This window comes from Bos mutus, chromosome 14 (assembly GCF_027580195.1).
Source record: "Bos mutus isolate GX-2022 chromosome 14, NWIPB_WYAK_1.1, whole genome shotgun sequence".
Lineage (NCBI taxonomy): Eukaryota > Metazoa > Chordata > Mammalia > Artiodactyla > Bovidae > Bos > Bos mutus.
The window spans coordinates 63,993,318-64,065,406 of record NC_091630.1 but is presented as its reverse complement, the minus strand read 5'-3'; the positions used below and the strand labels follow the sequence as shown (position 1 = coordinate 64,065,406).

The following is a 72,089-nucleotide window of genomic DNA, read 5'->3' as shown; positions in this document are numbered from 1 at the left end:
GACTCATTGGAAAAGACTCTGATGCTGGGAGGGATTGGGGGCAAGAGGAGAAGGGGATGACAGAGGATGAGATGGCTGGATGGCATCACTGACTCGATGGACATGAGTCTGAGTGAACTCCAGGAGTTGGTGATGGACAAGGAGGCCTGGCGTGCTGCAGTTCATGGGGCCGCAAAGAGTCAGACACGACTGAGCGACTGAACTGAATTGAACTGAATGCACGTTCGATGATAGTCTAATGGGAAGAGTGAGGGTTTAATCCTTGGTCTATTCATCTTCAGTAAACTGGACAAGTTACCTAAACTCTCTGAGCCACAGCTTTTTCATTTATAAAACAGAAATAATTCTCACTTTGCAGGTTTGACAAAAGGATTCCAGATAATGTATGGAAAGGACCCAACATGGTGTCTGGCACCATTTGTCTTCCGTACATAGTTCCTATTATTATCATTGTCATTATTAAATATCAGGAAGACAAATAGCCAACTTGAAGTTGAGAGGGTAGCTCATTGAATCGTATCTCTACAGTAGTCAAACTATTCATTGCCAACTTTTCAGAAAAACTTTTCTGTTTATAAGAAATCCTGGCTTTTCCATCTGGGGGATCATATTCAAGTTTCCACTTTAACTCTTGAATCCTCCAAGGAAGTGCCCCTTAAGCCTTCTTGTCCTGAATGATGCCATTTTCCTAGACACACTTCCACCCCACATATGTTTGTTGTGTTCTGAGTGTTTCTGGGGGTTGCCATGGTTTCTAATACTCATTTGTAATCTGCATGAGAAGGTCTGAACTGAGAGGTTGCCAGTTAAGGGGAGGGATGGAGTATGGTCATGTCAGACTTCAAGGTTTCATGTTAATGTGGTCTTAAACTACAGGTCAAACCTTGTAATTTCTTCACATACAAAATGGGATCATTATACCTACTTCACAAGTTTGTTGTGAGAATTATATGAGCTAATGCATGTTAAAACATGTAGCTTGCAGTATATTATGTATTTAACATGTGTGCTTCTCCACAGTCATCAAGACAGTATGGTACTGGCACCAAGACAGAAATATAGATCAATGGAACAAAATAGAAAGTCCAGAGATAAATCCACGCACCTATGGACACCTTATCTTTGACAAAGGAGGCAAAAATATACAATGGAGAAAAGACAATCTCTTTAACAAGTGGTGCTGGGAAAACTGGTCAACCACTTGTAAAAGAATGAAACTAGAACACTTTCTAACACTATACACAAAAATTAACTCAAAATGGATTAAAGATCTAAACGTAAGACCAGAAACTATAAAACTCCTAGAGAAGAACATAGGCAAAACATTCTCTGACATACATCACAGCAGGATCTTCTATGACCCACCTCCCAGAATATTGGAAATTGAAGCAAAAATAAACAAATGGGACCTAATTAAACTTAAAAACTTCTGCACAACAAAGGAAACTATAAGCAAGGTGAAAAGACAGCCTTCAGAATTGGCAAAAATAATAGCAAATGAAGCAACTGACAAATAATCTCAAAAATATGCAAGCAGCACATGCAGCTCAATTCTAGAAAAATAAACGACCCAATCAAAAAATGGGCCAAAGAACTAAACAGACATTTCTCCAAAGAAGACATACGGATGGCTAACAAACACATGAAAAGATGCTCAACATCACTCATTATCGGAGAAATGCAAATCAAAACCACTATGAGGTACCATTTCACACCAGTCAGAATGGCTGCGATCCAAAAGTCTACAAACAATAAATGCTGGAGAGGGTGTGGAGAAAAGGGAACCCTCTTACACTGTTGGTGGGAAGGCAAACTAGTACAGCCACTATGGAGAACAGTGTGGAGATTCCTTAAAAAACTGGAAATAGAACTGCCATATGACCCAGCAGTTCCACTGCTGGGCATACACACTGAGGAAACCAGAATTGAAAGAGACATGTGTACCCCAATGTTCATCACAGCACTGTTTACAATAGCCAGGACATGGAAGCAACCTAGATGTCCATCAGCAGATGAATGGATAAGAAAGCTGTGGTACATATATACAATGGAGTATTACTCAGCCATTAAAAAGAATACATTTGAATCAGTTCTAATGAGGTGGATGAAAGTGGAGCCTATTATACAGAGTGAAGTAAGCCAGAAAGAAAAACACCAATACAGTATACTAACACATATGTATGGAATTTAGAAAGATGGTAACGATAACCTTGTATGCGAGACACAGACATATAAAACAGCCTTTTGAACTCTGTGGGAGAGGGTGAGGGTGGGATGATTTGGGAGAATGGCAGTGAAACATGTATCATATGTGAAATGAATTGCCAGTCCAGGTTCGATGCAGGATACAGGATGCTCAGGGCTGGTGCACTGGGATGACCCAGAGGGATGGTATCGGGAGGGAGGTGGGAGGGGGGTTCAGGATGGGGAACACGTGTACACCCGTGGCAGATTCATGTTGATGTATGGAAAAACCAATACAATATTGTAAAGTAATTAGCCTCCAATTAAAATAAATAAATGTATATTAAAAAAAAATAATAATACATGTGCTTCTTTATCCTCCAAGAGGTCACATCATAAATACTACAATCCTACCAGTCTCGTTTGCTCACCCTACCCTTGGGGTGAGCAAGGCTATAAATATCTTTGCCTTTTTCCTCTGCTCCCTTCTTTTTCTTCCTTCCTCTCGTTTTTAACTACTTAATTACAGGTAGCTGCATCGAAGAGTAAAGGGGACCTATTATAACTGGTTTTTTATTAGTGGCTTTATTGTTCTATCTAAACTAAACTGCTAAAATTTTTTGAGGAATAAGAAGACGTCCCAGAGAAGATGGACTGCGTCACTCTTGCCCTTGTATAATTCCGTGCTGGCCAAACATCTTGGCATGTCGTGGGCGTTCAGTGTGTATCAGGAGTCAAGCTTGTGGATCTAGGATCCGGATGTGTGATCCAAACTTTTTGCTGCCTTGGACTTGAGGCAAGTTACTTGACCTTTTTCAGCTCTGTTCCCTCCTCTGGAAAATGGAGATAACATTAATGCTTTCCTCAGTGCTCTGTTGGGGATAAAATGAAGAATGTATATATTAAGTGTGCAATACATTCTGCATGGTTATTGATAGCTATACATAAATCCTACCAGTAGCACCATTCCTGGGTGGCGCTAGTTGTAAAGAACCGGCCTTCAGTGCTGGAGACATAATGAGACATGCGTTTGATCCCTGGTTCAGGAAGATTCCCTGGAGAAGGGTCTGGCAACCCACTCAGTATTCTTGCCTGGAGAATCCTATGGACAGAGGAGCCTGGAAGGCTACAGTCCATAGGATCACAAAGAGTAGGACATGATTGAAGAGACTTAGCACACCTGCATTTGTAAATAGCTATTAAAATATCACATGGAAATAAAATAACTGGCAGAAAAAAATGTGTGAGTAATTTGATATTTTTAACCTGTAGACTAATTGCTGAATGAGCAAGGGTCCTGGGATCCTGACTCTGATTTAAGGGCACCCTAGTCAAACCACTCTCTGCATCCTTCGCACTGTGATTACAGTATCTTTTTCACATACTTCATTCCCTTTTGAATGCCTCTTCCTTTCCAGCCTTCAGAAATTGTACCTTCCTTTTAAGGCACAAACTGAATCCAGAGATCTCTATGACATCTTCTTGGATCCCCCTGTTAGAATAGAAAAGGGAGTCCAAAATGTCTGCTGCTAAAACACAGGCAAAGAAAGGGAGGAAAAGCCAGAGAAAAGGGAACAAAGCAAAAATCTGCAGGCTGGAGTGAGAACCTCAGAAGAAACAAACCTGTCCCCCTTCCTGATCCATGATAGGTACTAGCCCTAATCTGCATAGGGCAGGCTGCAGGGGGGTTGGGGCGAGGAGGCATAAAGTTTAAAAAGAGGGAGCCAAGCCACTTTGAGGCCTTTTCTTCGGGATCTGGGGTGTACTATCCTTTGTTTACCAAATAAAACTCTGAGCTCTAACGGAGCTGTAGCTTTAACACTGGTCTGCTATTTCAAATCTTTGTTGCAGCAAGACTGAACCGAGAAAATTACCCACTTTCCCGACACCCCTATCTGCCTTCCACAGTTCCCCTTTTCTCTTCCTTCCAAATACAGTAGAGTACATGCCTCTCTGGCCTCTGTTAATCCATGGAAACCTGTCTGCAGCACTGCATAGAATGACCTGATTGGTTTTTATGGTTTATCTCTAGGTGGTTCAGGTGGTAAAGCGTCTGTCTACAATGCGGGAGACCTGGGTTCGATCCCTGGGTCGAGAAGATTCCCCTGGAGAAGGAAACGGCAATCCACTCCAGTACTCTTGCCTGGAAAATCCCATGGACAGAGGAGCCTGGTAGGCTGCAGTCCATGGGGTCGCAAAGAGTCGGACACGACTGAGCGACTTCACTTTCACTTTCACTTTCTATTAGATTATAAACATCCTTCCAGCAGAGTCACCTTCATTTTTTATCTCCCAGTATAGGAAACTTTAGAGTCAATATGAATTATCCACTGAACAACAACAGCATAGGGAACATGGCGGGCCTCTGTCCTGTGTGGTAAGATCCCACTGGATTGATTTAATTGGAATCAATCTGATTTGACTGATTTGGAATCAAACTGATGGCAGTTTGTGAGGTCATTTGCCTCTGCTGCTTCTCAAGTCCTGGTTAACGTCACAGTTTCCGCAAGGACTTCCCTGGTGGCCCAGTGGTTAAAATGCTATGCTTCCAATACAGGGAGCATGTGTTTGAACCCCAGTTGGAGAACTAAGATACCACATGCCACATGGCCAAAAAGAAAATAAACAAATACACAATTTACTCTAATTACCTCTTTCGGGAATTGTATTGTTAATTTAGTTTCTCGGGATTCTCAATTAAAACAGCAAACAGAATTGAGTGGGGTGGGGCTGCCTTAAGAGTGATTATAAGAGATTTAGAGGCAGTACTGTAGAGACATGCAAATCAGCACCTAGAATCTATCCCCAGCTAATTATTTTGTAGAGTTTCTATCCTTTTCTTTTAGAAAGAGTCAGCCTGATGAATTGAGCCCTAGGGCTGGTTTAATCAACAGGCTGACTGGAATATGTATGAACTCCCCAACTCTCTGGATGCTTTTAATTCTGAAAGTGTCTTCTGGGAGAGCCTAGTCTTCTCCATAGGTTTGGGTTTGAAAGCAAGCAGAATGAAAGAAGGCTGCAATTGTTCACATGTGTTTGAGTTTACACACACTTAACAGTTTTTTAAAGGGCTTTTTAAAAAGTGCTTTTCATATGATAATCATTTTCTGTATAAGCTATATTTAAAAAGAAAATGCTTAATGATTTCTAAAAGAAAGTAGAAGAATGCTCTTCTATTACACTTCTAAAAAGTATTTGTACATTAAAAATATCTCAGTGAACACTGAGGTCAGATTTTAATTTTTTCTTGAAAAGCATAGCAACCTCTTCTTGATTTTTGTCTTTAAAACAAACAAACACTTTTATTCATTCTATGCAAAGTACTATTTTTAAAGTTGCGTATCAGTTCTCATGAGGTACATTTTGCATTGGGGAAATTATGAAACACATTAAATCATGCAAATTATTGTAAATGAATTCATTACACTTTGAAAATGCTGCAGGTTTTGAAGGCAGGGGGATTGCACAAAGTCTGTGCCCCTGTGTCACTGGGGGGTCCTTAGTCTCGCTAAGCTTCCAGTTCTCTGATCCAATCTCAATTATTCTCTCATAGTTCAGATGTGGGGATTGAAACAGAAAATGTACATGTAATTCTGAGTATAGTGCCTGACATCTATAAATCCACAACAAAAATTTCTTTTTATTGTTAAATAAACTTTACTCAGTTTCAGCTACTGTATCAGGCCATGATGACATGAAGATAAGAAAAAAGATCCTGTCTTTAGTCCCACTTTGTTTAGAAGAAACCAAAGAAAGAATTAAAATTAGCTTCTAACAACTGAGAGCTGGGAAACCTGGGCACTAGAGCCTTTATATTAGTGTTTCTGAACATAAATCTTTATGTTTCTGAAACTCCAGCTGACCAAAACATTCTCTTGATTTTGATACTTAAAGGGCCATTTCTTCTACCAGGGGAATTTACTGACCCACAGATTAAACCTGTGCCTCCTGTGTCTCCTGTATTGCAAGCAGATTACTTCTGAGCTACTGGGTGTTGCTGCTGCTGCTGCTAAGTCGCTTCAGTCGTGTCCGACTCTGTGCGACCCCATAGACGGCAGCCCACCAGGCTCTACCATCCCTGGGATTCTCCAGGTAAGAACACTGGAGTGGGTTGCCGTTTCCTTCTCCAATGCATGAAAGTGGAAAGTGAAAGTGAAAGTGAAGTCGCTCAGTCGTGTCCGACTCGTAGCAACCCCATGGACTGCAGCCTACCAGGCTCCTCCATCCATGGGATTTTCTAGGCAAGAGTACTGGAGTGGCTTGCCATTGCCTTCTCTGCGATTTACCTGGTAAACCCACTTAAAAGGCTAGAGATTCTAATTGGCCAAAGACATTTGTGGTCTTACACTAGTCACATAACTTCCAGTTGGAGCTCAGATGGCCTGAAGTTTACCAACAAGGAAATCTCCTTTCTTTGAGTGTGCTTTTTTAATTGGTAACCTGAACAAACATGTTCCTCAGCCTCAATGAACCTTCTTCTTTGTCTTCAAAGCAACTCCTCCTTATCCTTCAAGAATCAGTTCAAAAGTTGTCTCCTCTTTTTCTTTTTTTTTCAGTTTTATTTTCCCACACAATCCTAAAAATGTTACCTATACTGTCCTCAGTTTTGTGTGGTACTCTCTCATATACCTCTATTATAGTTGTTGTGCAGTCGCTCAGTCAAGTCCAGCTCTTTGCACCCCAAGGACTGCAGCACGCCAGGCTTCCCTGTCCTTCACTATCTCCTTAAGTCTGCAAAAACTCATGTCCATTGAGTTGATGATCTATCATAGTACCTAATATCAAAGTGATAAATTAATGTGTTTACTATTAGTTTTCAAAGTATGAAATGTGGGCTGTCATGTTCGATCCTATTAGGATGTGTATCCTCATTAGATGTGTTCGACATTCAATAAGGATTGGCTCAAAGGACCGAGTTCCAGATCTGTCACTAATGGTGTGACCCTAAATTGCTTAATTTCTAGACTTAATTTCTTTAGTTACAGCGTGCTAATTTGGCCTATGTAACCATTAAAGTCCTTGTTGAATGCCAAATTTGATGAAGTTGCAACATCAAGTAAATTAAAATGTGCATTTTTATTCTCCTTTCAAAAATTAGAAAGCCAGATCTTAGAGAGTTGATGGGATGTTAATAGAGTTGTGGAGACAGAGCTGGGTGTTTCAGAGAAATGGCCTTTAGGGGCAGAATGCCTAGTTGAATCTTGCCTCCACTGCTTTCTTACTTGCTCTGTGACTTTAGGCAAGTTGTTTAAACTTTCTGTGCCTTTTTAAGTACCTGTAAAATGACAATGAAGGATTTCCCTGGTAGTCCAGCTGCAGTCCATGGGGTCGCTAAGAGTCGGGCACGACTGAGCGACTTCACTTTCACGTTTCACTTTCATGCATTGGAGAAAGAAATGGCAACCCACTCCAGCATTCTTGCCTGGAGAATCCCAGGGACCAGGGAGCCTGGTGGGCTGCCGTCTATGGGGTCGTACAGAGTCGGACACGACTGAAGCGACTTAGCAGCCAGTGGTTAAGACTCTGCCTTTCATTGCAAGGGGCAGGGGTTTAATCTCTGTTGGAGGAACTAAGATCCCACATGACATGTGACACTGCCAAAAAAAAAAAAAAAAGGTACAATAATAATTTCTATGTGTAGGGTTGATAAAGAGATGCAATAACTTAACATATTTAAAATGCTGAGGGCTTCTCAGGTGGCTCAGCGGTAAAAGATGTGATTGCCGAGCAGAAGATGCAGGATCAATCCCTAGGCTGAGAAGATCCCTAGAGAAGGAAATGGCAGCCCACTCCAGTGTTTTTGCCTGGGAAATCCCATGGACAGAGGAGCCTGGTGGGCTACAGTCCACGGAGTCACAAAGAGTCAGATACACTTAGTGACTAAATGACAACAACCACAAAATGCTAAGGTCACTACCTGATTCATAAGAAATAAACTGTCAGAATCCATCATTATCTGTTATCTTATACCAGTTAACAACACAGAAGGTCCTAGAACCAAGTCTCCTGGCCACACAGCAGTGCATTACCTGAGCTAAACAGCAAAGAACAAAAATGAAAATATTTATCACCAATTGGGTTCTCTCTCTCTTTTTAAATCAAAGTGAAAAAAAAGTGAAAGTGATAGTTACTCAGTGTGATCCCATGGACTATAGCCCACCAGGCTCCTCTGTCCATGGAATTCTCCAGGCAAGGATACTGAAGTGAGTTGCCATGTCTTCCAGGGGATCTTCCCAACCCAGGAATCAAACCTGGATCTCCTGCATTGCAGGCAGACTCTTTACCATCTGAGCCACCAGGGAAGTCCAGTGAAGGACAAAAATGAAAATACTTACCACCAATTGTGCTCTCTCTCTCTCTTAAAAATCAAGTTCTTTAACAATTATTTCCCAAAGCCCATCTCCTCCTGGTAGGACTGGGTGGTTTACCATGATGTGAGGTTACAGGCCTAGGTGGTGCTAGTGGTAAAGAACCTGCCTGCTAATGCAGGAGACCTGAGACATGGATTGGATCTCTGGATTGGGAAGATCTGCTGGAAGAGGATATGGCAACTCACGTCAGAATTCTTGCTTGGAGAATCCCATGGACAGAGGAGCCTGGCACGCTACAGTCTATGGGGTTGGACACCCCCGAAGCAACTTCTGCACGCAGGAGGCCACAGGATGAACTGTCAGATTTGAAAAGCAATAAATACAGTGCATTTCAGTTTCCTGGGAAAGATCAAATGTTTTGAGTTTGACTTCCTTTCTACCCCTAAAAAATATTTCAGAAGGAAAAGGCTGATGAATTCTTCAGTGATCTTTCTCCTTTGTATATTTTGTTAGTTTTTTTTTAAACCCGGGCTGTGAAAAGTTGTTGTTCATTAACGAAACTCAGAAAGTAGTCAAATCCCTTTGAAGTTTAGGATAGCATCTGTTCCACTATCCAAAGAGAATAGAGAAATTAACATCTCCATCACAGGAGTTTCAATGTAATTCAAGGTATTACCACCCAGAAGTTGCAGGTGCAAGGATATAGCTAGCTTTGTTTTATGAAGCATATTCATGTTTGAATGTGTGTGTATGTACATGCATAGTAAAGATGGAATTTTATAAAATACGTACTTTAAAAAATAAGTTATAAAAGCTTGAGATTAAATTAGAACTGCTCTTCAGGTAGATTTTTCTGTTACTGTCAAAGCCGTTTAGAGTTCAGTCAGTAATAATCTAGGTCTTGTACAAAAAAAAATCAAAGAACAAAATTAAGCCTTCTAAGAAACAACTTAAAATTTCTAATCCAGCTAATTGGAAAGAGTATATTTAAAAGCAGGAAATCAAATTCAAGCAGTATGCTTATCTCTCTTATCCTTCCCAATAAAGATTTCAAAAGTTAGAGTATTAAAAATAATCATAAATATTATATTTTAGGTTTGCATATAAATGCACATTAATTTGTCAGTCTTTTGATGTACAGTTATGGCATTTAAGAGGGAGTGAAGTACATATCAACTAATTTGTGCCATCTAACCTTTATAAGCCATGCCAGTAATGGAATTGCTATGATTTCTGATTCTGGTTTTCTTAGAATGGAGTGAGAACTCTGGAAACATTTGAAACTCAAATCTCAATTCAGAAACCTTCAATATTTCTTCTCATCCGTACCTAGTTTGATAACAATTATTTCAATCAATTTTAGTTTTACAGATCAATTAATCCCCCAAACACATTGCTTTCTTGTATAATTTACTAAACTAAGTAATCATAATAATAACTATCAAAAATGCAGTAAGCTTCTACTTCTGAAAAGATGGAATAAGCTTCTATTTTTAAAAAGATGGAATAGATATGTTTTTCCCTATTCCTTCTACTAAGTATATACCAAGATAAAATTTTGGAAATTATATGCAAGGCAAGAAAAAAAAAAAGACCTTGAAAGGTCTGTTTTTGAAAAACAGAAAGAATATACATAGTGGATAAAAAAAGATTAACAGAGCCCTATGAATCAGTGGGACTGTCACAAATCTAATATTTGTGAAGAGGAAATGTTTAGAACAATTATAAAAATAGAATTTAAGGAAACACAAAGGGAAATAAAGTTCTAAAATTTCATTCAAGCTAATAAACATCTCAACACCAGTTTTCTGTGTTAAATTATATATATATTGTAGTACCAGTGTTGTGCTGTTCTTAGTCGCTTAGTCATGTCCAATTCTTTGTGACCTCATGGATTGCAGCCTGCCAGGCTCCTCTGTCCATGGAATTTCTCCAGGGACGAACGCTGGAGTGGGTTGCCATGCCCTTCTCCAGGGGATCTTCCCAACTCAGGGATCGAACCCAGGTCTCCTGCATTGCAAGCAGATTCTTTACTGATTGAGCCACCAGGGAAACCCAATGTAGTACCTAGAGCAACCCTTTAAAAAATTATATAAAAGGATACAGTGAAAAAAACTGTAGAAGAAACAAAATGGATTTTTTTTTTGATGTTTTAGCAAGCCATAAGAAAGAGTAGGAAAAAGAAATACACAGAAGAGGCAGAAAACAAATATTTAAATGGCAGGCTTAAGTGCTAACATACCAATAATAACTTTTTTTAAATTTAAATTTATTTATTTTAATTGGAGGCTAATTACTTTACAATATTGTATTGGTTTTGCCATACATCAACATGAATCCACCACGGGTGTACATGTGTTCCCAATCCTGAACCCCCCTCCCAATAATAACTTTAAATGTAAATATTCTAAATATACCAATCACAAGATGCAGATAAGCAGAGTAGATAAAAAAACATGATGCAAGTATATGTAGTCTATGAGATACTCACTTCAAATATAATGATATAAGCAGGTTGCTTTTGCTGCTGCTGCTAAGTAGCTTCAGTCGTGCCTGACTCTGTGCAACCCCATAGACGGCAGCCCACCAGGCTCCCCCGTCCCCAGGATTCTCCAGGCAAGAACGCTGGAGTGGGTTGCCATTTCCTTCTCCAATGCAGGAAAGTGAAAAGCGAAAGTGAAGTCGCTTAGTCGTGTCCAACTCTTCACAACCCCCTAGACTGCAGCCTACCAGGCTCCTCTATCCATGGGATTTTCCAAGCAAGAGTACTGGAATGGGGTGCCATCACCTTCTCTGATAAGCAGGTTAGAAGTAAATGAATAAAAAAAGATATATCATGTAAATGGAAAGCAAAGTGAGAGTGGTTGTATTAATATCAGTTATGGTAGCTTTCAAAGCAACAGAAATATCACATACTAAAAGATAGATAAGAAAACAGGGTACTCCTAAATGTACATGTATTAAACAATAGAGCTTTAAATTCTGTGAGGGGAAAATTAATAGAATTGAAAGGAGAATAGAATTATTCACAATTTTAGTTAGGAACTTCAACATCTTTCAAGAATTGTTGAAATACGTACCAACTAGAAAATCATGGGAGAAGGCAATAGCACCCTACTCCAGTACTTTTGCCTGGAAAATCCCATGGACAGAGGAGCCTGGTAGGCTGCTGCAGTCCATGGGGTCGCTAAGAGTTGGACACAACTGAGCAACTTCACTTTCACTTTTCACTTTCATGCATTGGAGAAGGAAATGGCAACCCACTCCAGTGTTCTTGCCTGGAGAATCCCAGGGATGGGGGAGCCTGGTGGGCTGCCGTCTTTGGGGTCACACAGAGTCGGACACGACTGAAGCGACTTAGCAGCAGCAGCAGCAGCAGCAGAAAATCATGAAATTAATAGCACTGATGACATCAACCAACAGAATCCAATCAACATTTATGGAACATTCCACCCACCAAAAGCAGAATATATTCTTTTCAAGTACCCACAGAACACATTCCTAAATGGCCCACATTATGTCCATAAAACAAATCTCAAAACAAAAAATGTAAAAGAAATAAGGTCATACAGAGGATGTTTTCTGACCACAGTGAACTTAAAACTAGAAATTGTTAACACAAAGGGAAGAAAATCACCAAATGTGTAAAAACTAAGCAACACACTTTGAAATAATCCATGGGTCAAAGAGGAACTTTCAAGGTAAATCAAAAGTACACTTAACAGAATGAAAATAAAAATTTAGTATAACAAAACTATAGGATATAGTTAAAACATTGATGAGAGGGAAGTGTATAGTTCTACACTTTTACATTAGAAAAAAAGACATATCTAAATAATCATGAAAGAAATTTTTAGAAGTATAGCTATTAATTTAGATTAATCCATATTTTCTTTTCTAAAGAAAAAAAATGTATTTATTTATTTGGCTGTACCTGGTCTTTAGTTGTGGCATGCAAACTCTGGGTTGTGGTATGTGGGATCTAAGTCCTTGTTTGGGAATCAAACCCAGCGTCCTTGCATTGGGAATGCAGAGTCTTATTCACTGAACTACCAAGGAAATCCCAATCCGCATATTCTTACAATCCTACCAGTTGTTATTTTATTCTACTACTACTACTATTTTATAAATTTAGACATCTAAGAGACGAAAAAGCATATTTCTAATTGCCAAAATGAATAACAAATAAAAAATGTAAGAAATGTGCCTACAATTTAGGAGTAGTAGAATAAAGTAGCAACTTAAATTATCTTTCATTTTCTGTGTCTCATTCATCACTTCCAAATTTCTGCTAGTTCCCTCTAAATTTCTTTTTTTGGCTTGGCTTTCTTTTTGGTGAAAATTTGTCTATTTAGGGGGAAAATAGTAAAATCTTTTGTGTGTGTGTATATGTGTGTGATAGAATGGAAATCTGTCTTTTCCAGGTAAGCTTGATATGTGTATTTATATTTATTACATTCTTTAGTGGTTCAGATGGTAAAGAATCTGCCTGCAATGCAGGAGACCTAGGTTCAATCTCTGGATCAGGAAGATCCCCTGAAGAAGGGAATGGCAATCCATTCCAGTGCTCTTGCCTGGAGAATCCCGTGAGGAGAGGAACCTGGTGAGCTACAGTCCATGGGGTCGCAAAGAGTTGGACGCAACTGAGTGGCTAACACTTTCACTTTTCTTTTGTTATAATTGGACTTATTTTTATCTCTAGTTTTATGTGTTCTAGCTATCATACAATATGCCAATAACTTTCACTATTATTCTATAGAACATACTATTTATGTTAGCTATAGGGATCAACACTACTTTTTTCTCCCAAACTCAAATTTGCATGAATTCTATGATATATATTAAGTGAATAATTGTTTATAATATTTAAAATTGAAACCTGATGCGACAAGCCAGGTCATTGGAAAGGACCCTCATGATGGGAAAGATTGAAGGCAAGAGGAGAAGGAAGAGGCAGAGAATGAGATGGTTAGATAGCATCACTAACTCAATGGACATGAGTTTAAGCAAGCTCCAGGAGACAGCGAAGGACAGGGAAGCCTGGCATGTTGCAGTTGTTGGGGTCACAAAGAGTCGGACATGACTTAGTGACTAAAATACAACAACAACAAATCTTCACCATGTGGTCAATTCACTGAAAATAATATGTCTGGGTGAGAGGATGAATGGATAATTATTTCAGCTTGATTATATTTTTATAGTGATAGAAAACATTTTTAAGCTTGTCTCTACAAAGGAAACAAATATTTGTAAAAGTTAGACTAAGCACAATTTATGCCTATTTGTTTAAATAATTTTAAAATATAATTATTTTCTCCCACTCATCTTAAATGTTTTCATTTCAAGAATAAAAAAAAAAAAAAAGTTTTAGCCTTTCAGATTGGGTTCCCTATTTCAAAATATAAATAGGAGCATTTGGAGAAAGGAAGAAGAACAAAGAACATTTGAAAGCTGATTTATTGGATCAGTCACTTGTAGAGGCTTAGGGATGATTAAAATTTTATCTATCAAAATAAAAATAAGCCAATAACAGCCATTGCTAAAGATGAATGCTTTGTAGAAGATATTAGACTCTCTCCCTCCTCTTCCTTTCTGCATATATATATATATGGAAATTAATATGTGTGCATGTGTGCTAATTTGCTTTAGTTGTGTCCCACTCTTCAGGACTCTGGACTGTAGCCTGCCAGGCTCCTCAGTTCATGGGATTCTCCAGGCAAGAATACTGGAGTGGGTTGCCATGCCCTCCTTCAGGGGGTCTTCACAATCCAGGGACTGAACCCACAACTCCTGGGCCTCCTGCATTGCAGGATTCTTTACTGCTGAGCCACTGGGGAAGTACATATATATGTATATGTATATGTATATATATATATGTATATATGTATGTATGTCAGTCTATCATGGTCCAGGCAGTATGCTTGTTGCTAAGGATTAATCAAAAAATGGGGTAGTTCTAAAGCAAACTACATGAGTTTAAGTCAGCAGGGCACATTCCTTCCTCATCTAAACAAGGTATAAAATTTTCAACAAACTTTCAGTCTTCACCAGCTGGAAAAAAGGCAAAGCAGGTTTTTGAGTAAAATGCCTAGTCATGCTCAGGTGTAACTGGTCAGTTAGAGGTCACTGAAGAAACAAAGTTTGTTAGTCTTCTCCAGTTTGTGTTTCCTGGTAAAAGAGGATCCTCCGTACAAACAGCTATTCTAAGAAACCAGTTCTTGACTCAGAGTTCTTTATTAAGATGCAATGGTGGAAAACCGTTATTTAGCTAAAAGTCAGAGTGGCATATTTAAGAAAACATGGCGAGGGGGCTGGAGGTGGCAAGAAAAAATGTGAGGCTCCTCCTTACTGTAAATGCCGTGGCCTCAGGTCAATAATTTGTCTTAATGGTAAAATGCTTCCTCTGCAAAATGGATGCAATGATATTAGTTTCAGCTTCTCATAGCGTTGCTGGGAAGGAAGAACAAATAAACACTTGTAATGTTCACTCCAAATATCTCTCACTCTATTTATTTCATGCCTTACTATTTCTTTTTTTGAAATTTTTTTCTGTGTAAAAAGGTAGCATAGCTCTGGATTGGCTCCTTCCAGAACATCTAATCACAATACTGTATTAGATTAGTTATGTAAATAGATATTAATTAACCAATCATGAATTTACTCTTGAATGCATTCAGTCAATATTTATGAAATATCTGTTGCTTTTAAGGCTTTGTACCCAGTGCTCCAAGAGATATAAAAGTGAATGAAACAATTCCTTTGATATTATATGGAAACATTAGTTTTAAGAATATATCATAAGGGGTCACTTGTACCTGGTGGCTCAGACAGTAAAGCGTCTGCCTGGAATGCGGAAGACCCAGGTTTGATCCATGGGTCGGGAAGATCCCCTGGAGAAGGAAATGGCAACCCACTCCAGTATTCTTGCCTGGAGAATTTCGTGGATTGGGGAGCCTGGTAGGCTACAGTCCACGGGGTAAAGAGTCTGACACGACTGAGCGCCTTCACTTTTTTATTTTTTGTACATACCTGAAAAGATCTTAAATGAAGGCCATGTCTTCAGTGCTTTCATAACAGATAATAAAGAACAGAATAAACTATCAAGTAAGAAAGATTGGTTAGATATATTCCCAAATATTACTAGTATAGAATCATACGCAGTCGTTAAAAAGGACTATGTAGATCTCTAAATCATTAACTGAATACACAAAAAATAGTTAAATGAAGAAGAGTTGCAAAAAGTAAGTGCTCCTCTTTGTGTAACTTCTGTACATTGATTCATGTGTCTACATGAAAAAAACTGGCACCAGTTCTGAGTTTTTACTCCTTTTGAACTCTTTTATGGTGTAGCTTATTTACAATGACTAAACAAGATTCTACAAAACCAATAAAACTATCTTCAAAGAATTGAAAGTAAATAAATGGCATGAGACTAGTCTTCAAAGCTTCCACAACCAAAATTAGGAAAGATTGTATATATAAACATAACTATAAAATTGTTTAGTTGCTAAATCATTTCTTCTGTCACTCCATGGACTGCAGCCTTCCAGGCTCCTCTATCCGTGGGATTTCCCAGACAAGAATACTGAAGTGGGTTGCCATTTCCTTTTCCAGGGGATCTTCCCTACCCAGGGATTGAACCTGCGTCTCTTAAGTCTTTTGCATTGGCAGGCGGATTCTTTACCACTGAGCCACCAAGGAAGCCTAATGATAAAATTATAAAGGGAAAAGTATGATATGAAAGATAGGCACAGATAAGACTCAGCACTCCCAATGCAGGGGGCCCACGTTCGATCCCTAGTCAGGGAGCTAGATCCCACATGCCACAAACTAACACCCCGCATGCCACAACAAAGAACCTGCATGTTGCAATAAGACCTGGTGCAGCCAAAAAAAAATTAAGAGGAGGGAGAGATAATAAGAATTTTTACACTTGGACCAAGGTGAGAGCAGAAAGGACAAACAGACTAAGGTATTGAGATGGAAAAGTGCTGTGAGTCGTTTAACCCAGTGTCCTTTACATGGAAAGTTTTGCTGTCAGGTTGGAATGTTCAAGGCAACATCAGACTGAAGCACTGGACCTATGCTGAGTTGACAATGGAAAGTGGTGATATTGTACAATAGAAGAAGGATATGCTCAGATTATACCGCTGAGCAATTTCTCCTCATGGATGTCCTGGTGCGGTGCCTGGAAGTACTACCCTGACACCCAGGCATGAAGGACCCTGGTACTAAGCCTATTTTCAGGGCCAGCATAAGCTTCTACCCTGGAATTGGAGGTCAGAGGTCAAAAGAATGGTGCAACGGGTGCCTGATTTGGGGAACGATGCATGTGCTTGAATGTGTAAACTGGTATAGTCAATGCATGTCTGCACTGCCCATCACATTATAGGATATAGCCAGGAGTGGGGAAAAAACAAATGGTTGTCAGACCAGAGGCAGTTCACTGGCACCAGGTGGATGGTGGCTGGTAGTGAGTTTTCAGACTGTGTTTCTGGCACAAAATGCTGAGGCATTAAGAACTCTAAATTTGAAACAGGCCTTGCAAGTTTGTACAAGGGTACCTTTTCAAGGTAGGAAGAAGAACTAATTTTATTGAATACTTTGCCCACTTAATTCATCAATATTAAGCATTTAGACGTGTGTCATGTGAGCCTCTGTTAATACTTGTGTGGAGTCCTGTGAAGGTTAGTGGTCAGGGTAGATGAGATCACAGGTGGCCTCAGCTTGCAGCAGTTTGAAGCAGGGTTTCAATTCCCAGCCAGAGACTGAGGTCAGGCAGCCAGAAGTAGAGCACTGAATTCTAGCCACTAGACCACCAGGGACAGGGGTCAGTGGCAAGGCCCTGGCCTGTCAACTGTGTACAAATGAATTCCCACATAGAAACAAAAAGTGGTTATGTGTTTATTAGGAGGAAAAGAGCACAGTGCATGTGGACATACACAAAGGTGGGTTCAGAGAGGAACAGTCTCGCCCTAATGGTAGTTTGAATTATATTTATGGGGCATTTCTTCTGGGTTTCCTTTGGCCAATCATTTTGACTTTTCTGATTCACAGTCTGTATTCGATGTATCTCAGGATCCTCCCACGTGTGCTCATGCATCTCTTAGCCAAGATGAATTCTACTGCAAAGGACTGTGGGTGATGAGCCTCTCTTGGCATCACTTCCCTTTGACCTCCCAGAAGCTTGTCTGCACATGTGTGGTTGGGGAGGTCTCCTGACTTTGAGAATGAGAAATTTGTGGTCTGGGCAGGGCCTAGCCTCTTCCCTTAATTGTCCTGCTATTCTTGTCATGGACTGTCAGTCTACAGGGAGTGAATGTCCACTCACTTTACCTGGGCAGGGAGGGAGTCATCTACCGCTTGCCTCAGCATCACTTAAAGGAGCCTTTCTGCATATCTGTAGTCAGGGAGGCATCCTTGAGTTTGAGAATGAGGAATATATATTCTTTCATCTCTATCTGGGCAGGGCCCAGCCTCCTGCATCATCCTGATTTTCTGGTGTTTCTGCTATTACGGAGTTTCTGACCACAGGGGATTAACTGTTCAGCCTGGGGCCCATCCATCTCCTGCCTCAGATGGCCCGTAGTAGATGCTCAATCAACTTTTGATGAACAAATAGTCGGTAACAACGAACACAATGATTCCAAATGAGGAGAGATGACAGACAGATGACAAATTGGCCAGAATTTCTTAGACAGAATTGTTATATTTCCAATTCGATGTAGTCAGTAAACAGCCTAAATTCAGTTATTTGGAAGAGAGTTGGGAAGTCATGCTCAAGTTGTTATATTTAGAAATATGTTTTATTTTATTTAGGAATTTAAATTAAATAAAGATGTGAAAAATAACAAATATATCCCTTCTCTTTGCTCTAAAAACAGAGGTATGAAGATTTATTTTCAGTTAACTATTTATTTTTGGACACTCCTACCAAAGAAACTCCTTGATTCAATCTGGCCTGAATCACTGACTCATTGTGTGTGACGTGGGGAAATTCATTTGACCTTTCTTCACCTCAGAGCTTTTCAGCTGGAAATATAGGTGTAAAGCAAGAATGTGCTGAAAACCAGATGCTCCATCTAAGTAAGCTTCCTTGGGTAAATACATTATGCAAAAAAAGAACATTCGACTCTTTCAAAGAAGTATTTTAAATTTGGCTTTTAATTCTTCAACCTAGGGCTTTTTATAATTTAGGTAAACTCAGTGAATAGTCATATACCTTCTGAACTATATACTTATGGCTGGTATTCAGTGAGTACTTTAAAAGGATTTTCTTTAAGAATTAAAATCCAAATCTGTAGCTTTTACATCTTCAAAAAGATTTGACCAGCTTTTTAAATTTTTGAACTCTGAGGATATTCTAGAAGTACAGTAGCAGAAAGTCTTAACCTGAAGAAGAGAAATTGAACATCTCTATGACAAAAGAGGAAAAAGTTCTTAAGCACTTTCTTTTCAACAACACCAGTAATTATGGTTAACATTTATCATACAATTATCAGAATCTGCCTGCAATGCAGGAGACCTGGATTTGATCCCTGGGTCAGGAAGATTCCCCTGCAGAAGGGAATGGCAACCCACTCCAGTATTCTTGCCTGGAGCATCCCATGGACAGAGGATCCTGGTGGGCTACAGTCCATAAGGTTGCAAAGAGTTGGACACAACTGAGTGATTAACAGGGTATCAGAGTGTTATGGGGATAATTTTATTTACTTTCAACATGAGCTTCTAAGGTAAGGTTTTAGTAATCTCCCCATTTTACATAAAGAAAGAAACTGAGACCTTAGAGAGATAAGCAATTTGCCCAAGACCACACAGGTAGTAGCTGCGTGGGTGCCAAAAACACATAGTTCTAGTCCAAGAGCCCTCAGATCTATATGTGATATTGCCTCACTTGTGGTAGAAATCACTAGGTTAATACACCAGTGAAAACTTACTGATTATACAAACTTTATCATGTTCAAGAAAATCATGCTGCTGCTGCTGCTGCTGCTACTGCTGCTAAGTCGCTTCAGTCGTGTTCTACTCTGTGCGACCCCATAGACGGCAGCCCACCAGGCTCCCCGTCCCTGGGATTTTCCAGGCAAGAATTCTGGAGTGGGTTGCCATTGAAGAAATTCTTTGGTATTCACAATTTGATTGCATTTTGCAAAAGTTTTTGCACTTTTGTTTCCCAAGTACACAGAACACAAAAGTCGCTCAGTCGTGTCCGACTCTTTGTGACCCCATGGATTGTAGCCCACCAGGCTCCTCAGTCCATGGGATTTTCCAGGCATGAATACTGGAGTGGGTTGCCATTTCCTTCTCCATTCCCAAGTACAGTTAAGACCAAAAACTGAATTTTAAAGAGCTATGTGTAAAAAGCCCAAGAAAACTCATAAAGCAGAAGTTCCCAAGCTTCAAAGTACATAAGAATTACCCAAGGAAGCTTTCAAAATAGATTCTCAGGGTGTGCGTGCTCAGTCGCTTAGTCATGTCCAAATCTTTGTGACCCCTTGGACTGTAGGAGCCTGGCAGGCTCCTCTGTCCATGGGAATTTTCCAGGCAAGAATACTGGAGTGATTTGCCATTTCCTACTTCAGGCAATCTTCCCAACCCAGGGATCGAACCCCTGTCTCTTGTGTCCCCTGCATTGTCAGGTGGGTTCCTTACCACTGTGCCACTTGGGGAGCCCTGATTCTTAGGACTCACCACTATAAACTCTGGTGAACTGGGTCTGGAGTTTGGACACGGACATATCTGTATTTTTAAAAGCAGCCAGGTTACTGCAATGGAGGCTGCCCTCAGTCCATACTTTGAGAAGTCTAAGTCACTTGTCACCTCCAATTCATGAAACCACCTGGCTTTTCAAAATAAACAATGAGGAAACATCCCTAATTGCTTCATTAGAAGCCTGGCAAATTCAGTCTGAACAAATAACAGGTGCTGTCTACAAGAGACAAGTCAAAATACGTTCTGGTTTCTTAGCTTAAGCATAGTTAAATAGATGGCACCCCTCCATACTAAGTTCTCAGATCCACATGGATCTGGGTTGAACTTTGAACTTTTAAAATACTGGAAAGCAGTGCTATGGGAGAGATCGTTCCTACAAGCCAGGAGAATGTAACTCCTTTGACTAGCATGACAACGGCCTGCTTTCATCTTCAAGTTATACTTAAGTCCAAGGTATGCAGGATGTGACTAAGGCAATGCAAGATGTCACATTTCTTAATGGCATTTTGTAGGACAGAGAGTGCAGTACCAGCCTGCAGTTACCTTTGGAATGATAATTCTGCTAATCGGGATTTGGAGCTTACACTTCACTCGGACAAAGGTAGGAAGTCTCACTTTACTGAATTGTTTCAACATTTTCCTCCTAATAATTTCAGCCACTTGCGCTAGATAGAAGGCAGTCTTCTTACCTCGAAAGCTTGAATTTGAATTTGGACTTTTGTTATTGTTGCTGTTGTTCTCTTAAAAGTATAAAAAAGTATAGAATCAGATTTCAATTCCCAAGGAAAGGCAAATGATGTATTTTTTAAAAATCTTCTATTTCCATTTTCCTATTCCCTTTGGATGACTTTCTCCCAAATGTCTGATTTCCTTAATTTGAAATTTTACCTTCCCTAAATTGATGCATGAAAAAAAATTACTGTGAATCACTAGAGAAAGTAAAAGGCTTGTTTAGTTTTTTACCCCTTTGTCCTTTCAAAAAACTTTTAAGTATATGATATAGATGCTAAAGAATTAAAGGTTTAGGGTATTATAGTATTTACAAAGACCTAACAACACTCCTGTTGGACAAGGAAATTTTTAATTTGCCCTTGAACAGATCTGGAGGAAAGCAATCGGTGAACCCCTTGAAATTGTATGGACATTTTTGAGCATATATTCACTTTTCTGAGAACAGAGTCATTTTTTTCCCCTTAATTATATATAAAAAGAAATTTCCTCTACCTAGAAGACTTTTAACTACCCCCTTTAATAAGAAATACATTGGTTTCCAGAAATTAAGTATATCTTTAAGATTTTTTTAAAGCTGGAAATCTTATTAAGCTTTTCAGGAAAAAGGTGAAATGCCACCCAATATTCAAAGAAGATAAGTTAAACAATGTAGCTATATTTTCACAATTACAACTATTAGCAATTGCTTGTGAGCACTTCCATTTCAAAATCTCCTTAGTTATTACAATTAAGACTATTAAAATATCAAAGGACAGTTAGATTTAGACTTCCCCTCAACTAGCTCTTTCTGCTTTTATTGTTTTGTCATGTAAAATATAAACCCTTACTGATGGAGCTGTTGGTATTTAAATGGGGAATAAACAGTTCTGTCCTTTTCTGTAATCTGGGCCAGAAAATGCAAGTAATAAAAATGTCATTTAGGTTACATGAAACAACTCTGTCCCCCTCTAATCTGAATCCCATATGGGCTAGGGGATAATTCTTTAAATTTAAATAGTCCAATAACATGAAAGCAAAGCTCTCATATATTTGCTGCTTTAAGATAAAGTTTTAAAATATAAGGTTTTCTCTTTTTTTTCTTTTTCAATAATTCATTCAGATGGCTGTATTTGGGTATTGTGATGCCAATCAAATCACAGTCATTCGTCTCAGGTACTTTTGAGTAATCTTTTAGACTAAGCCACATAATATTTTAAAGCTAGTTTCCTTATCCATGGAAAGGGATATTGAAAGAAGATTATAAACAGCGTATCTGATGAGGAAAGGGAGTTTTGTTCCTTTTCTTTCTTTTGGGTAATCTTTAATGCACAGCTTTAATAATACTCAAAATCTAATTTAAAATTATCAACAACTGAAAAATTATCATTCTGCCTGATACAGTGAGATCTTCAAAAACTATAATGAGATTTAAAGCATCTTCTTCTATATATTAGTGAATTAATCTGTTCATTCTGATTTCCTGGGTGTCTGATGCTTCAATATCTCCCTCTACCCACAAGTGAAAAACTTGGTCTTACCTTCAAATTTTTATCTGAATTAATCCTGGAGCCTCAAGAGTTCAGCTTTGGAACTAACATTAAAAATATGCAGTCCAATTTCGATGAACTACTGGAAACCTCTTCACATTATCTAAACTGGGAACTATTAATAGAAAACTAAATTCCTGATGGGCTTCCCAGGTGGCTCAGACGATAAAATTCTATCCTTGGGTTGGAAAGATCCCCTGGAGAAGGAAATAATTACCCACTCCAGTATTCTTGCCTGGAGAATTCCATGGGCAGAGAAGCCCATTCGAGGGCTATAGTCCATGGGGTCATGGGACAGACCGAATGACTAACACTTTCACTAAATTCCTGAACAATCTTTTTCTATCTTTGCACAATACAGGATCTTACAAAATACTACCTTTTATGAGGCTGAGACATATTGTTTTAATTCCCTTTGGCTCATAGGGAATATGCTAAGTCTAACATGTATATGCCAGCATTGTCAAAGTTTTCCATGTCTGTGAGGTTCTCTGAATCCTTCTTGTTCTCTGAAATATCATTCTGGGCATTGCTGTTTCCTACAGGCATGCTTCATATGACAGAATTACTATTAATATTTCTCTTACTGTTGCAGGAAAGAGGACCCTTTCCAGGGCCTGAAAGTGGGCTCTTGTCTAACATTCAGAAATGAATTGTCCAAGGAGACACATGTGCTGACAAAGCAAGGGATTTTATTGGAAAGGGCGCCTGGGAGGTGAGCAGTAGAGTGAGGAAACCCAGGAGAATTGCTCTCCCAGTCTTGGGTTTTATGGTGATGGGACTAGTTTCCGGGTTGTCTTTGGTCAATCATTCTGACTCAGAGTCCTTCCTGGTGGTGCCAAGATGGATGCCAGCGAGGATTCTGGGAGGCGGTCAGACATGCAGTGTCTCCTTTTGATTTTTTCCCAACTCTTCCAGTTTGTGGTGGTTTATCAGTTTCGTGTTCCTTACCAGGACCTCCTGTCATAAAACAACTCACACAAATGGTTACTGTGTTGCCTGGCCAGGGTGGGCCGGTTTCAGTCAGTGTGCTTCCCCTAATATTCCCACTGGTAGATCGCTTCTCAAAGTGAAAATTTATCTATATTCTTAAAGTGAAACACACAGATTGATATACTGCTATATTTGCTATGCTTAATGTAAACTGGCATTTTCCAAAGTGTAATCTGTAGATGCTTGGGTACCGCAAGACCCTTTCAGAGGACCAGCAAGATCAACACTATTTTTAAAATAAGACTAAGAAATTATCTGCATCTTTCACTACATTGACACTTACACTGATGGTGCAAAAATAATGGTGAATAAAGCTGCTTATACCTTAGCATGAATCAAGGCAGTGGCTTTAAACTGTATTCTCAGTCCTACCAGTTTTTGTATTCTTTTCCCCACACAGGAAAAAAAGAAAAAAAAAAAAATTTAAGAAAGTTCTTGAGGGACTTCCCTGGTGATCTAGTGGTTGGTACTTCACATTTCAATGCAGGGCATGCTCCCTGGTTGGAGAGCTAAGATCTCTCATGCCTTGTGGCCAAAACCCCAAAATATAAAACAGAAGCAAAATTGCAGCAAATTCAATAAAGACTTTAAAAATGGTTCACATCCAAAAAATATATATATATATATATTTAAGAAAGTTCTTGATAAAACAGTAAAAAAAATTATTCATTTTATTAAATGTCAATCTTTGAGTGTATGTCTTTTTAACATTCTTGGTGAAGAAACACCAAGCTACCATGTTTGGTGAAAAAGCTGTGATTGAGCTGTGAGCTGAGGGGGCTGCTTTTATCCTGGTATACCATTTTCACCTGAAAGACTAATTCACAGGCAAACTATTATTCAGACTTGGGTGTTTTGGAAGATACTTTATTTTTTTGAAAAAATAAGTGAACTTGCCACTGTGATGATAATGATTGACATTATTTGATGCTAGCGAAAATGTATGAGCTTTCGAAAGAATATTAGAATTTCAGTAAACTTTATTTGCCACCATGACCATGACAGCTTCCCAATAGTGGACGACTTTCTGGAGAAGGTTGGTGGTGATTCAATGGTTATGATTTTTAAAATATGGAATAATGAAATATACCAAGAGTTGGGAAATTTATATAATTTAGTGAGCTGATATTTTATAAATGACTGATAACATGATATCACAAATTCATTAACGGTTGTAAAAGATGCATTTATGGTATAAGATAAACCAGCAGATTTTAATTTGACAGGGTACACAAAGTTCATTCCTGTTGTTTCAGATTCAACATTGCCATTTACTTTTATTTAAAACCTTTTTTTTTTTTTGGTTCCTCTAGGTCTTTGTTGAGGTTCAGGCTTTCTCTAGTTGCAGCCTGGGGGCTTCTTTTGTTACGGAGCATGAGCTCTAAGGCTTGAAGGCTAAAGAGTTACCATTTGCAGGCTCTCAAGTTGAGACATAATTGCCCTGAGGCATGTGGGATCCAGCCTGTCCTCTGCATTGGAAAGTGGTCGGGCTTCCCTGGTGGCTCAGTGGGTAAAGAAGCTGCCTGCAATACAGAAGACCTGGGTTTGATCCCTGGGTTGAGAAGATCCCCTGGGGAAGGGAATGGCCACCCACTCCATATTCTTGCCTGGGAAATCCCATGGACAGAGGAGCCTGATGGGCTACAGTCCATAGGGTCGCAAAGAGTCAGACATGACTGAGTGACTGGTACACTTTCTTAACCACAGGACCACCAGGGCAGTTCTTGCAATTTATCTTTAAAAAATTACTCTTTGTTGAAGTTTTGACTTGGCATCAAAGAACAACAAAAAAGCTACAAAAAAAAAAAAAAAAAAACTTCTAAAAAAAGCTATTAAAATACTCCATTTCCCAATTACACGTCTGTTTGAAGCCAGAGTTTTAAAATGTCAATCGTTAATTCAAGTAACAATTGAATGATGAAGGAGATATGGGAATCCTTTTTTTTTTTTTCATTAAACCAGATAGTAGAGAACTGAAAACATGGAATACAACACCACATTTCCCAAAAATATGTTATTAAGTTGAGCAGTCATTGTGTGCAGTACTTTAAATGAATTGATATTTTTTAAACTCTTTCAGTCAGCTTTTCTTTTTTAAAATTTATTTTATTCAAGTATAGTTGATCTGCAATGTTGTGTCAGGTTTTATTCCTAACATGCTAAATATTGATGCCTATAAGCCACATAGACACGTTTGTTGAAGGCCTCAATACTTTTAAGAGTATACAGAGATCCTTTACCCCAAAATGTTTGAGACTCTCTTATACAGAGAATTATGAAGGTAGTCAATCCTTTTTCTGAGGAATTCCCTGCTGGTCCCCTAGTTAGGACTCTGTGCTTTCACTGCCAAGGGCATGGGTTCAATCCCTGGTCGAGGAACTAAGATCCTGCAAGCCACTTCATGGTCACTCAATCGTGTCCAACTCTTTGTGATCCCATGGACTGCAGCACACCAGGCTTTCCTGTCGATCACCAACTCCCAGAGCTTACTCAAATCTCATCCCCTATTGTCCCCTTCTCCTCTGGCCTTCAATCTTTCCCAGCATCAGGGTGTTTTCCAATGTGTCAGTTCTTCACATCAAGTAGCCAAAGTATTGGAGTTTCAGCTTCAGCATCAGTTCTTCCAGTGAACACACAGGAGTGATTTCCTTTAGGTTTTGACTGGCTAGATCTCCTTGCAGTCCAAGGGACTGTCAAGAGCCTTCTCCAACACCACAGTTCAAAAGCATCAATTCTTCAGCGCTCAGCTTTCTTTACAGTCCAACTCTCACATCCATACATGACCACTGGAAAAACCGTAGCTTTGACTAGACGGACCTTTGTTGGTCCATGTTTCTGCTTTTTCATATGCTGTCTAGGTTTGTCATAGCTTTTCTTCCAAGCAACAAGCATCTTTTAATTTCATGGCTGCAGTCACCATCTGCAGTGATTTTGGAGCCCAAGAATATAAAGTGTCTCATTGTTTCCATTGTTTCCCCATCTATTTGCCATGAAGTGATGGGACTGGATGACATGATCTTAGTTTTCTGAATGCTGAGTTTTAAGCCAACTTTTTCACTCTCCTCTTTCACTTTCATCAAGAGGCTCTTTAGTTCTTCTTTGCTTTCTGCCATAAGAGTGGTATCATTTGCATCTGAGGTTACTGATATTTCTCCTGGCAATTTTGATTCCAGCTTGTGCTTCATCCAGCCTGGCATTTCTCATGATGTATTCTGCATATAAGTTAACTAAGCATGGTGACAACATACAGCCTTGACCTACTTCTTTCTTGATTTGGAACCAGTTCTGTTGTTTCATGTCCAGTTCTAACTGTTGCTTCTTGACCTGCATACAGATTTCTCTCCATGGTAGAGTTTCACCTCACTTCATGGTAGAGTTTAAAAAAAAAAAATCCTTGTTTCGGAAATTTTGTCTCTCAGACATATAAACACTTTGTGTTGTGAGAGGGAGGAGATCAGTAACAAATCACTGACTCTAGTAAATCTGCTTCTAAGGTTTTTTGCTACATTATCTTGCATAGTTGAAAATGTAATAGATATAGGTTGTATGAAGTTGGCCTTAGAATGTCAAAACCTGAAAATATCTGTTACTTTCTGGTCCAAACAGCTTATGTTTAAAATAGAAAGCTAAATTTTAAATTAATTATCAAATGTTATTCAGTTGGCCAGAATGAGATGGATGGATGGATGGCTTCACCCACTCAATGGACATGGGCTTGAGCAAACACCAGGAGATACTGAAGGACAGGGAAGCCTGGCATACTGCAGTCTTTGGGGTGGCAAACAGTTGGATACGTCTGAGCGACTTAACAACAACAGCTTGTTTGTGAACTGGACTTCGTGTCTTTTAATTTGTTGCTTATGAATCAGTATTATTTGGCTAGTAGCTGTAATTCAGGCCTAGGACTCAGAAAGGAATTTCAGTTAAATGTGAAGGTTGGGGTATATGTAGGGGCACCCAGAGGAATTTCATCTATGAGTCAATGATGGGACAGAAGAAAGCTGAAGTAGGTCCAATAAGTAAGCATAGGATAAAACTTTAGTTAATGCTTATCAAGAATAGAAATGCTTATAAAGAATAGAAAGCAAGAAGAAGGGTACTAAAGTTTTTTTTTTTTTAACTACCCAGATTGGTTATATTAAAAATCATTGGGTTACATTCAGAAGCTCTATCTAAAGGAGAGGTAACACATTAATCTCCTAACATTGGGTTGGCCAAAAAGTTCGAGTTTTTCCCTAACATCATGCAGAAAAATCTGAACAAACCTTTTGGCCAAGCCAATATAACTTAGTACATTCTATCTTCATAACAACTCTGTAATATAGGTATTTTCTCCACTAATCAGCTAGGAAATAAAGGTCTAAAGAGGTGAAATATGATTCCAGGATTATACAGATGGATCCTATATCATGCGATCTTGCATCAAAAGTGGGATTTGTGAGGTCTTTCTTATTCTGAATCCCCTAAGAAAATCTGTTAACAATATTCTGCCTTCAAGGAGCTTTCTCCTCTGACTTTAAATTGTGCTATCCTTTTCCCTCTCTTTTTGGGGGGAGTGTTGTTAGGCTCAGGGGAGACTGATAGAAATGCATGGATGTATAATCAGCTTTTATATTCATCTAGTGTTAGGAGACATTTTACTTTTGCTTTATGAATCATGAATTACAAGCAGAAGGGGACAAATAACAAGTGTATTTTTGTTTAAGAAACTCAATTTTACTAAATGCTCTCATTGCTCGAACTCTTAGCACAGAAAAAGCTAAATGCTACCAAGGAATAATCAACAACACTGTGTTACATATAATATTCATGGAAATTTAGAGCTGAGGTTTTGTTCCTGTGGGGTTCCACAGCTAGATACTTGACATCCCACAATTTCTACCCTGCTCCTAAGTCCGTTTAATTCAAGTTATGTGTAAGGATACTTACGTTAGATAATATATTTTCAACTATAACTCAGCATTTAAAAACAACCATACAACTACAAATCACTAATTCTTATTCAGTGAGATGAAACTGGGCTCTGAAATTTAAGCCAGTTTCTCAAGAGTTGACCACCTAAGGCAGAAGGCTGCGAAGTTTGCAGGAGAAAATTAGAAAGTGGGTTTCCCCGGAGCGTTGTGGAGTCATCAGGCCAAGGTAATACTTGCCAGAGGTGTGACCGCTGTATGTGGGGGGTGGGGGTGAGGGGATAGGCGGAAATGCATAGTACTTTGCAAGTCGGCCCCTGGGGACTGTGTTGGCTGACACCAGGTAGGGCAGTAAAATTCTTGACCTCTAATCACAGCTTTCTGCCCCACCACCACATCCTGCGGCACGTGTTGAAAAAGCATTGCTCCCAGGTTACTGACTTTTCTGATTTGACTTGTTCATTATTGTACAAGATACGTGATAAGGAGCAAGAACCTAGTTTTCAAGGCCTAGTCGAGTTCGAAGCAAGTCAACACCTCAGAAGAACGTTGGAAGAAAAAAGAAATCTCTTTTATCCTATAATAACTTCCGCGAAATCTCCCCAAACCGAAATAGTTAAATTGTAAGCTCACTTTCATTTTTTCCTAAACAGTGCCACCTACTGTCCATTTGAAGTCATCAGGAGGCTTTTGACGATGACCAAAGCGAAATAAAGAAAGGGGGAAAAGGAAAGGAGAAAATTAACCCCCAGCCTTGGGTCCTTGGAAGAAAGATGCAAATAGGCCATCACGAAGCAAAAATAAGTATTTTGACTTGTTATCTTCTTAAAAGTCTCTCAAGAAGCAAAAGCCATTTACGCAGCTTCCTTAGACACGGCGTGGGTTTTTTTTTTTTTTTTTTTTTAGCGCGCTATTCTGGAGTTCTCTAGAGGACGATTTTTATTTTGTTATATTTTACTTATAATGCTCGCTGCTGGCGTATTTTAATGTTAGGGGATCAGGTTAAGGAAAAAACACAATTATTTTTCTACTTTTTCGCCTACCCAAGGCGAAACTTCTATGTAAAGGAGTTTTGACACTTGACATCAGCTCAGAAACTTTTGAGTTGGAGAGAAGAAAGGGTTAACCAGTGGGGGACCAGTCACTGATTTTTTAAAGAGTTTCAGCCGGCTTTCGGAGGCTCCAGGTGTACACACACACACACACACACACACACACACACACACAGCTCTCCCTTCCCAGGGCCGTTACTTAGCCTAAGGGCACCATTTGGTCTTAAAGCAAATTACTTAAACAGAACTGCCAGTGCATCACGAAGTGGGAATCCCTGTAAGTCAGAAGAGTCAGAGATGTCTACGCAGCCTGGCCTCCCTGCTCCTCCGCTGGAGGAAAGGAGGGACTCAGGTGGTGGGCCGCCTGTGTGCACAGCATTGCTCTGCACACGTTTGCAATCAAGTTAATTGAATTCATTGGCGTTTAGAACCGGCCTCTAGCTCAGAGAGAGCTTTGAATGGCCAATTTCTCTCGCCCTCTCCCCCTCCCCGCCTCCCGCCTGCCCGCCCGCGCTCCCAGTTCCCTCCCCTCCGGTTTCCCAGTCCGCACCTCCCTTCTCCACTCCCCTCACCCCTATTCCCTCCTCCGCCCTATTAAAACACCCACCAGCTCACTTGTTAAGACCCCCTTAAGTTGGAGGAGGCAGAAAGGCAACAACCGCGAGGAAGGAGAAGTCAAGACGTCTGGAAAGAATTACCCAGTCCTGGCTTCCAGCAGCCCATTGAACCAGGGACTTGAACCAGCCCCAGCCAAAGACATTCTCCTGATTCTACGCTTCCTGGGTTCTGCTGAGTTTTCACCAGGCTTTTTTTTTTTTTTTCTCTTTAATACAAAAAGAGAGCAGAGACTTTCCGATATTAGGGGAAAGGAACTAGAGCATAAAATAAAATAAAGTTAATTTATTTTCAAAGCACAGATAACATTTTCTTTTAAGAGTTAGAAGATTGAAGTGCAACGGAAATATTAAAAAATACTAGTGATTTTATTTTAAGTGGGGGAGACGTAAACATTTGAGACTCCCCCATCCTTTTTAAATGCTGTTTTTAAATTTTTTATTTTTCTTGGCCGGTCGTCTCAAATTCATCTGATCTCCTATTACCTCAATTTTGGAAACTGCCCGCCACCGACCCTTCAGGACCACACAGACAGGCTGAGGACAACTTTATGACCAAGAGCCGAACAAGGTACGTTACACTGGCGCGATTCGGTGAACAGTGAGGGTCCTCGAATAGGCCAGGGAGGGGGAAGTCATTACCCCACGTTAAGAATTAAACCCAATTTTAAGTCCGTGTTCGACAGAAAAGTTTGAGGTCTGAACATTTCCAGCAGGCTGCAAATCAGGGGATATTTCAGATCCCTGGCAAGCTTAGTAACCTATCCCGGGGCTTGTCCCATTTCTGCGGCGCTCGCCAGAAATCTGCTGCCTTTATGGGAACACAGGTAACCTCTTTGCCTGGGAAAGGCTGCACTTCCCGGGATGTACTTTTCCATTCCACATCTTCCGGAGCTGCCGAGGGGCTCCCGAGCTAGGAAACAAGCATCTCCACTGTGTAAGGAAAATGCATTCCCCACTGCCGCCCCCTTCCCCCTTCCATTCTCATCACCTCTCCCTTTTTTCCCACACTCTGTGTGGGGAGAAAAGCCGTGAACAGCCTAGCGCGTTTTCCTTCTAAGTGGGAAGGAAGCCTGTTTCTTGGAATGCAAAGGGTTAAAGCGATCGCGGGTCCCAGTTCTGGCCCCAGGGAGGGAGGGTCCTTCGTCACCTCCGCGCGGCTACCGGCCTCGCTCGGCCACTCCCCTTTTTTCCCCTGCCCCCCCCCACCTCTTTGCACTCTCTGCACCCCCATTTAAGTGTCAGAGTGGGTCTATCTGGGCTCAGCCCGGCTCCGGAAGCCTCACTACGGCCAGGGGTCCCCGACCCAGGCAGTGGCACTGGGAGACCCGAGCGGGAGGAGAGCGCGCATCCCTTCAGTCGGCCGCCGAGCCCCCGGGGGCAGGGCGTGCATGGGGACCGTGTGTGGCGCGCAGGCAGCTGCGTCGTCCCGAGAGCCAATTCCGACGTGGCATCGGGCACGCTGGCGCCTCTTTCCGCAGCTGCAGCGGGGGGCACGGTCGGGTGGGGTCTTTGGGGGTGCCGTCCCCAGCGCCCAGCCTCGGGCTGGGGCTTGGGGGTCCACTGGGAGCCGGGGGTAAAGATGGGAGGCGAGCCAGAGGCTAGGTTGGGATGGATAATCAACACCTTGGGCGGAATTCGTCAAGCTGGTTCCCGCCCAGCGTGAGCGAGGGCTACAAAATGGGTCCCTGTGAACAGGAGGGCGGATCTGAAAGGAGGGTCTGTGTGAGGGCGAGGACTGGGAGGCGAGAGGCTGTTCCTCTGGCCCAGGATACGCAGCCGAGGGGAAATGGCTCTGAAGGGATAATTAAGTCTGGAAAGAGGGGCTGGGAGCTGAGAGGCGGTGCCTGGAGAGGAGGGTTTACAAGACCCGGGTCCTATTACACAGGCTTAGGTGCCAGCTTCCCGCGGCCACTCCCTCCATCCCCCAAACGGGCCGCGCGAAGTACTTGGGAGTCTCCCAACCCCACGCGCCTCCGGCCCCAGCGAGCTGTTGCAGCCCTGCTCCCAGGAGGTGGGTGTAGGAGCTCTGCCGGCTCCTCCCAGCCGGGTTCCTCACCCTTGGGGATCACTGCTGCCTGGTGTCTCCCGAACAGCTGCCCAGAAAGGCTACACTTCTCCAACCCACGTGGCTGGCCTGGGATTGCCTTTGACGTCACACCCAGGGGGGAGGTGTGACGCAATAGAGCGGGAAGCTCTGATTGGCTACCGAGGGCTTTCCCAACTGGAGGACTGAGTATATATAGACTTTCAACTCGGCCTGAGAGCAAAGCCAAGGAGGTTGGTTGTTGAGCTTTGCTGGGAAAGGGAGGCGACAGATAAGAACAACTTCAATGTCCATTGTAGATTTCAAGGTTCTTTCCGGCAGATTTCTCTTTTCAGTGAAGACATGATAATATACCTTTGAAAGTTTAAGGATTATGATTTTTTTTAAAGATCATTTTAACAAAATATTTTGAGGGTCAGCACACATTCAAACATGCCAATGATGAAAGGCTAAAAGTTAAAATGTATATTTGTGTAGAATTGGGTAGAATAAATAGTTATGCCCATCAAACTATTTGTAGATAACAATTGAAAATGTTATAGAATAGGTTTGAAAAGAACTCCTAAATTCTAAACTTTTTCCTTTCATTCCAATATGCACAGGTTGAATCATTCATTAAACTGGTTTTCACTGCATTTTTCCAAAGGCTGAATTAAATAAGATTATTCTGACAACTGAAAAACTGTTTTTAAAATGCCTACTATATTCCAGCGGAGGTTTTCCAAATACTTTGGCTATTCTTTTAAATTTTCAATAGTTTGACCCTCTACAAATTTTAGTATATATATTATGTTGTGAATGAATTAAGCAATATTGGGACTAATGATTCAAAATTCTAAGACATTTATGGATTATAGCATTATAATGAAGATATAATTTCTCCTCTTTTCTTTTTATCTATATAAAACATGAGCTGGGTGAACAGAAAAACTTCTTGTAGAAGTGTGACAAATGTACATTACCGGAGTTACTTGTACACTGTGCCTAGAACTGGATCCTTTGTTTTCAGAGAAAGCTATGGCAACTATAAGAAGAATTCAAGGTCTTAAATCAATGACTAGTACCAAATCTGAATGCCACTCTCCTCCAAACAAAGATGGTGTTTAGTCACCTACCTTCTTGGAAAATAAGAATTGTGCAACAAATGGGTAACAGACTTACTAGAAAGTAAGTCATATTAAAACTAATCATTATTGTAAAGTCTGTAGAATAGTCCCACAATATTGAATTTCAAAATTTTTTTTCACACATGGATTCCTTACCAACTGAGATTGTTTTAAGAAATATTTCCTGAATTGTTAAATTCATACCTTCCACTGATGCATTTATTTTCTATGAGGAAAGGCCTTATTTATGGATCACTGGGAGAGACCGTTTAGCAAAGTTTTATTACATAGTTGTATTTTTAATCTAAGAACAAGTAGCGTATTATTAACTTCTTGGCTTTTATATAATGTGGGAGCTATAAGTTAATGTAATTGGAGAATAGAGCATAAGCCCCACAGTTCTTTTACAGGTTCTGTTTTTACCCATGCTCATCCAGGCTGTGTTCCACTAACAGGCTGTAAGGACAGAGCCTGTGGCAGCTTGTATAACACTGAATGGGGAGGACAGGTCCCTGCAGAAAAATCAGTTTCATCACCCCAACTTGGTTTTAATCCTTTCCTCTGCATAGACTATGTATTATCCCACTGCATATATCTTAAATTCAGCAATATTTTGAATGTTATCTATGTGGAGTTCATAATATAGTGCTGTGTTCACAACCTAGAAAAATGTCATTGAGTCAAAGTAAATATAACTTCACACTCTTAAATTTTTCTTTAATTTAAACGTAAAATATTTAAATATGAATGTCTCTTACAAGCATACAACTGTATTGCAATTTATTTTAAAAATGAACAAGATGTAGTACACATCTAAATGGAATGCATCATAGGAAAAGCATAGTCAAAGAAGTGTTTAAATAACCATAGTGTAAGGTAGAATGCAGTCTGGCCCATAAAGAAGTAAAATAATAGCTAGTATTTATCACCTGTTTAATACATATCAGGCATCGAGGTAGATACTTGATATGAATTGTATCTAGTGCCCTGCCATGCCTCCCAACAAGAAAACTCTATGGGAAAAAAACTTTGCCTTAGAAAAGTAAAGCAACCCACTCAAAATCACAGGGTTACTAAAGAGAGTGAATGGAATTTAATCCAAGATTTCTTGAATATAACACACTTGAGCTAGACTATGCTACAGTTGGACTAGTAAAGTTTTATGAGGGTTCAAACTGAGGAGAAATCACATCTGATCGAGAGACATCAGGAAAGATTTCATGTAAAGATTTGACACTGGTATATATGGCCGCATACGGAGTGAGGATTTCATGCCAGATCTTTCTGTAATTTCCCCCCTTTGCTGCAGTGAACTTTAGGATGAAGCTTAGGATGGTGAAGTTTGGGAACAAATAGACAATTGGGAGAATGGGCATCTTAGGAAGCCATTGATCAACATGGTACAAAAAAAGAGAAATCTGAAATCTAAAGTTCTGGATCCAGAGACATCTCAGATGACAAGGTCTTTGAAAGGTGTTTTGCTAAACCCCTGCAGAATTAGCTCCAGGGTCTCTGCTAGAAGAAGTGCAGTGGTACTGGAAAAGACAAAGGTCAACTTCAAAACCAGAGAGGAAGAGGAGGTCAGAAGGGGAGAAGGAAGGGGTGGGTCATGTGTCTAATGTGAAGACTCCTGGGAGGCGTCATCTGGGTACTTCTCTTAGGATTTCGGGCTGAGGACAGTGGCAGGGGCAATACACCTGAGGGATGTGTATCTGTCCAAATGAGGTACTGAAAGTTTTCTTAGACTTTAACCTAATGATTACCAAACTTTGTTGCAATTAGAGTTACTTAAGGAGATTTAAAAACTCCTGACAGGCTTGTAGCACCCCATGCCAATTCACTCAGAATGTTGCAGGAGCCACACTTCTGTAATTTTTACAGATTCCCTGGGAATTGGATATACATCAATATTTGCCAACCACTGCTTTTTAGCCTTTTGTTGACCATCCTTTCTAATCCACCATTTGCAGCCAAATGGCCAAAAGCAGAATATGTCTTGTTACAAAGAAATACACTTCCAGATGTCTTGCTAGTGTCACCTACCTAAGTTAGTATTTCTAACTCTAATCATTCTACATATGACTTGATCTATTTCTTCCTCCTCCCACACATTAGTTTAAGAGGAAGGAAACCTGTGTTCTAAAATCTTTTCTGCTATTAGATGTGACCTCGAGTCATGCATTCACTAACCATATTAGAAAATATATCTCCTCTTGTCCTTTGTGCTTCTGCGTGTTTAACTATCAGCTATAAGTGAAGGGACATTGACCTGGTCTGTCTGTATTAGATTTTGGACTATAATGATTCATCCTTTGTGTCAGTCCCTGAGGTCAGTCTATTTCCCTCAGTAAAGCTGGTTCTAAATGTGCCATATAATCCTTTGTATTGAGATCCTAAGCAAAACTCGATTCCTTGTAGAAATAGAAAGTGCAAGTCACTTTATAACTTGAGTTATGTTCTTTTATGTTAAGATACTAACACCGTTAATATTCCATTGACTCTATAATAAATATACATATTCATTACCAGTAATCCTGCAAAAAGTTGTCATTCCCATTTTGCAGATGAGGAAATGAAGCTCAGAAAGTAGAGACCAAAAGGGATTTACACTTAATAGTCATCCTTGTTCAGGTGACTATGTTGAGACTACCTACAGTGCAACCTATATCCATCCTTCTAGACACTCAGCTGTGGGCAGCTGTGGGTTAAAATCATTAAAATGAATAAAGTTATCTATACCACTAAACATTTTTAAGTTCCAAGGTATCAGTTGTCCAAGGACACATGGCTCATTCATAGAACCCTCAAGTGGGTTGTTGAAAAGCTAATATGAGGCAGAGGGAGCTGGGACTTGAATCCATTTCTTCCCTGTCCTGCTATCCTTTCCACTATGTCAAAATTATCCCTGTTAACTAACAAACAACAACTTAAAGGGACAGAGAGTCAGGCTGAGTAGGTAATTACTAGTAGGGTAGTAACCCACAGAGAGCTAACAGCACTGAGCTCTAACTTGATAGTTTCCTTTCAGGTATTGAAATGAGATCCATCTTTTAATCTCATTATTAGGTGAAGTCACTATGATTAGCTCCATTTTAAAGATGAAGAAGTGTTTCCCAGCTGGCGCTGTGGTAAAGAACTCACCTGCCAATGCAGGAGATGTAAGACGTGGATTCCATCCCTGTGTTGGGAAGATGCCCTGGACAAGCAGATGGCAACCCACTCCAGTATTCTTACCTGGAAATTCCTATGCACAGAGGAACCTGACAGGCTATAGTCCATAGGCTGCAAAGAGTGAGACACAACTGAAGCGACTTAGTATAGATGAAGACAGTGAAGATAAGTATTATGTAACTTGTTCAAGGCTACCCAACCTTTAAAAGAAACCACTGAAAGATAGTTGGGAGTCTATTCCAACTCAGTGTGGTTCCAGAGGCCAATATATATGGGTGTGCACATATACTCATTCACAATCATTAGCATCAAGACACAAAGCAGTGTGTAGGTTAATGGACAGTAAATATTGTAAGACTACTTACAAGAGAGGTTAAGTGGAAAACTACTTAGAGTTCAAATGGAAAAAAGATGACCTCATTATCCCTTATACCTCAAACTTGACCCCCGAATTCATCAGCTTACTCAGACTGCAATTTACAACTTCAGGATCATTTGCCTTTTCTAACTTTTTTATCCAAAGGTCTTCTAGAGCTGGTTGGATACTTCTCCCCCGCAACTCCATCCATTACCTTTAAATTGCCGGGCAAGAAATTACAGAACTGGTTTTAAAAGAGTGAAAAATCTGCTGGATGAAGGATACCCTTGAGGGCTCAGCATATTCACTGCCTCTGCAGCAAAGACAGAGTAAGGCCCTGTGCTCTGTCAGGCTACACTGACTACTTGAGTCTAAATGAATATTCACTTATTTAAAATGTATTTATTGAGTGCATACCCTGTTTTATGGGCTTCTAAGAGCTTTCCTGGTAGTTCAGACAGTAAAGAATCAGCCTGTAATTCAGGAGACTTGAATGGGTTGGAAAGATCCCTTGGTGAAGGGAATGGCAACCCACTCCAGTATTCTTGCCTGGAGAATTCTATGGACAGAGGAATCTGGCAGACTACAGTTCATGGGGTCACAAGGAGTCAGACACGACTGAGCAACTAACACACTCGACACAGGTGCTACAGTGGTTAAAGACTCTGCTTATCAATGCAGGAGCCCTGAGACTTGGGTTCCATCCCTGGGTCAGGGAGATCCCCTGGAGAAGGAAATGGCATCCCACTGCAGTATTCTTGCCTGGGAAATCCCATGGACGGGGGAGCTTGGTAGGCTACAGCCCATGGGATTTCAGAGTCAGCCACGACTTAGCAACTAAATCACAACCACCCTGTTGTATAGCACAGGCATATACAGTTAATTGAGATACACAAGTCCCTATAGTCAGGAGTGTTCTTAGTGTAGCATAGAAAATTAGGCAGAGTTGGGAGCAGGGGTTAGGTGAGATAAATTGGGAGATTGGGATTGACATGTGCACTATTGATACTATATATAAAATAGATAACTAACGAGAGCCTACAGTATAGCACAGCGAATTTCACTCAGTGCTCTGTGGTGACCTAAATGGGAAGGAAATCCCCCAGAGACGGGATATACAGATATGTGTAGCTGACTCACTTTGCTGTACAGTAGAAGCCAATACAGCATTGTAAAACAACAATACTCCAATAAACATTAATTAAAAAAATAGAAAATCATGCAGGGTCAAAGGAGATAGTGACAGGCAGTGAAGAGATGTCAGGGAGGAGGAGTTACTTTATCTTCATTTATTTTTAATATTTCCTTTTATTTTTTCCTTTTTGTTTGTTGGAGTAGAGTTGATTTACTGGGGAAGTTACTTTAGAAGGAGCGGTAAGCTAGGACCTCTCAGAAGAGGTGTCACTTGGCCTAATGTCCACAGCCTTTCCCAAATGCTGACTCGACCCATTAAGAGTTCACTTTAGCTTCTCCCTGATCCAAAATGGAAGCCCCCATAATGAAGGCTGTGGGAACTTAGTTCTCACCACTGCACTAGGGCAATGAGAGCAGCTGTTATTCTCTCTCATCCACTGTTTGCTCTCTGGTTAATAGAGGAAAGTCAAAGGGAAGGAATGGTACCCAGTGCAGCCCAGCGACCTACAGAGTCCCACTTGGGGTCTATGAGCAAACAGCAAGGCTTATATCTGCTCTACGATGGGACCTATGGCACTGTCTCCCCTTGAGTTTCTAAGTAGCACTAAGTACACACTGTGGCTATAGATGGACTTTCCTGGGGGCTCAGTGGTAAAGAATCTACCTGCAATGCAGGAGCCGCAGGAGACTCAGATTCTATCCCTGGATGGGAAGATCCCTTAGAGGAGGAAATGGCAATCTATCCCAGTATTCTTGCCTGGAGATTCCCATAGACAGAGGAGTCTGGTGGGCTACAGTCCATGAGGTCGCAAATAGTCAGATATGACTAAAGTGACTTAGCACGCACCCATAGCTGTATATACTTGTGTGTCGCAATCAACTGTGTATTCCTGTATCCAAAAAACAGGTTTAGCACGAAGTAGGTATTCAATAAATACATTTTAAACAAGTGAAAAATCCGTTTAGACTCAAGTAATCAGTGCAGACTGGCAGAGCCTAGGGCCTTCTTCTGTCTTTGCCTTTGTTAGAGTAAAACAGGATTTTGACTGTTAGCATTAAGAACAGCACTGCTGTTGCCTAAATGGAACCACCAGCCAATTCCCTTTGGCACCACATCTTTCCAGGTTCCTTTGGTTGTAGCCATGTAGGAAAACACATGAGCCTAGAAATCTCTGGGAATTGGCTGTTGTTTCTGTTCCTGAGTGCATATCAATACTCATTTTTCTATTACAGCTGGAAAACAGTTTTCAAGTTCTTTTTTAATCTTTCCTTACACAACACGCATATTAACCAGAAACAAAAGAACACCACCTAATTTTTCATGAAAGTTCAAATCTATTCAGCCAATATTCACTGAAATTAGTCTAATCACCTGGCATTTATGCCACTGTGTGAATTGGGCAAGTTTTGTGATTTGGGGCAAGTTACTTAAATATTCAGTCTTGGCTGCCTCATCATATGTATGTGTGATTTGTAACATGAGATTAACAGAATTTTATATTTACTCTTAAAATTAAGTAGAATTGTTCCCTATTCAAGAAAACAAAACTTGACTCTATGCCTGGAGCTTAGAAATGATGAATTAAAAATCATTGACATTATAATGATGCTAATGATATTTATGAATAAAGTTATATCTATCATTCAAATATTTTCTGAATACCAACTGTAAGTCCAACAATATTTTATGTCCTTGGGGACATTAGTGAAGATAATTATATATATATATATATATATATATATATGGCTATATATATGGCTCAGATGGTAAAGAATCCATCTGCAATGCAGGAGACCTGGGTTTGATCCTTGGGTCAGGAAGATCACTTGGAGATAGAAATGCAACCCACTGCAGTATTCTTGTCTGGAGAATGCTATGGATAGAGAAACCTGGTGGGCTGCAGTCCATGGGGTCACAAAAGAGTCAGACACGACTGAGTGACAGATAACTAACACATACAGATACACATTATATATATATATGCGCACATATAATCTGTTGACTTGGAGTGTACGTTATGGTGCACCAAACTGTTTTTTAACATTTGGTTTGGCCTAGAATTCTGTGCAGCAACTTAAAAATCAATAAAGTCTAATAATGGGCAAAACCAAGTTTTATATTTTCAATATCTTGGGGAGGGAGATTTCTAAGTCTTTGTATCCGCAAATGATCTAGGATGAAACTAACCATATTTTCCAATTTAGCAATAAACTATGTGTCTGACAAGGAGGGTTTGCTTATGAAACAGAGTGTTTGAATTGGAGATTGTCTCAGAAAGTCTCACACATATGGTGCCCATATCTCTGAAATTATAAAGAAACACATCCTGTGTGTCAGTTCCTGAGATCAATCTATTCCCTCAGTGCAGCTGGCTCTAAGTATGCCTTTTAACCCTTTGGGCTGCGCCGAGATGCTGCTTATGTCACACTAGGCAGCAACCCAGACTTCCCAGAAATAGATTCTACTGCTGCAGTTTACTAGCAGCTTTTCCCAGGCTGCAGAAGGACATTCTGTGGACTCCTATGATGTAAGAGGGTGTTCCCACTTCAGCAGCGGCCAGCAGATGCTATGTGAACACGCTCTGTGTCTACATGTGCTGATAAAAGCAAGGAAAATGTGAATAATGGAAAAGAATGGCAGGCAGTTCTTTTGCTGGCTGTGGTGATTTGAAACACAAGCAGAACACACTTCTGAGCTTCTCCCAGGCAGAGTGTTTTAGTCCCCTTGAAATTTTTCACTCTTGTGAGAATGACTCATGTCTTGGAAAAGACAAATTCCTAGTCTGGTGCTCCAGCACCTTCGGCATTGGTTAATGTACACTTTGGGAGTTTTCAGCATCTGGCCAGTGGTTTCAATTAACAGGGGATGCTGTGCTCTGAAAACTCAGCATTTCCCCATTGCCCAGCAGCTTGCACCTTCCATCTGTGTCGTGATTACCTTTATCAGGCTCACATGTTACATATTATGGTGTCCTATATAAGTGCTAAAAGTGGAATGCACATTTGGTTTTTTGTTTTATTTCTAGCTTCCATGTTAGCTGATATTTTAAATTGTAACACTTTGATTTTGTTCCTGATTGTTGTCCTGTGAAGGGTCCTTGACAAGTTTCATCTCCAGTTTAGCAAAGGAAAATAATGTCTGCAAGCTCAAACCCTGGTCTCCAGCCTGCTTTGCATTGCTTGAATTGTAATGAGATAGAGACACTAAAACCAATATTTGTAACAGGCACACAAACACAAACTCAGAAATTATTTCTTGTTAATGTGAGTCCAAGGCAGTTATTCCTGATTGATGGTATTAGTGACTGATTTCCTTCCATGTGGCAGTTCAAGGACCAAGCTCCTTCTATCCTTGGGCTTTGCATTCTCCAAGGACCTGTTAATATGTACATCAAGATTGTGGAGGGAAAAAGAGATATTACAGCATGCCCCCTCTATCCCTTAAAAGCCCTACTGGAAATGGCACATTTCAGAATTCCAGAGACTGGAATGCCATGGCCACATCAAGCAGTCTGCTCAGGAGTGGAAATACAGTTGGTGAGCAGTCACAGTAAGTTACCCTAAAGCATAATGCACTCAGGACCACCTCAGTGATGACCACAAGGCCTAGAATGTAAATGGTGTCACTTAGAGTTGAGTGATGTGATGGCCACACAACTAGTAACAACCAAGATGTTAACAGATTTTATGTCAACACTCAATTTTAAGTCTTAATGTGGAATAGGAAAATATAAATAATATATCCAGGAAGAGATTTTGCAGAGATAATTACTTAACCCAAGGTACTTTTGAAATAAATTTACTTAACTTTTCAAAAACTAGCTGAACTAAAGGGAAAGGTTAAATATTAATTATATGCAAATATGACAAAACCCCTGAAGTTGGTGTAAATGATTGAAGGTCATACAAATTATGTCCCTCGTTAGAGTTCATTATTGGAAGGGGAGGAATAAAGAAAGACTTCAGGGGGAAACCTATGATATTGTGATTAATTCTAATAAATATAGACTTGGTCTTTGGCATGAGGCTCGTAAGATGCTTAGCATTTCCTACAGATTTAGAGATGTCTTTTGTTAGGTTCATGAGGTGACTTTTGGAATAACTTCCATTTTCTTGCCCAGATAAGTGGGGAGGGGAGACACACTAGAGATGGAGTTTAATTGCCAGTGGTCAATGGTAATAATTAATCATTCTATGTAATGAATTCTCCATAAAAACCAGAAAGAAGAGGGTTCAGCAAGCTAATGGATTAACAGACATGTGGCAATTTGGGGAGAGTGATGCATGGAACTTGCCGCATACCTTGCCCTCTGCATCTCTTCCATCTGCCCATTCCTAAATTACATCTTTTTTATATTAAACCAGTAATCTGATGTGTAAACAGGTTTCCTGATTCTGTGAGTCCTTCTAGCAAATTAATTGAACTCAGGAGGGGAGCTTATGATCCTATGAGTTTTAACCAGTTTATCATAATTGCAGGTAACAACTTGGGCTTGCAACTGACATCTGAGTGTTGGTCTGTGAGGGGCCAGTCTCGTAGGATGGAACCTGTGGAATCTGATACTGCAGGCATATGATGGCAACATTGATTTAATTGTTGGACACCCAGCAGGTGTCCAGAGAATTGTTTGTGGCATGTATAGGAATAGGATCCAGGAAATAAGACCAAGCACCTCGTCTGTGGTCATAATTGGAGATGCTTTGAGGAATACAATATATATGATCCTCTTGTACTCACATTCAAAATATTTCAGGAGATTCATAAACTGGGGAGGAGTACAAAACTGGATATTATTAAGAACTGAAATGTGTTTTTAAAGTCTAAGTTGTTAAAGTTCTTCAGACAACAGAAAATGTACCTGTTGAATTAAGCATGATGCTATTCTTTAATTATATAATTTATTTCTGCAAACATTTATTGTGTCCTTGCTGTGTTTCAGTAAAGTTCCTGATTACCAGGTTCTAACTGGCTGGTGTGGATGATGGATGAAGGAGACAATCATATAAACGAAGGACTATAATTTGGAATTTCAGGAGCTTTCTGTGTAGGATATCCATGCATAAGGAAGTTTTAATGGCAACAGAGACTTGGGAAATAATCCAGTCTAACTGCCTATATTTTACAGATTTAAATTTTTTAAAATTTTATTCTTTATATTTATTTATTTGGCTATGCTGGGTCTTAGTTGTGGAGTGTGGGATCTTTGATTTTAGTTGCAGCATTTAGTACCCCCACCAGGGATCAAACCCTGCCCCGTTGCATTGGGAGTGCAGAGTCTCAGCCAATGGACCAGCAGGGAAATCCCTAACAGAGTTTTCAAGACTGAAGCCCAGAGGGGAAAAATGACTGGCTCAAAGTCACGCAAATTGATGGAAGAGCTAGAATGGTAGAATCCATGTATTTTTATGTTCAACCTCAGCTAGCTGCATGGGAAAGATGTGAGTTGAGGGATTTGCATCAGAGCTGAGATAAAATGATACATAAGAAGTTGAGCAAGGCCTATGAATTTTGAACTTTCACTGGTCAGTATTATGAGTGAAGGAATATGATGGTGCAAGAGTGCCTTGCTCACTAAAAAAAATTAGGTGTTATGCTTAGCTATGACCACACACACAGAGTACATCCTTAGGTAAATGATCTAATGTACTAAAAATGATGCATCTATATATTTGTTTCATACATTATAGTTTTCAATGGTACAATGCACTACCATCTCATGATGTTTGAAAGAATTCTCTGAGGTGTGCCAAAAGGACATTCTTTTTTTTTTTTTTTTCTTAAACACTTATTTTTCCAGATCATTTATTTGGCTGTATCGAGTTTTAGTTGTGGTATGTGGGATCAATTCCCCGACCAGGGATCGAACCTGGGTGCCTTGCATTGGGAGTGCAGAGCCTTAGCCACTGGACCACGAGGGAAGTCCCCCAAAGGACATTCTTATCTCTCTCTTGCCAATGAGATGCCAAACTGAGATGCAGAAAGTCACTGAACTAGTTAAGTGAGAAACTCAGGGTTAGAACACTTGGAACCAGTGTGCTCCCTGTGGTACTCTGTATATAAAGAAGTGTGGGACAAGAGTGGTTAACCAAGTGTATCATGTGGTTATTTTTACAGATGCATTGTGAGAGATTTCTATGTATCCTGAGAATAATTGGAACCACACTTTTTGGAGTCTCTCTCCTCCTTGGAATCACAGCTGCTTATATTGTTGGCTACCAATTTATCCAAACAGATAATTACTATTTCTCTTTTGGACTGTATGGTGCCTTTTTAGCATCACACCTCATCATCCAAAGCCTGTTTGCCTTTTTGGAGCACCGGAAAATGAAAAAATCTCTAGAAACCCCCATTAAGTTGAACAAAACTGTTGCTCTTTGCATTGCTGCATATCAAGAAGATCCAGACTATTTGCGGAAATGTTTGCAATCTGTGAAAAGGCTAACCTACCCCGGAATTAAAGTTGTCATGGTCATAGATGGAAACTCGGAAGATGACCTTTACATGATGGACATCTTCAGTGAAGTCATGGGCAGGGACAAGTCAGCCACTTATATCTGGAAGAACAACTACCATGTGAAGGGTCCTGGAGAGACGGATGAGTCGCACAAAGAAAGCTCACAGCATGTCACCCAGTTGGTCTTGTCCAATAAGAGTATTTGCATCATGCAAAAATGGGGTGGAAAAAGAGAAGTCATGTACACAGCCTTCAGAGCACTGGGGCGAAGTGTGGATTATGTACAGGTAGGTCTCCACATCTGCCAGGACAAACATACATTTAAATAAAGCATCTTTTGTATCTCTCCAGTCATATGCTATAGCCCATGCTTGTCCCTTCTGGACAAGTACTTCTTTCAGTTCATCTGAAAACAGCATGACTGTTGAAAGCACATTCTGAAAGAGAGAAAAAAAAATTCTTGTGAAACGGTTAAAACTATCTATGAAAATGCTTACTTCATGCAATGTGATTGGTTGGAAGTGAAGATTATTTTGAACAGGAGACCCTTCCTTCTCTTCCTCTCCCTTTCCTTCTCTTCCCCCTTGGTTCTGCCAAATCAATTCCAACATCATTTTCCACACTCTTAAACTCTCCAGCGATGTAAGAAAATAGTGTGTGTCCCAGCAGAAGGAGCTGGAGAAAATCTGCAGGACCAAAGTAAGGCTATAAAATATTTTTCACAGAAGCTAGGCAAAATGGGGGCAATGAAAATTTTAATTGGAAAGTATAGAAATTCAAAAGTAAGACACCAAGAAAAAGAAAAGAAAAGGGGAAAAGGAAAACAAAAACAAGACAAAAAAAAAAATCCAGTCTTCTCAGAACAAAATCTAAGTCATGTTTATTTCACTCTCCAAACAGCATTACCTCACTCCTTGCAACTTGACCTTTGAAAGCATTTGTGATGGTGTTTGCTTGCATGAAAATTAGACAGGCTCTGTCTCTTCATTAATTTCCTAACTGCTAACTCTAGGGTTTTTTCTCTTCTAGTTCTCACCGAAGCTTGCTTCTTTAGAACATTAGTAGGGCTCCTGTGAGTTTTCTGGTTGTAATTTTCTGCAGATATTTAAGTTAGACTTTGTTCACAATGATACTGAGAAAGGAGAAATTCTCTGACTTCAGATATATATTCGACACTCTTCCTCTTCTCTTAAACATGAAACCCTTGTTTTTGGAAGATCCATCATATATTTTAGGGCAATTTATTAACACAGAGTAATGCCCATTGGGTCTCTGAGTAATGGGTCGGGAATGAGCACTAGACTGAGATTCTAGTCCCAGTTATTAGTAGCTGGTTGACCTTGAGCAGGACCACCTCCCAAATCTTGGTTACCTGGTTAGAAGATACCAATCTCTCAAGGGATTTCAGATAAGTATTTCAAATTATGAATCTAAAGGGGCTTAGCCAAAGTTGGCTGATAATGGCATTGTTCATACTATTAAAGCATTTGCTGTTAATCATATAAGAAATAATACTCTATTAACAGCAAATGCTTTAATAATATTATGGTCATTATGCAAATATAGTAATTTCAATTGCTAATTAACATGTCAGTTGTTAATTTCACTAATAGTTGAATAATTTGAAACATTTCTTCAGTTTATACCATCTGTGTAAATCTCTCTTCTAGGGAGTTGATTTCAACCCCCAAGTGTCTCCTATTTTCTAAAACTTTTGCAAATAAGGCTGATTTAGTTAACTCGAGACATTTTACATACATCACCAGATGAGAGGATAAGATAAAACTTTTATAAAGGATGGCTAGGGACCTTACAGAAGATTTGAAGAATGAAGCTCTGGCCCTAAAATGAGAAAACATCTGTTTTGATGTTTTGCCTTTAATTCTAGTTAAAACAATTTACGTTTGTCCTTTCTAATCAACACGTCATTGTGTAGTTTTTCTTCTTCTTTTTTTAACCTGCTTCTCCCAAAGCCCCTTCTCCCATCATTTTGTTTGGAATTTTGTTTGTATCCTTGGCAACTTGACTTGGGCCTGTCCAGGAAAAAATAATACAAAATTTAAAATGTTAGAATAGACTTTTTGCTGGTGCCCTAATCAGGCTTGAGAACTTTCCTTCCTTCAGCATGATGTGTCCAGATAGACTGACCCTAGCAACAGCTGTTAACTGGACCCTGAATCCTCCTGAGCCTTAGGGTCCATTCAGAGCACTCAAAGGAGGGTAAAAAATCTTTTGGAATTCTGAAACCAGTAAACTCTATCCTGCCATGCTTCCTTCATCAGATCCCTTGCTATTTTAACCATTCGTGCCCTATAAAAACAGAAATTATGTGAAATTCACTCTAATATAGTATTCTCATCCTTTCTTCTGACTGACCCAGGGTCCAAGAATTGCAGAGCAGAAGCCCCAGGAAGACCAAGGGGGAAAGGAGTCGAGGTTTTTGGCTCCTGAGCATTCCAAGTACTTGGATGTGGAGTTCAAGTTGGTTAGGAATGGAAGGAAGCAACGTTCAGGTGCTAATACACAAGAGAGAATGGGGACTAGGGGAAGAAATTGACCATCTGCTCATACTTGCTAACCTGGCTGGAGAACACTGCTTAAGTGTGCAGAGAGATGGCCAAAATGATTGGCTTCCAGTTGCAGCTGGATCCTCAGCACTCATCAGCACTCTTTGCACTTGATCTTGAATAGATGTCTTGCTTATTCCTCTCGTGTCTGTTGTTTCATATCTTTGTCACTCTCCCAGGGCCTTACCCAAACTCCTCCCTGCTTAACTACAAACAGATGATTTTGCCTCCTACAAAAGAGAACAGCAAAAGCATGGGCTCTGAAGGCTGTCAAGACCTGACTGTCTTCTGCTTACAATTTCAAGGGTCCCCAGCCTCACCCCCTATCTCAAGGTTAACCTTTCTACCCATACTTCTGAGCTTTGTGGGTTGGCTCCCTCTTTCAGAACAAGGCTTTATTAGTTATCACCTCTTTATATCTCAAATAATAAGTGCCAACATGGAATTTTTAGGGAAGCTGTAGTCTAAGACAAGCCCAGTGTGGTAGGAAATTCATCTGTGATGCTAGTGGCTGCTTCCAGAGATGAGAAGATAGACAAGCAGCAGAAGAAAAATAACAGAAAATAATGTATAGGGAATGAGAAAAAAGGAGAATAAGGAAGATTTTCTTAATTTTCAATCAATGTATTTTCTGGAAAAACTTTCAAAGATGTAGAAAAGTGCAAAGAGCAAAACTAAAATCATCTCTGCAACAGAGATGGGAGAGAGAAATTAGGAATTTGGGATGAACAGATAACCTACTATATATAAAAGATAATAAAGACTACTGTATAGCATAGGGAACTATATTCAACATGTTATAATAATCTATAATGGAAAAGAATCTGGAAAGAATACATAGGTATATATTTATAACTGAATCACTTTGTGGTACACCTGAAACATTGTAAATAAGTTATATCCGTAAATGATAAAGAAAAATAATCTGAAACAAATATCTGACCCATGTATAGATTATCAAATTTAATATTTTTCAGCATATACTTTTCTGTTTTTCCTTATTTTAAAAACAATTTTGAGATTATATCACACTTGCCTTTTGTATTTACTGAAAAAATCAGAACACTTGTAAAGTATCTTTTGACATCTAGATTTGATAATCATCTCTCTCTTCACTGAACATGGATATTATCACATAAGTAGCTACCAGTTTATGTGACAAAGGAAAGAAAAAAAAAACAGTATCATCTGATGTCTCTATTAAAAATTTCCCAGATTAAAAATATACAATAAGTATGAGCATTTTCCCAAAGGGAAGATTATAGGAAGCAATTTTATTATTAATTTAATCTGGCAATACCCTTGCTATCCAACATTCTTTTGTGAAGAATAGGAAGATTAAATCATTCCTGATAGTAGAGTTGACCCTAATTGTTCATGGATTTGGTGTTTGCAAATTAGCCTAATGAATAAAAATGTATTTATTACCCCAAGATCAATAGTTGCAGTGCTTTTGTGATTGTTTACAGACATACTCAAAGGGGCAAAAAAAAACCGAGTCACCTGATGTAAATATTTCCAACTGAGGTCAAACAAGATTATGCTTAGCCTTTTTGTTTCAACTTTTATACTGTAAACAGGCAATGTCCTTAGTCTATTTAATAACATGCTTTTCACATTCTGTGCTTTTTGTTGGTGATGTAGCTATTTCAATGGTCCTGAAGTGAAGTGCCATCTAGTGTTCTGAACAAAGGCTGTTAACCGGAATGTCCTGGCAGGCCAGTGGTTAGGACTCCTCATTTTCACCACCAAGTTCGCAAGTTCAGTCTCTGGTCAGGAAACTAAGACTGCGAACTGAGTTACAGTGCTGCTGGACATGAGTTCAATGGGAACAAATCAACAATATATATTAAATAAGGTGACCCAAATAAACACAAGTAAAACAAGTTTAGGTATTGATCACTAGGCAAAACTGTTGTGACCAGAGACTGTGAGGAACCTAACTCTTCTGTACTTCTGCTGGAAGCAATTTTCTGATGTATGCTAATTCATTGTTCATGGAAACTTTGTAGTGCATAAACTACCATGGATAATGAGAATTGACGGAGTATAACATTTGATTGGTTCCTATTTTCTGAAAATTTCTGTTGGGCCTTGTTGAGAATGTTAATGCGACTTTATGCTCTTCATCTTAGAGGATGAAATTAAGAGCACATTGACATAAGAATGGGAAAATCTGAATTCTTGATTTAACTGATTACTTGCTATGGGCCTCAACTGGTACAACAGATGATTCCTGAAATCACTTCCAGCTCAAGACTCCAGTTAGGGCTGTCTTAATTTCCTAGAAACCTACCTATGCTTTGCAAGAGTATATCATTAGACTTTTCTTTTCATTTTTAATCTACGCTTTTCCCCAAAGTCAGGTTCTTGAAGGTAGACCCTTATTTAAGGACACCATTATGTAATTTCCTGATTCCCTTCTTTAGAATGGGAATTCCAACCACTTGTAATAAAGGGTGTCTCTTGGCTTAAGTCTTAGAGGTGACAACATTTGGTTTCTCATTTTCCACCTAGCTTGTCACCTTTGCTTTTGCACTGTCTGTAACTTTCACTCGTGTATAAACTTTCCTGAAAACAGACAAGAGAATAACCAAATGACTCCTTTTTCACCTTAAATAAATATTCTAGGGTGCCTGAAGGCAAATATTTTAAAACAGTTTGGGTAACATATTCTACCAAAGAGCAACAAATAACAACCAAATTGTTTAGGTGTCTATGATTTAGAGGCTTCCTATTGGCTATATTAAGATCTTTTACTGTAAACCAAATTACCATAAGAAAGAATAATCCTACGCATCCCCAGTCCCTCTCCCAAAAGAAAGTTTATTTTCTGAGGGCATTTATTTTTTCCTAGATTGGTTTCATGGATTAACTTCAAAAGGTCTTTTCAGTCCTAAAATTATTAGATTTTATGATTTTGTTTTTGCCACTCACAGTCTGCCATAAACTGCTCTCTAATCTTTTTCCCTAGCAGACAGCCCAATCTAAGGACTTTCATGGTGCCTGCTCAATAATCCAACTTGTTTAACTTAAATTTGTTGGATGTTGGATTAAGCATTAGTTTCTGCTCTCTGAGTGAGTTTTAGCTTATTTACAGTAATGATAAGAAGGACTCTTTCCTTCATTGGACTAGTGTTCTTCCTTTTTGCCTCTGGTTTTGATGTTTTATTTGGCTGCATTAGGTCTTAGCTACAGCATGCAGGACTTTTGTTGGTGGCTCTGGGGCCTCAGTTCCCCGACCAGAGATCGAACCTATGTCCCCAGCATTGCAAGGAAGATTCTTAACCACTAGAACCTCAGGGAAGTCCCAATTTATCACTTCTTTTTATTGAGCATGTACTATGAGTTAGCCCTTATAAGTGCTATACATACAGTATCTAGTTTATTCTCCATTACAACAAATTGCTAGGTGGATTGACTTATCCTTATTTTTCAACTGAGAAATGTAGACTTATAAAGGTAAGGTAAGGAGTTTAGGCTACAAAGCTAGTACAAGTAAATATAACTGGTCAGTGGTGGATTGAGACTCCAATTTGTCTGATTCCAGACAAATTTTGCATGGCACTTTCTTTGCAGTAGCATGTTTACTCTGGCGTTGAACTGTTATGAGTTCAGGGGCCTAACGCCGTCTTGTGTTTGCTAGTGAATAACTACTGGGGAATTTCAGAATTCTGGCTGACTTCTTTCAGGCAATGGCCTGAGGGAGACAGGGTAGGAGGGTCTCTTCATTTACTATGTGGTTAAGTTGTCGAAGGGAAAGTTGTAGTGGGATCCTGACCAAAGGTAAATTTCAAACATAATAGCAATAAATAGTATCGCTGCATCCAGGTTAAGATGAAGGGTCAAGGTTAAGAAAGGGGTGAGCCTTACAAGCAGACAGAGGATGAAGGCAGTAGCAACAGTAGGGGTCTGGATTTATTTTCAACCTTGTTTCTTCATTGAAGGCAGCCTAAAAAATTAAGACTTCCTCTTGCTGCATAACTCTCAGGGCCCTTTGAAGTGGTTTGGAGCAGGCAGATATGGAGAATCCACCAGTCAGTCTGAAAGGAAATATGTTTTTTTAAAAAGGTGAAACATGGGGAACTTGGCGTTTTAGACCTGAGTCAGAATTTGAAATACATTTGATAGAAAATGTAACAGGAGAGTTTTATTTAAACTGTGGTGAGGTAGATTAGTGTTAAGTGAAGTAAGCTTGAGTGGATTTATAGTCTGATAAGTTATGAAAAATAGTCTATACCTATTATAGATAATTCCAGACATTTAAATTTGTTCACTGTGATAAGAGATTCTTAATATATAGTCAATTTTCCTGTTCCTTTTAGAGATTCTCTCTATCGAGTTAATCTATCTGTGGTAAAGATTGCCATGCTCTTTTAGGTGTGGGTTTACTTACAGTATAAAAACGTAAAGGTTATTATCCTGTACAAATGAGTTTAAGCAAATTCCAGGAGATAGTGGAGGACAGGGAAGCCTGATGTGCTGCAGTTCATGGAGTCGCAGAGTCAGACATGACTTAGTGTCTGAACAATGAACAATGAATAGTATACTTCCCTATGATCCTTTGTAATTACAAGGTACTTTTCTATTTGGTGTCTTACTCCACTATGACTTACTGAAAATCGTAGAAGTGAGATATAGGACTCACTATTTAATTGAGGCTTCTTGATTCTGAGGATATTTTCTCTTATAATAGGCAAATCTTGGCTAAAGAAGATCTAGTTTATTAGTATTTTATACTTTTTATGCAGTTACTCTTACTAATTATAACATGTGGAGATGGAGGAAATCTTTTTAAAAAATCTACTAGAATTAAAGTTGGGGCTTAGAACATATTTTATCTCAACTTTAAAAAAAAATTTTTATGACAGAACTCTCCTGCAACCAATTATTTGAGGCCCAGGGTTGGTAAAGTTTGCTTGTGAAACACCTGATGGTAAATTTAGGCTTTGCATGCCATATGGTCTGTGTTGTAACTGTTCAGCTTAGCTGTTTTAGTGTGAAAGCATTCATAGAGAATATGAAAGTAAATGTGCGTGACTGAGTTCCAATAAATCTTTATCTATGGACACTGAAATTTGAATTTCATATTATTTCCATATGTCACAAATTTTTTTTCCCAACTATTTAAAAAGATAAAAATCATTTATCTCATAGACCTTCCCAAAACAGGTGGCAAGGCTGACTTGATTCTTAGACCTTAGTTTGCCAACTCCTGTTGTAGACATGCAGAGAGGGGCAGCCCTAACTCTTGGCTTGAGCACGGATGGAGGGGGAGCCATGGCCTTACGCACTTTAACTGATGATTCTGTGGTTATGACTGAGGTGGCTGGTTCCACCCCATAACATCTTCTTTCTTTACATTTTCCACTCAAATTTAATCAAAATTTGGTGACTGCCTTGTTTCCATATCTCCCAGTGAGAAATATTATGACTGGGAATCATGTACTTTAAACAAATTAGAATGATACATTCAGGGTGGACAGAAAGACAGTTGATTTGTTCTCAGTTTCCTGCATGCAGACCATGTCCTGTGGTTTTCCCCAGTGTCAAAGCTCCTCATGAACTGGGGTATTTTCCCCCACAGCTTCTAGCCCAGAGCTGAACAGCTGGCCTTTGTGAAGTTATACACTTTTATTAATTGGTGAAGAGACAGCTAGAAATCCTGTTTCTACTAGACTGGTTTCAAGAAGGGCTAGCGTTATAGCCTTTACACACAAACAAATCAATACTATTATGTCCATGAACATACTTGCTTTCACAGACTATTGTAGATGGTGGTTTTCTAGTTGGCATTCTATCACCAAATAACATCCAGAAACTGAACTTCTATAAAGAACTCTTTAATCCTGCTATAACAAACCCCTCCCAAGGGATTTCTGAGAGCTTTCGCTTCTGACAGTTAAATTCACCATGTGAACAATCTCTCTCAGAGAACTTTTGGCACTTTGCTGTTGGAAATTGGGAGGGGTGGGACCAACTTAAATATGCAGAACCTCAGAAGTTTGGTTCCAGTTTGGTCATTTCAGAGAGGCAGTTCCCTTGGCTTGTTTCTGCTCACAAGCAGGAGGAGTTACCTAAACATGAATTCTAGATTGCCGCCTTCCTGTTGTTTTTAGTCTTATTTTTAGCTTTCTGGTTTTACCTTTCCCAGCTTGAGTCAATAGAGGTGGGTGTGGCCATAAGCTCTGGATGCTGAGAGGTTGAAAGTTGGGTTGAACTTCTGCCGTCACTTTTTACTACTCTAGTGACTGGCCTGCCAGGCTTATAACCATATATTTACAAAACAGTGATAAACAAGGCAAGAGAGCGGAAAAACATTGCTATTGGAAGAATTCGTTTAGGTTTCTGAGGCTTTGGATGCTTGGCTACAAATCCAAGTATTAGCAAAATTCTGTTTTTTTTAATGGAATACTAATGCCTAGCTGCTGTCTATTTTTTCCTCCTCTAAAATAAGTCAGACCATGCTGGACCAAAATAGAATGTACCCCCACTCACCCAAAAGGGGCAAGAAGTTATTTAGAAAATGCATGTTTCTAAATAGGGACAGTAATATAAAAATTCAAAAATTAACTTTCATGTAGCTAATTGAGTTTAGAGAGGTGATTTCATTTCTGTAATTTTGGATACCCTACATACTCCTTAAATTATAAGTTTCAATAATACATTTAAATTGTTTTCACCAACAATATTTGTTATTCATATATATTAATTTTTTCAGAAAAATCTATTAGTAAAATTAAGCAACATACATTTTAAAAAATTTTGAGATTTTCTAGTTATATATGTGAGGGTCTCCTACAATTACACATAGAAAATCCCTTTGAACTCAAAAGTGTGTGCATACTCAGTTGCTCAGTTGCGTCTGACCCTTTGGACCCCATGAACTGTAGCCTGCCAGGCTCCTTTGTCCATGGGATTTCCCAGGCAAGAATACTGGAGTGAGTTACCATTTCCTTCTCCAGTTAACTCAAGAGTTCATGCTTCTTTTTTTTTTTTTTTTTTTTCAATATAAATTTATTTATTTTAATTGGAGGCTAATTACTTTACAATATTGTATTGGTTTGGCCATACGTCAACATGAATCCACCACGGGTATACACGTGTTCCCCATCCTGAACCCCCCTCCCACCTCCCTCCCCATACCATCCCTCTGGGTCATCTCAGTGCACCAGCCCCAAGAGTTCAGGCTTCTAAAAATTGTTTTCATATTTTTTCATTCACAACTGGTATATCAAATTCCTACTATTTTTATAAACCAGTTCAGAGAACTGTAAAAATACTGGCTTTTAATATAAATAAAGAGACTAAGTCTTGATTAAATTAATAAATGAAGCCAGACGACATAGAAAAACAATGAAACTGCAGCTAACACTCCGGTCTCTGCCAATCATGTCTTTCATTTCTTGGGTGGGGATATGAAACTGGTTCACGGTGTGTCAAGTTTGGTCATTTTATATCTTCTTGGGCCTGGCTGAGTTCTCCAGAAAAAGATATGATGTTATTAATATAATTAGAAATAGAGAAGTGACAGCTCTTTCCCTACTTCTGATTTTCTTTGATCATGTGGAAGAATGTCCATCTACAGATATAGCATACCTAATTCCTGCCTAAGAGAAGTGACTTAATCTGGTTGGGGAGTATGGAAGGTATAAGGGGTAGCCTAGCTCCTTCTTTCTTCTGGGAGTGGGCTACTCCAAAGGAGCCATACCTTTCAAAGGGCCATTAACTGTGTCTTCAGGAGGAGACTGGTCCCACTTAGGTACTGTTCAGAATTGATACATCAGTCTAATTCTGGGGAACATAATTATAAAACTGGCTACTGCATTGATATGAGCCCTATTTTCCATATCAGCTTTATGAGTATACAGGTAATATTTTGGCTTCATATCTCCTTTATTCTTCTGTTCCATTTTTCAATAAGTTCATAAATCAGCTTGGAAAATAAAGTACTATTTGTAATCCTGCACCTTTGGCCTCCAGTAGAATCTTCTGTGAGCCATTCTTGGGTATAGACAAATTCTAAAAATTTTCTTGAAGTTGTAATTGGTTTGCTTGCAAAATTGCTTTTGTTTTTTTGGCCTGTATAAAGTTTGTTTTTCAGAATAACAATTAACACTTACAGAAAAGCTTAAGATAATTTACATCTCAGTCAGTTCAGTTGCTCAGTCGTGTCTGACTCTTTGCAATCCCATGAACCACAGCACACCAGGCCTCCCTGTCCATCACAAAATCCTGGAGTCCACCCAAACCCGTGTCTATCGAGTTGGTGATGCCATCCAACCATCTCATCCTCTGTTGTCCCCTTCTCCTGCCCTCAATCTTTCCCAGCATCAGGGTCTTTTCAAATGAGTCAGCTCTTTGAATCAAGTGGCCAAAGTATTGGAGTTTCAGCTTCAACATCAGTCCTTCCAGTGAACACCCAGGACTGATCTCCTTTAGGATGGACTGGTTGTATCTCCTTGAAGGCCAAGGGACTCTCAAGAGTCTTCTCCAACACCACAGTTCAAAAAGCATCAATTCTTCGGCGCTCAGCTTTCTTCACAGTCCAACTCTCGCATCCATACATGACCACTGGAAAAACTGTAGCCTTAACTAGACGGACCTTTGTTGACAAAGCAATGTCTCTGCTTTTTAATATGCTGTCTAGGTTGGTTATAACTTTTCTTCCAAGGAGTAAGCATCTTTTAATTTCATGGCTGCAATCACTATCTGCACTGATTTTGAAACCAGAAAAATAAAGTCAGCTACTGTTTCCACTGTTTCCCCATTTATTTGCCATGAAGTGATGGGACTGGATGCCATGATCTTAGTTTTCTGAATGTTGAGTTTTAAGCCAACTTTTTCACTCTCCTCTTTCATTTTCATCAAGAGGCTTTTTAGTTCCTCTTCACTTTCTGCCATAAGGGTGGTGTCATCTGCATATCTGAGGTTATTGATATTTCTCCCAGGAATCTTGATTCCAGCCTGTGCTTCCTCCAGCCCAGCGTTTCTCATGATGTACTCTGCATATAAGTTAAATAAGCAGGGTGACAATATACAGCTTGGACATACTCCTTTTCCTATTTGGAACCAGTCTGTTGTTCCATGTCCAGTTCTAACTGTTGCTTCCTGACCTGCATACAGGTTTCTCAAGAGGCAGGTCAGGTGGTCTGATATTCCCATCTCATTCAGAATTTTTCACAGTTTATTGTGATCCACACAGTCAAAGGCTTTGGCATAGTCAATAAAGCAGAAATAGATGTTTTTCAGGAACACTCTTACATCCATCCATCAGATGTTGGCAATTTGATCTCTGGTTCCTCTGCCTTTTCTAAAACCAGCTTGAACATCTGGAAGTTCATGGTTCATCTACTTTTGTATATAAAGAGCTAGATGAATACTTAATATCTTTAAAAGCTTGATTTTCCTTTCTGATGGAATGTGATCTGCTAAGCCCAGGTCAAATGGACATCTTGTTTCAGAGTTATACAACCCACCTTAGAAGAACTGCTTTCCTGTCTTAATTACCATATTAAAATAGAGAAAAATAATTACTCTTAAACATGCCTTTTATCAATACTGCCATAGGAGTTTCCCATCATCATTCAGACCTGAGGAATAAGATATCTAAAAGCTTGATTAAGGCAATTAAAAAGAGAGGGAGAGACATTTATGGTGACCAACCCAAGGTGTTTTCCAAGACCTGGAAACCTAGGGTGTTATCAGGGATATGATACTTTTATTGCCAAAATTGAGTACATCCTTGGCGAACCAGGAAAAGCTGACCACCTTTCACCACATGCCTAGGTCATCAGTTCATTTGTTCTTTTCAGCAATTTCATTAGCTTAAATACTGAGTTTGCAAGTTCTTTGTATTGGCCATCATATAACAAACTTACATCCACATGATACTCGCTTACTTAGGCCTTGTGACAATAGGCTAAAGGCATAATATATATGTGTCCAATTTCGACTACATGGAACATGCTCATTGTCTTATTTTCTTTAACTCATTTCTTACTTTCTTTGCAGGTTTGTGATTCAGACACCATGCTTGACCCAGCATCATCTGTGGAGATGGTAAAAGTTTTAGAAGAAGATCCCATGGTTGGAGGTGTCGGGGGAGATGTCCAGGTGTGTATGGCTTTAGTAGCACCCTTAGCCATTGATTCTTTGAGTATATATTTATTATACACCAAACTATGTGCCAGGTGTTGTTTCTGGAGACTAAGACACATTAGAATGTGTCTTGTACCCACTGTACTACCTCTTCTATTATCTAAATTGAAGTAATTTATGATTTCTTTGCTTAGCTGGAGGTTGTAACACATGTATGTAGTAGCTGATAAGTTACATAAAATATAATGTAAGTGTGTAATTTCTGCTGTATCTTCTTAAGCCACAACTTAATGTTCTGGTAAAATGATGTTGGAATTTAGTGCAAGGATTAAGAAATGGAGGTATGGCAGTGGGTGGTTTTTATTACTATAACATATACCTCTATATTTAAAAGCTGAGCAATATATGACTTGTCAAAAATCCAAATCGGGTAAACTAAGGAAAAAAAGAGAAACTGCAATTCAAATTTACACTAGAGAAAAAGTCAAAGAAGTGGATTTTCCAGTTATTATTTATTTCCCATTATTTGCCATCAATGGAGAAATTTTAAGTGAAAGAAATATTAATAAGGTGATTAACATTTATGGAATGAGAAAACAATATATGAAAATATATGAAGGTTAAAGTGCATCCTTTGCAAAAGTACAATTAGATTTTAGGAAAAAGTGAGAAGCGCATGGAATTTTGACTTTAAATGTAGGTATTATGTTGCTGTATAACCCATATTGATAATGCTTGGTACTAGTGAAGGCAAAGAAAATGAACTGGAAGGACAAAGAAATACCCTGGTGATAAAAAGAAAGCATACAAAATCCAGATGAAAATGGAACAGAATTGAGACAGAGGAGGAGAATTAAGAAATATTGCCCTCCCGTAAAGCTAATAATTTTAGTAGCCTTTATGTAGAGCCTTATTTCAGGATTCCAGTTTTGAGGTGAAGCCAGAAAAAACCCCTTCATCACTAGCATTGCTAAAACTGGGGAGAAAGGAGAATAATAGGGTTGGATGAGTAGGAAAGAGAAGATGGGACTTAAACCTTCAAATATTGGATGGAAGGAAAGTGACAGAATAATTTTAGGGCTGAGAACTGAAGCCTAAAAAAATCCCAATGTTACAACAAGAGAAAGAAAACATAACAAAAGAGTACAGGGAGTGATGAAGTAGAAAAAAGTTATTTTCAACAAGTCTTAACACATACACACCACTTATCAAGTTAATCTAGTAATACGTGAAGAAAATAAAGGAAAATCATGTTAAAAAGGAAAGAAGTCAAAATAGAAAAATAAAATACCAAACATGACTCTAGGTAGTAACCTCACAATAGTGCAGATTTTGTTGGTATTTTTAGCTGGGGATTCAGTTTAGTCATTCAGTCGTGTCCCACTCTTTGTGACCCCGTGGACTGCAGCATGCCAGGTTTCCCTGTCCATCACCAACTCCCAGAGCTTGCTCAAACTTATGTCCATCGAGTCAGTGATGCCATCCAACCATCTCATCCTCTGTCATTCATTTATCCTCCCAACTTCAGTCTTTCCTAGCATCAGAGTCTTTTCCAATAAGTCAGTTCTTTGCATCAGGGGGCTTACCTTTATTTAATTACTTTTATTTTTCTTGCAGATTTTAAACAAGTATGATTCCTGGATCTCCTTCCTCAGCAGTGTGAGATACTGGATGGCTTTTAACATAGAAAGGGCCTGTCAGTCTTATTTCGGATGTGTCCAGTGCATTAGCGGACCTCTGGGAATGTACAGAAACTCCTTACTGCATGAATTTGTGGAAGACTGGTACAATCAAGAATTTATGGGCAGCCAATGTAGTTTTGGAGATGACAGGCATCTAACGAACCGAGTGCTGAGTCTGGGCTATGCAACGAAATACACAGCTCGATCCAAGTGCCTTACTGAAACACCTATAGAATATCTCAGATGGTTAAACCAGCAGACCCGCTGGAGCAAGTCGTACTTCCGAGAGTGGCTGTACAACGCGATGTGGTTTCATAAACATCACTTGTGGATGACCTATGAAGCCGTCATCACTGGGTTCTTCCCTTTCTTTCTCATTGCCACGGTAATCCAGCTCTTCTACAGGGGTAAAATTTGGAACATCCTCCTCTTCTTGTTAACTGTCCAGTTAGTGGGTCTCATAAAGTCATCTTTTGCCAGCTGCCTTAGAGGAAACATTGTCATGGTCTTCATGTCCCTCTACTCAGTGTTATACATGTCAAGTTTACTTCCGGCCAAGATGTTTGCAATTGCAACAATAAACAAAGCTGGGTGGGGCACATCTGGAAGGAAAACCATTGTCGTTAATTTCATAGGACTCATTCCCGTATCCGTTTGGTTTACAATACTCCTGGGTGGTGTGATTTTCACCATTTATAAGGAATCTAAAAAGCCATTCTCAGAATCCAAACAGACAGTTTTAATTGTTGGAACGTTGCTGTATGCATGCTATTGGGTCATGCTTTTGACACTGTACGTGGTTCTCATCAATAAATGTGGCAGGCGGAAGAAGGGACAACAGTACGACATGGTGCTTGATGTATGATCTTACGTTTGATGTTTGCAGTTGCAGACACACAAAACCTTAGCTCCTCTAGGGACTGTATGGTATTGTGGCGTCAGATAACGCCACCAAAGGAGACATATCGCTGCTGCTGGGACTTGAACAAAGACATTTGTATGGGTTTATTTTAATTCTGCCAAAGGAAAATGATACATCAAGAAGAACAACTCAGATTTAACCTGATATTTCTATGAAAATGGGAAGATTCTTTGTGTATGCACTTTTTCCTTACTGTACATCTGCCTAACAGTGTTTTGCCCTATATACCTCACTAGCCATGCTTTATGTGGGTTATCATGGAAGAAAAGGATTTTGGAAACTCAAGGAAAAGTTCTTTCAACATATACAACCTAACTTATGGACTGTGTTGATAGCTAATTTTTTTTTAGAATGATTTTTTCTGTTTAATTCTACCAAATGAAATGCCAAAGGAAATTTTACAGGCCGTTGGCTGTGCTGTATTTTTATATAATTGTACTGTGTTTTAAAATTTTTGTATGCCAATTTTAAAACAAATTTTGCATATTTTATATTTTACTTCTCTGCCAAAATACACCTGTTTTTCCTTTTTTTTTTTTTAATAAAATAGGTTCTTAAAAAATTCCTACTTAAAAAGATTTCTACCCAAAATGTGAAGCTTGGTTGACGTTGTTCATGATAGAAAGAATAAAATGTTTCTCTCTACCTTTAAAATTGAATAGTTTATTTCTGTGAAAAAGTGAACTCTCAATGTTTTAACTTTTCAAAAAATTTCTTTTAGAAAAGGCCAATACACCTGTCACACTTCAAGAGTAGAAATTCATACTTATCTGTACAAAGAAGTCATTGAAAATCAAGGCCAAAGGGGTAGGAAAGTGCAATTTTTTCAAAAGATTGAAAAAGGGAATGTTAATTCTTGAAAAATACTAAGCATCCAGCAGTGGACAAAATCTGGTTATCAAAGATAGTCTTTGGACATTCTCACAGTATTTTCCCAGGCTAAGTAAAGAGGAATTGGGAAAAATTATCTGTATAATTTTGACAAATACAATTCAGTTCATCTTTTGTTCTGTGACCTGTATTCACTGGATTCTGTCTATATGTGGAACATACTTTACCTCCCTTTTTTTCCCCCAGCTTGTTAGTTTACTTTGCATGTCAGTATGAGGTTTATATGGGTAAATGAGATAAAGAATAAGGATAAAGCATATAAATTCAAAACCAGCAGAATCAAGCTCCAGGTGTCCTCTTTAGCTTTCTAGGGAAGATATTTTCTGAATTATACAGATAATAGCTTCATCTCTTCTGTTCTTGGCCTATATAAATGTGTCTACAGAGTAGACATGATATCAAAGTTTAATAGTTGTATCAAGAATAATTGACACATAAAAAATTGAGGGATCAAGTACCTTCAGCCTGGCTAATTTAGCTACTCTGAGGCCTCAGTTAGCCAGTTTGACTTTTGGCATGACCCATCTTACCTTGTAGCTGGTGCTGTGTAGACCCATGTTAAAAAAATAAAAATAAATAAAACACATTTAGAGTCGCATGAAAAGTATTGTGATGAAGCAGCAATGTGGAGAAGTATTCGACCATGTTCTTCCTAACTTTCTGCTTCCTTTTAATACAGACATCTATAGTCCATCCATCCTGCCTAAGAAAAAACTGCACGTTCTACCTTCAGAGTACAAAAAGGTACATAACTTCTACAACATAGACTCTCACTGATTGGAGAGCTTGTGGGAAACAGACAGACCATGCCATTAAATAAGACTAAAACTTGAGTTTGCCTTTTTAATTATTTATGTTCTAAGTTAAGCTTGATAACATTCAGATTCTCTCATTCTTATAAAAGATTGAATTAATTGCCTGTATTTATTTTAGCAATTATTCAATGTATTTCCAGTATAGGATGTATAGTATAATTGAATTTTTTTGTAAATAAAATATTTTTGATAAGATTATTGCCTTTTTTTCTAAGGGAAGGGGGAATTCAAACAGAACAATGTTTTATTTTGATTGTAAGGGTATGGATTTAAGAATGGGGTATATAGAAATATAAACATTGTTAGTCAACAATAGAGGTCATTTAATGTTATTAATCAGAAGGCAGAAATCTCTAGAGTTGGTATGGTTGGGAATCTAGAAAAATGAGAGAGACAGTCCCAATTAATACAACTTTGTCTTTCTTGAATCTTCTGTCTTGTCCCTGAAAAGAGCCCTAATTTAGACAGAAGTTGTTTTACTATAGTAATCTATCATAGTGGGAAAAAAAAATTTCAGAAACATAGGCAAGTTTGTTATAGCATTATTTACAAATAATAACAAAATCTTAACCTAATTTAAGATTTAATAATGTGGGTAATAATTAAATGAATTATGGCATTTCCCAAACAATGGACTATAATTACCCATTAAACGTAATGTTCCTAGAGAATATGAGGCTGTTGAAATGTTACATTTAAAAATACAACCATTTTGTACGATAATACCCTGATTTTGTAAAAACAAAAATGTTAAAACATGGTTATCTCATGGGAATATGGCCGATTTATATTCTGTATACATTTTTTTGTATTTCCAAGTACCTTAATTATGTATTGCTTTTATGATCAGAAAAGGACAATAAATGTTGCTTTTTTCAAAAAGTGGGTTGGGGCATCTAATAACATTTCCTGGTTTGAGGAGCTTTAATAGTAATTCATTTTACCACTTATCCCTCAAATTCATCTTATTTCCCAATTCTTTTTATTATTTGCTTCCTAAGAATCCTTCATTACCTTCATACAGTTACATGAAAGAACAAAACACTATAGACATTGAACATTCCTGCCACTCTGAACACCAACATAGTGATGGTTCTAGTCCCAGTAATTTGCTGATACATGTCGCTGGTGCTATACTAGAGGTCGGCAATCTTTTAATGTAAAGAGCTAGATATGGCACCCCACTCCAGTACACTTGCCTGGAAAATCCCATGGATGGAGGAGCCTGGTGGGCTGCAGTCCATGGGGTCGCTAGGAGTCGGACACGACTGAACGACTTCACTTTCTCTTTTCACTTTCATGCATTGGAGAAGGAAATGGCAACCCACTCCAGTGTTCTTGCCTTGAGAATCCCAGGGACGGGGGAGCCTGGTGGGCTGCCGTCTCTGGGGTCACACAGAGTCGGACACGACTGAAGCGACTTAGCATAGCATAGATAGTATACAAGGCAGACTTTCCTGGCTGTATGGTCTGTCATGTGACTACTTACCCCTGCTATTGTAGCACAAAGCATCCATAGGCCATATGTAAACAAAGTGGTGTGTTCCAATGACATTTTTTATGGGCTTCCCAGGTGGCGCTAGTGCTAAAGAACCTGCCTGCTAATGCAGGAGACGAGAGATAACAGGTTCAATCCCTGGGTCAGGAAGATCCCCTGGAGGAGGAAATGGCAACCACTTCAATATTGTTGCTTGGAAAACGCCATGGACAGAGGAGTCTGGTGGGCTACAGTCCATGGGGTTGCACAGAGTTGGACATGACTGAGCGACTAAGCACTTACCCAGAACCATATCTATTTACAGTGTTCCATCCAGTTCCTCAGCATAAATTCTTTGAAATTAATGTTTTTTTTTCCCAGATGGTTATTGAGTCTTTTTGTATTTTCATACTGTTCATGGGGCTCTCAAGGCAAGAATACTGAAGTGGTTTGCCATTGCCTTCTCCAGTGGACCACATTTTGTATTGAGTCTGCTTTTTGAGAGGAAAAAAAAAAAAAAACAGAAGATAGTGTGAGAAACAGGAGTGTACAGAGAAAAAGTTGTTTAAGATGCAGTTGCAACCAAGGCTCCAGCCTATCCATCAAAGTTTCTAGAAATGGAATGGCCCTCCAGAGTTGTCCTAAATTTAGACAAGGGGACCATGCTTTTATTAATACCCTTCTCCCTTCATATCAATCAGTAATTGGGTGAAAGGTGTTCTGGGGTGGGAGACAGGAGAGAAGATTCAGCCGTGGGCAAGGAAGCTCACTTCAGCAATTGGAAATTCCAGGAGAGTAACTCAACTCATTTAACGACAGTTAGTACTAATTGGTCTGTATCCAGTCATGTCCGACTCTTTGCAACCCTATGGACTATAGCCCGCCAGGCTCCTCTGTCCATGGGATTTTTCCAGGCAAGAATACTGGAGTGGGTTGCCATTTCCTCCTCCAGGGGATCTTCCCAACCCAGGGATCAAACCGGCATCTCCTATGTCTCCTGCAGATTCTTTGCCACTGAACCACCTGGGAAGCCCCCAGGACTGTTGGTGGCTGGGAGCACAAGTATCTCTGTCCTAAAGCAGAGAAATAGGAATTGCCTTTCCTAGAGTGTACCCATTAAGAATCAGATTCCTAGGTAGTTAGCACATCTTAGCTAATAGACCCTGCGGCTGCTGCTAAGTCGCTTCAGTTGTGTCCGACTCTGTGTGACCCCATAGACGGCAGCCCACCAGGCCCTGCAGCCCCTGGGATTCTCCAGGCAAGAACACTGGAGTGGGTTGCCATTTCCTCCTCCAATGCATGAAAGTGAAAAGTGAAAGTGAAGTCGCTCAGTCGTGTCCGACTCTTAGCGACCCCATGGACTACAGCCTACCAGGCTCCTCTGTCCATGGGATTTTCCAGGCAAGAGTACTGGAGTGGGGTGCCATTGCCTTCTCCCAATAGATCCTAGGTGGACCTTAAGAATCTGTGAAAGTGAAAACATGTTAGTTGTGTCCAACTCTGTGCGATCCCATGAACTGTAGCCTGCCAGGCTCCTCTGTCCATGGGATTCTCCAGGTAAGAATACTGGAGTGGGTTGCCATGCCCTTCTCCAGGGGATCTTCCCAATCCAGGGATCAAACCTGGGTATCCTGCATTGTAGGCACCATCTGAGTCACCTGGGAAACCCTAGGAATATACATCTCAACAATAGCCACAGTGATTCTCAGGTACTTTGTGCTTCTGTCTGTCTTGGTAAAAATTATTCTGATAAACGTTGAAGTCAATGTCTCAACTGGAAGAACACTTTTCTTAATATTCTTCTTCTCCCCATTCTCCATCAGAATTTTCCTGTTTATCAGAAGACCTTCTGCTTGCCAGATTACCTGCAATGGATCACTTAAAAAATATATATATATATGTGTATACATACACACATATATATATATATATATATATATTATGGACTTCCCTGGTGGCTCAGATGGTAAAGCGTCTGTCTACAATGCGGGAGACCTGGGTTTGATCCCTGGGTCGGGAAGATTCCCTGGAGAAGGAAATGGCAACCCACTCCAGTACTCTTGCCTAGAAAATCCCATGGACGGAGGAGCCTGGTATCCATGGGGTCGCAAAGAGTCGGACACGACTGAGAGACCTTCACTTTCACTACATATATATATATATGTATGTATGTATAAATATTTGGTTGTGCTGGGTCTTAGCTGTGGTGTGAGGGCTCTAGTTCCCCAACCAGGAATTGAACTCGGGCCCCTCTGCACTGGGAGCACAGGGTCTCAGCCACTGGATCACCAGGGAAGTCCCTACAATGGATCTTTAGATTTAGGACTTCGCTAACACTTGAGAGTTCCTAAGTACAAGGTCCTTTCATTTTTCCTTACATTGATTCTCACTTATAATTTTTTTCTACCTTTTTTTCCTGAAGCAGTTGTAGAATAATGCTGATCACTCCAAAAGGCAGTAAGCCTAGCTCTAACCAACCTGCAATAAAATATTGCAATTTATTACCAAAACTTGGGATGAAATTCCAGGGTCTCCTGGAGGTCTGTCACTTAAACTCTTGGCTTTTCTTGAATGAAAATTGAGTAAGTGGTTGTCCCAAGACTTGGTCTGTAAAAATATGCTTTATGACACAAGAGTAAGCATGGTGCCTCCAGCTGTTTTCTTTGAAGCCCAAGTGTGTAGGGTTATTTGTGCCTATAAAGAGCATTGGTACTAAGATTGGAAGTCCAGAGTCACAACATTTTAGACGAAGTTGAAGTTAGAGAGATTGTCTAGTCGTTGTCATTCTTTATGTTCACATCTTCTTGTGTTTCAGAAGAGTAAACTAAGGATGCTGTGGACTCCAGATCTGAAAGGAGAAGCAAAGTAAATTTGGTGCCATGGCCTAGACCTACATTTAGGTTTCCTGAAAATACAAATCCAAGAATCCTCTCTACCAAGCTAAGCAGGCATAGGCAAAGGTAACTCACAAGTGCAACAAAGAAAATCTGCGTATGTTCTCTTATTATACAGCAGGAGAATCCTCTATGGAGCAAGACAGCTTAATCAATTCCAATCCCTCTTACTTAAGAAAAAAGTCAAGATAATCCTTTCTCAGATAAGATAAATCCTTTTTCTAAAGAGTTGTTGATACTAGAGTCAATAAGCTTCCCACATGGCACTAATGGTAAAGAATCCACCTGCCAATGCAGGAGACACAGGAGACACAAGTTCAATCCCTGGATTGCGAAGATCCCCTGGAGAAGGAAATGGCAGCCCACTCCAGTATTCTTGCCTGGAGCATTCCATAGACAGAGGAGCCTGGTGGGCTACATACAGTCCATGGGGTTACAAAGAGTTGGACATGACTGAATGACTAACACACAGACCTAAATTCAGAGGAATCTGGCAGGCTACAGTCCATGGGGTCACAAAGATGCTGGAGTCAATAGGTCTGAGCACAGCACAGCTGGCTAGAGTCAACAAGAACTGGACTAGCATGACGCTCCATATGTCAACCACAAAACACTTCTTTTTGGAGTCAATTTTTTTAAATTAAACTTTTCATGTTAAGATAATTGTAAATTCAACAACATTGTTAGAAATAATACAGAGAGGAGTGGCCAAGAAGGCAGAGTAAGAAGACCCTGAGCCCACTTTCTCCCAAGACACACCAAAATCACAACAATTTACAGAGCAATTATCATTGAGAATGACCTGAAGACTAGATGAAAATGTTTCCCAAAACTGAAGATATACAGAAGGAGCCATAATGATACAGGTAATAAGGGTGGAGACACAGTATAGTTCATATCCCCATCCCTGAGTTAGTGACCTTCGGGTAGGAGGATAATTACAACTGCAGAGGTTATCCCCATGGAGAGAGAGGCCCAAGCCCCACAGTGGGCTCCATAGCCCCAAGGTCCTGCACTGGAGTATGAGCCTCCAGAACTTCTGGTTTTGCAAGCATATGGGACTTTAGTACAAGAGAATCAGAAGGTTGTAGGAATCAGAGACCGATAAAAGCTCCCAAGTTCTGAGACCTAGCACAGAAGCAGTCATTTGAATGGAGCCTGGGTCAAGCTCATCTGCCAAACTTAGAGAACCTCCCAGAGAGGCAGGAGGCAACTGGGACTTTCTTAGGACGTGGCAGCCATTTGGGGAGCTTATTCTGCCCTGAGTCCACTGCTGCAGGCTGGTGCCATTTTTGAGTCCTCTGTCTAGCCAATTAGTACTGTGGACTTAACTTAGCCACAGCACACTAGTACCAGCTCTGATATACACTAGACCCTACAGCTAGATATCATGGGACCATACTGACTCACCAGTGAGCCTGCATCAGCCATATGACCCCTGGACACTGAAGCCAGCCATGCTGGTATCCAGCCTCACCCATCAGTGAACCCTACCAGCCCCAGAACTCCCAAAGTCCTGATGAGTTTTAAATACTGTACCAGCAGGTATGTGTGTTTTCTTAGTCACTCAGTCTTGTCCAACTCTTTGCAATCCCATGGAGTGTAGCCCACCAGACTCCTTTGTCCATGGGATTTCCCAAGCAAGAATAATGGAGTGGGGCTGCCATTTCATATTCCAGGGGATCTTTCTGACTCAGGGATTGAACTCTCATCTCTTGCATCTCTTGCATTGGCAGGCAGATTCTTTACCACTGGTACCACCTGGGAAGACCAAGCTCAGTTCAGTTCAGTTCAGTCACTCAGTCATTTCCGACTCATTGTGACCTCGTGAACCTCAGCATGCCAGGCCTCCCTGTCCATCACCAACTGCCAGAATCTACCCAAACCCATGTCCATTGAGTTGGTTACGTCATCCAACCATCTCATCCTCTGTCATCCCCTTTTCCTCCTGCCCTCAATCTTTCCCAGCCAAAGTATTGAGTTTCAGCTTCAACATCAGTCCTTCCAGTGAACACCCAGGACTGATCTCCTTTAGGATGGACTGGTTGGATCTCGTTGCAACCAGAGTCTCCCTGGTTGAAGACTCTCAAGAGTCTTCTCCAACACCACAGTTCAAAAGCATCAATTCTTCGGCGCTCAGCTTTCTTTATAGTCCAACTCTCACATCCATACACAACAACTGAAAAAACCACAGTCTTTACTAGATGGGCCTTTGTTGCCAAAGTGATGTCTCTGCTTTTTAATATGCTATCTAGGTTGGTCATAACTTTCCTTCCAAGGAGTAAGCGTCTTTTAATTTCATGGCTGCTGTCACCATCTGCAGTGATTTGGGAGCCCAGAAAAATAAAGTCAACCACCGTTTCCACTGTTTCCCCATCTATCTGCCATGAAGTGATGGGACTGGATGCCATGATCCTAGTTTTCTGAATGCTGAACTTTAAGCCAACTTTTTCACTCTCCTCTTTCACTTTCATCAAGAGGCCCTTTAGTCCTTCTTCACTTTATGCCATAAGGGTGGTGTCATCAGCATATCTGAAGTTATTGATATTTCTCCCGGCAATCTTGATTCCAGTTTGTGCTTCTTCCAGCCCAGCGTTTCTCATGATGTACTCTGCATATAAGTTAAATAAGCAGGGTGGCAATATACAGCCTTGACATACTCCTTTTCCTATTTAGAAATAGTCTGTTGTTCCATGTCCAGTTCTAACTGTTGCTTCCTGACCTGCATATAGGTTTCTCAAGAGGCAGGTCAGATGGTCTGGTATTCCCATCTCATTCAGAATTTCCCACAGTTTTTGTGATCCACACAGTCAAAGGAAGACCAGGTACATGCATATAAATTCCATGGTAACCACAACACAAAAGTCTAGAATAATATAATACATACACACAAAAGAAATCCAAATACTACACTAAAGATAATCATCAGTCATAAGGGAGGAGTGCAAAACAAGAAGAAAGGAACAAAAAAGAATACAGAAACAACCACTAAATGATTAAGAAAATGGCAATAAGTAGATTCCTATCAATTACTTTACATGTGAAGGGACTAAATGCCTCCATCAAGAGATCTACTTCAGACATGAAGAGACATACAAACTGAAACTTAGGGGATTTAATACTGTTAAAATGACCATACTACCTAAGGAAATCTACAAATTCAATACAACCTCTATCAAAATACAAATGATGCTTTTCACAGAACTAGAATAAATAATTCTAAAATTTGTATGGAAACACAAAAGACCCCAAATAACTGAAACAATTTTGAGAAAGAACAAAGCTGTAGGTATCACACTCCCTAATTTCAAACTATACTATAAAGCTAAGTCAAAACTGGTATAAAAAAGACACATAGCAATAGAACACAATAGAGAGCCCAGAAATGAGCCCACATTTACATGATCAATCAATCTAAGACAAAGAAGGCAAGAATAAACAATGGAGGAAAGACAATATCACCAATAAATGGCTTTGGAGAAACTATACAGCCACATGCAAAAGAATCACAGTGGGTTACTTTCTCAAACTATATACATGTTCTCACTCTAAAAACTCAAAATGCATTAAAAGCTTCAAAGTAAGACCTGAAACAATAAAACTACTAGAAAAAACACAGGCAGTAGTATTTTTGACATCAGTCATTTATTTTGGCTATTCTGGCTAGGGACTCAAGAACAAAAATAAATAAATGGAACTGCATCAAACTAAAAAGCTTTGTACAGTGAAGTAAACTATTAGCAAAATTAAAAGGCTGCCTACTCAATGGAAGTATATATTTGCAAACAAAATATCTGATGAGGGGTCAATTCCAAAATATACAAAGAACACAGAAATCAATGTCAAAACAATTAAAAATGGGCAGAAGACCTGAATAGACATTTTTCCAAAGAGATATACAGATGGTCAATAGATCCTGAGAAGATTCCCAACATCACTAATCACCAGGGAAATAGAAATCAAAACCACAATAAGATATCACCTCACACCTGTCAGAATGGCTATTATCAAAAGGACAACAACAAAAAAGTGTTTATGAGGATGTGAAGAAAAAGGAACCCTTGCTCACTATTGATGGGAATGTAAATTGGTACAGCCAACATGGAAAACCATATGAAGGTTCCTCAAAAAATTAACAATAGAACTACCATACAATCCAGCAATTCCACTTCTGGACATTTTCCCGAGGAAAACAAAAACAATAATTCATAAAGATATAGTCACTCCTAAGTTCAACATGGCATTATTTACAGCAGTCAAAAAATGGAAGAAACCTAAGTCCTCACTGATAGATGAATGGATAAAGAGTAGGTGGTATTCCATAACCACTAATCTTTATTTCATTCTTTATTATGGCTGAGTAATATTCCATTGCTCAGCCATAATAAAGAATGAAATCATGCCATTTGTGACAATGTGGGGTGACCTGGAGAGTATTATGCTAAGCAAAATAAATCAGACAGAGCCAGACAAATACAATGATCTCACTTACAACATGGAATCTAAAACAAACAAATATAACAAAACAGAAGCAGAGTCATAGTTACCAGCAACAAACAGGTGGTTGCCACAACATAGGAGTGGGAGAGCAAGTTAAATAGGTGAGGGAGAGTAAAAGGTCCAGAGAGACATTTATAAAATAAATGAGTCATAGGGATGAAATGTATAGCATGGGGAACACAGTAGATAATAAAATAATATCTTTGTATGATGACAGATTCTAATTAGACTAACCATGGTGATCATTTCGTAATGTATAGAAATATCAGATCACCGTTTTGTGAACCAAGAATTAACATAGTGTTGTAGGTCAGTTATACTTAAAAAGCAAACAAGAACTTATAGAAAAAGAGACTGTATTTGTGGTTACCAGAAGTGGGGAGTAGGCAGAGAAAGAATTGGATGAAGGTGGTCAAAAGATATAAACTTCCAGTTATAAGATAAATAAGTACAAGGGAATGTTATGCAAAACATGGTTAATGTCATTAACACTGCTGTTTGTAATAGATGAAAATTGCTAAGAGTGAATCTTTAGAGTTCCCTTCGCAAGGTAAAATTTTTTTCATTTCCTTTTATATCTGTATGAAATGATGGATGTTCACTGAAGTGTTAATTATTGCATGATGTATATAATTTGTTATGCTGTATACTTTAAGCTTATGTAGTGCTGTGTATCTAGTAAATCTCAATAAAACTGTAAAGAAAAAAACTTTATTAGCTAGTTTTTTTTTTTACTCAATTAAAAAAGGAAAAAGAAGAAAGAATAAAGAGCGATCTTACCCATTTTACCCAGTAATCCTCATGCCCCGATGATAGCAACTTACAAAATCATAGTACACTACCCCAATAAGGAAATTGACATTGATACAACCCATTTATCTTAGATTTCCAAAGTTATTTATTTATTTATTTATTTTTGTACTGAAGTGTTTGTGTGTTTTATTTAGCTCTTTGATGGGGAAAGGAGCTTGCAAGGTTATTTTACAATCATGGTTCTTTATTAATTTTATGGACAGCTTGGGACTAAAAAGGTCAAATGAATGAAGTAACAAGCTGAAATCCTTTATTCAGACATGAGATTCATCAAGTGAAAGTATACTGGGGTCTTTTGGATCCCAAGTCACGGCTTAGACACCCTGAAGATGAGACATATATCAGGGGTCAGAACGCGTGAAGCAGTATACAAAACTCAACACAAGACCATGCTCTAAGCAAAGAGCCATAGCCAGTCTGGCTCCCTATGAGCTGTGGAAAGGAGTCAATGAAACACTGAGAGGTGGTCTGAGGGAGGGAGTGATGCTACTTTATTTAATTCCTGCAGACAGGACTTCCATGTATTCCAAGGTTACCACTTAGTTGAAGGGGTTTCTTAAAGATGCCCAAGTCTCTGTTTTCATTTTTTGGGGAAAAAAAAAGGTCCCAAATTAAAAAATAAGTCAAGCAGCTATATGCTGTGTACACAGATTTCTAGAGGCTCAGCAGGGAACATTCTGGAACACCTAATTGAGTATCCTAAGATCTTTGTAGCAAAAAGGAAAGTCCCTGGCAACTTGCCCCCATTACAAAGCATGTGTTCCAACTTTAGTCTCCCCCCACAAGTACTTGCCATGATGGTTTTCATTTAGGGCTGGCTGGACCCCCCAAGTAGACTACTTGGAGAATGCTTCTGAATCAACTTTCCCATGCTATACTTGGGTGCTAAAGTTGAGCAAAAAAAAAAGTAAAAAAAAAAAAAAAAAAATACTCTTGAAGTCCAGAAAAATTTGGCTCAAGGACATAATAAAAAGTAATAAAAGGAAAAAGTGTGTTTGTTCTTTTAAAATATGAAATCAGTAACTTAATTCATAGTCACACTTCTCTGTTCAACTTCAATTACAGCCATTTTTAAATGCATTTGAGAAAGAGCTGCCAGGTGGGTGCCTAGGTTGGGATTAT

The 72,089-nt window shown here is 39.5% G+C and overlaps 1 protein-coding gene across 1 annotated transcript; it reads left to right on the top strand.

The window, feature by feature from the left end:
• Positions 1-29,965: 29,965 nt before the first annotated feature.
• Positions 29,966-62,136, top strand: HAS2 (hyaluronan synthase 2). The gene is made up of 4 exons (XM_005891980.3): positions 29,966-30,605; positions 43,966-44,592; positions 56,887-56,988; positions 58,591-62,136. Exons 2-4 carry the CDS (start codon positions 43,966-43,968, stop codon positions 59,518-59,520), a joined length of 1,659 nt encoding a protein of 552 aa, XP_005892042.2. The 5' UTR covers positions 29,966-30,605; the 3' UTR covers positions 59,521-62,136.
• The last annotated feature ends 9,953 nt before the right edge of the window (positions 62,137-72,089 follow it).

What these genes read in the sequence shown, in the direction of transcription:
- HAS2 (XM_005891980.3), top strand. Translation starts at nt 43,966, where the DNA reads ATGCATTGTGAGAGATTTCTATGTATCCTGAGAATAATTGGAACCACA. An exon ending in GAAGTGTGGATTATGTACAG is followed by an intron (nt 44,593 to 56,886) that starts GTAGGTCTCCAC and finishes CTTTCTTTGCAG; the next exon opens with GTTTGTGATTCAGACACCAT. An exon ending in GTGTCGGGGGAGATGTCCAG is followed by an intron (nt 56,989 to 58,590) that starts GTGTGTATGGCT and finishes TTTTTCTTGCAG; the next exon opens with ATTTTAAACAAGTATGATTC.